Source organism: Vicia villosa, linkage group LG2, assembly GCF_029867415.1.
Source record: "Vicia villosa cultivar HV-30 ecotype Madison, WI linkage group LG2, Vvil1.0, whole genome shotgun sequence".
Taxonomy (NCBI): domain Eukaryota; kingdom Viridiplantae; phylum Streptophyta; class Magnoliopsida; order Fabales; family Fabaceae; genus Vicia; species Vicia villosa.
This window is the reverse complement of record NC_081181.1, coordinates 124,863,751-124,935,839: the sequence shown is the minus strand read 5'-3', so window position 1 is coordinate 124,935,839 and position 72,089 is coordinate 124,863,751.

Sequence of the window (72,089 nt, the reverse complement as noted above, 5' to 3'; positions counted from 1 at the left end):
TTTGAGTTTGCCATGAATCAAAAACATCTTTGAGTGTAATCTTGTATTCACATACTCCCCCTTTTTGATGATGGCAAACCATTCGTCGAAGCTTTGGTAGTAAGTGATAAAGACTCAACAAAGCTCCCCCGTACATCCAGCATCTATCTCTCAACAAGGCAATCTCTCAACAAAGCTCCCCCGCACACTCAGCACTCAGCATCTATCTCCCCCTTTGTCAACATCAAAAAGAGAAAACAAGAGAGTAGGAGAGTAACGAGAGAACCATAGATAAAATGCTAGCATTCATAGTATAGTAGATAAAAGGTAAAAGTGTATTAAAGATGAGACACATATATGAGCAAGAGCAATTTTATGCATGAAGTCACTATAAGCATGTTAATTGATAGCATATTATAGTATCAATAATATTTTTGGAAGTGAACAACAAACACGTTACCGCTTTTTCAATATGACGCCTGGCTTGATGATGAACTACCTATACGCTAAGAGAAATGTTAGCAAAAAATAGATATATAAAGTAAAGAAATAATATTAAGAGAGAACAAACGTAATTAGCCCAAATTAGAGATATCGAGTATCCCTAATTCCCTACGAATGTTGAAGTATTGCTCCGTTGCTAGAGGTTTGGTGAAGATGTCAGCTAGTTGCTTCTTGCTTTCTACATGTTCAAAAGTAACGTCTCCTTTCTCTACATGATCTCGTAGAAAGTGATGTCTTATTTCAATATGCTTGGTACGTGAGTGTAAGACAGGATTTTTACTCAAGTTTATGGCGCTTGTGTTGTCGCACATGATAGGTATGCGATCAAGCTTAATACCAAAGTCAAGAAGTTGTTGCTTGAGCCATAATATTTGTGCACAGCAGCTTCCAGCAGCTACATATTCTGCCTCAGCAGTAGATAATGCAACCGATACTTGTTTCTTGCTATTCCAACTTATCAATGAATTTGAGAATAGATGACACGTTCCACTGGTGCTTTTTCTATCGGATTTGCAGCCAGCAAAATCTGAATCGGAGAATCCTACCAAATGACACTCATTTCCTTTTGGATACCATAGGCCATATGTAGTAGTTCCACGTAAGTATCGCAGAATTCTTTTGACAGCTTTCAAGTGAGATTCTTTTGGACAAGATTGATATCTTGCACACATACACACACTAAACATAATGTCTGGTCTTGAGGCAGTAAGATACAATAGTGAACCTATCATACCTCGGTATATTTTCACGTCAACCTCTTTACCTTTCTCATCTTTGTCTAGATTAGCATTTGTTGCCATAGGTGTGTCAATTTCTTTTGCTTCACTCATCCCAAATCTTTTGAGCAGCTCCGTACAGTATTTAGTTTGATTCACAAACGTTCCATGACTGAGTTGCTTGATTTGCAGGCCAAGGAAGAAATTTAGCTCACCCATGAGACTCATCTCAAATTCACTCTGCATAAGCTTAGAAAAATCTTTGAGAATATAATATCATCTACATAAATTTGGACTAAGAGAATATCTTTATCTTTTCTTTTAATAAAGAGAGTAGTGTCAACTTTACCCCTAGAGTACCCTTGACTAAGGAGAAATTTGCTCAAACGTTCGTACCAAGCCCGAGGGGCTTGTTTAAGACCGTATAGAGCACGTTTCAGCTGATAGACATGAGTTGGATACATGTAATTCTCAAAGCCGGGTGGCTGAGCAACATAGACTTCTTCATTTATATAGCCATTTAGAAAGGCACTTTTAACATCCATTTGGAATAGTTTGAAGTCTTTAGAACAAGCATAAGCAAGTAGGAGACGAATAGCTTCGAGACGTGCTACAGGAGCGTATGTCTCTTCATAATCAATACCTTCCTCTTGATTATAACCTTGGGCAACTAATCTAGCTTTGTTTCTAGTAATAACACCGTTTTCATCAAGTTTGTTACGAAAAACCCATCTAGTGCCTATTACTTGATGATCTCCCGGATGAGGGACTAAGTCCCAAACATCATTCCGTTTAAATTGGTTTAATTCTTCTTGCATGGCCATTAGCCAATGCTCATCAAGTAATGCATCCTTAGCGTTTTTCGGCTCAACTTGTGAAACAAAAGCAAAATGATGACAGAAGTTACTTATCTTTTAGCGTGTTGTAACGCCCCTTGAGATGTCTCCTATTATATTGTCAATTGGATGGTCTTTCACATTTGTCCAGGCCTTGGGAAGTTCTTCATTGTTTGAGATGCTTTCTTTTTCATTTTCATTGTGAGACTCATCTTTCTCTCTCTCAGCATCTTTCTTTACAATACTTTCATTCTCATCTTCCTTATCCTTGACAATGTCTTCAGTGGATGGACCTGTACCATTAAATGAAAGACCTTTCTCGACATATTTTGCATAAGATTCATCAAAAGACACGTGTACTGACTCTTCTACTATAAGTAATCTCTTATTATATATCCGATATGCTTTGCTAGATTGTGAGTAACCAAGGAATATGCCCTCATCAGCTTTAGCATCGAATTTGCCAAGATTATCCTTACCATCGTTCAAAACAAAACACTTGCAACCGAATACATGGAGATGAGATACATTTGGTTTTCTACCTTTTAGTAATTCATAGGGAGTTTTGTTCAGTATAGGACGTATTATTATCCTATTCAAAACATAACATGCTGTACTAATAGCGTCAGCCCAGAAATACTTTGGTAGATTACCCTCATTCAGCATTGTTCTTGCCAGCTCCTCTAGAACCCGATTTTTACGTTCAACTACTCCGTTTTGTTGAGGTGTTCTAGGAGCTGAAAAGTTATGCTCAATTCCATGTTTATCACAGTATTTTTCAAAAAGAATGTTTTCAAACTCTCCACCGTGATCACTTCGAATTGCAACTATTTTGTTGTTCATTTTGTTTTGACATAATCTTGCAAATTGTGTGAAAGCTGGAAAAGTTTGATCCTTACTAGGTAAAAAGATTGTCCAACAAAATCTCGAGTAATCATCGACAATGACAAAACCATAGGTGTTTCCACCTATGCTTTTAGTCCTTGAAGGGCCAAAGAGATCCATGTGAAGTAGTTCAAGAGGGCGTGATGTTGAAACCACGTTCTTTGATTTAAAAGAGATTTTTGTTTGCTTTCCCTTTTGACAAGCATCACATAGATGATCTTTTGAAAACTTCATTTTAGGTAAGCCGATTACTAAATCTTTTGAGACAACTTTATTAAGTAAGTCAAAATTTATGTGGGCGAGACGTCTATGCCAAAGCCATGAGTCATCGCCCAGAGCAACTAGACACTTGGTACTAGACTTAGATACCTCATCCAAGTTTAGCATGTAGATGTTGTTTACTCTTAAGCCCTTAAACATAATGTCTCTTTTCTTAGTATGTTCTATTGTGCAGCCAGAATTTGTAAACATTACTTTAAAATCTTTGTCGCACAATTGACTTATACTTAAAAGATTATGTTTAAGACCTTCTACTAGCAGCACATCAGTTATAGTAGTGGTAGAAGGGTTACCTACACTTCCTTTACCAAGTATGGCTCCCCGATTGTTATCTCCATAGGTGACATACCCCTTTTTCTTTGCTTGAAACTCAACAAAAAGAGATAGGTCTCCAGTCATGTGTCTTGAACATCCGCTATCAAGGAACCACAACCTTTAGGCAATGTCAAGACACTTTTCCTGCAAGATTAATTTAAAGTGGAAGGTCCCCAATCTTCATTGGGTCCTGGATGGTGAGTACACAATTTGTTGCACTTAGGCAACCATTGAAATACTCCTTTAGGAACTAAAATTCTCCTAAATTTGCATTTTTCAATGGTATGTCCCTTTTTGCAACAATAATGACAGGTAATATGATGAGAATATGGAGTTTTGCTAGTTGATACTTTTGGTACAAAAGTGTATTTACTATATAAAGGAGTATACGATCTTTTGAACTTGTTTGGATCAACCGCAAAAGTCACTTTTGGTTGTAGAGCCTTGTCTAACTTGGCTTTTAGATCTCTCACTTCTTTTTGCCAAATGTGACATGTCTCACAACCAAACCATGATGTAGGATATATTTCAACTTTATCCTTTTGAATGTCTAGCATAGATTGTTTTAAAGCTTCCATATCCTTTTCGGTTTTCTCAACTTTTGATTCAAGATATGAAAATATTTTCTTGTTTGAGGCCAAAAGTTTGAAAGCTTTAATTGCATCTCTATGTAGTTCTTCAAAAGCAAGTTTTAGTTGAGAATGAGATACCTTATCTACGAGTTCAGGTTTAAGATGACTTACATCTTTCTTTTTCTTGTGTTGATGAGCCATGAAACATAGGTTTGCTGATTTTTCTTCATCGCTTGATGAGCTTTCACTAGATGAATCACTTTCCCATGCTATGTAGGCTCTTTTAGATTTGTTATGACCTTTGCTTTGGTTCTTCACCTTTTCTTTCTTAAGGTATGGACAATCCGGTTTGTAGTGACCAGCTTTCCCACAATTGAAGCAAAGACCTTTGATTTTTCCCTTGTTGTCGTCATCTTGTTTGAACATGTTTGATTGCTTTCTATAGTTGATCAAGCCTTTGTCAGAATGTTTTGCTCCATTTTTCTTTAGATATTTGTTGTATCTTCGCACAAACAGTCCCATTTCCTCATCATCGGAGTCTTCGTCATCACTTGTGTCACTATCCTTTGGCTCTCATTTTGAGGTCTTGGAGCTCGAAGCTTTTAGAGCTATTGACTTCTTCTCTACCTCTTTCTCCATGTTCTTTTCTTTCTTTGTCCTTTTCTCATGCATGTCAAGGCATTTAAGGTGTTGTTCATGTTCCTCTAGTTTACCAAATAGAGTTGTGATGTCTAAAGTGTTTAGATCATTTGCTTCCTTTATTGCTGTAACTTTGGGTTGCCATTCCCTGTTCAAACATCTTAAGATTTTGTTAGTAGCAACTGCATTGGAAACAGGTCTATCAAGAGAATTTAACCGATTTTTCAGATGAACGAATCTCTTCTGCATGTTTTCGATGGATTCACCATCTTCCATGTGGAAGAGTTCGAACTCTTGAGTTAACGTATTGATCCTAGCTAGTTTGACATCATCCGTTCCCTCGTGGGCAACTTGCAATGTGTCCCACATAGCTTTAGCTGATCTACAATGGGAAACGCGATAGTATTCATCAACTCCTAGAGCTGAGATTAGAATGTTTCTCGCTTTCCAATCGTATGCATATCTCTTTTCATCTTCAGCATCCCAAGTATTTTCTGGTTTTGGAACAACTGCACCAGCTGCATTGGTCATGGTGATCTGAAAGGGACCATTGACAATAGCTGTCCAGATGTTCCTATCAATTGCATTGATGTGGACACACATACAATCCTTCCAATAGCCATAGTTTTCACCGTTGAAAACTGGAGCTCTATTGTGAGCCCCTTTAGGTCCGGAAGCCATCTTTCCAATAAGTGTTTCACGTAGCACGGAATAAACCAGAGCTCTTGATGCCACTTGTTAGACGCTGGCCTTAGGATCTAGAGGGGGGGTGAATAGATCGTTCACAGTTTTACGGAGTTAAACGACTTTTCAGCGGAAGTGATTCTGAATCGACTCGCGTCTATTCCGAACCACTATCGAAACGATTATATATGTGTTTAAAAAACCAGTCAAAGACTTGAGATAAGTAATAAGAGTATACGTTGCAGAATCAAATCGTTGCTCTAATTGAAAATCAGATTAACTTCTTGTATGATGGACAATGTTTGCAATGCAGTAAGATTGATAGAAACAAATATACAAACACTTGGTGATAATGATCAAATTGAAGGTGATTCAATGTGTGGTGGATTGTGATGTTTATGTAAGTTCTTAGTTCACAATCTTAACACTCGAATCGTTGATCAATTTGCTATTATAACCAAATATGAACAGAATGTAAATGAAAAAGTAAAAGCGACAAGAACACGATATTTGTTTAGGCAGTTCGTCGATCGTCCTCGCTACGACTACGTCTGCCCCCAATTCCAAATTGAAATTGGGTAATCTTTCATTAATGTTGAAAGTAGTATATACAAAGAAGATAACAAAGCGATAAACGATAAACCAATTATGTCGATCCTTTGAATCTTCTTCCCCCTTAATCTTGAGCAAGATCAAGGTTATCCAAGAGCTTCACTTTGATTCCCTTCTGCAGTGTCTTGATTCCTTGAACTCCCCGTTCCTCAATCGTTACACTCAGCCGAATCCTCAATGAACGCCTCTTGATAAAAACCCCCAAGAACCACCCGTCGTGGAGGACAAAACCCGCAGATTTTATTCACCAACAAACCCCACAAACCTTCACCCACTAGGAATCTTCAATTTCGTTCCATGGACGTTATCGAACTCATCACTAACCCGCAACGCAAGAATGATTATGTGTAATTGTGTTGGAGATGATGAAGAACGAAGATGAGAAGCGTTTGTGTATCTTTCAGTCGTTGGTGTTTCCTTGAATAATTAACCTTGGACAATATATATGATAGCTTATCAGTTGGAGATGAGAGAAACAGAATTTTTGGCATTCTTGATCAGTTAGGTCGACCTCTTGTAGTGCTTAGGTCGACCTAGCAGAGCTTGCAGAATTTTGCTCCTAGTTAGGTCGACCTGTTTAAGGAGTAGGTCGACCAGAATCTTCTTCAAATGCATTCTGGGGACATTTTCTCAGATTAGGTCGACCTAGTCGTTGTGTAGGTCGACCTAGCAGACTGGTATGTAAATTTCATCAATTTAGGTCGACCTAGATGATGTGTGAGTCGACCTAGCAGAAGTATATGGATTTTTCTCCATTTTAGGTCGACCTGGGTTGACAGTAGGTCGACCTAACTGCTGGTTTTCTGCATTCTTCTTGATCTGCTTGTGTTGAGTCGACCTATAAGTATAATGGATCAACCTGCACTATCATGAGTGATCAATGCTTGCTTTTCTTTGAGTTTTCTGCTTCCGCCTTGTTGTTTGAATGCTTATTTGAGTTTGCCATGAATCAAAAACATCTTTGAGTGTAATCTTGTATTCACAACTTATACATGAATTTCTAAAAAATCCAGAAAATAAGATCTTAGTCTAATTAGTTGAGAAAATAATTTCACAAACTTCTGGTTGTGAGTAGAGACATATGCATGATCTTTTAGTCGATGCAACAATTAATATTATGAAAAACTTAATTTTTCTGATTTTTTAATTTCCTTTAGAAACAGACAAAAAATTACTGGATTGAAGAAACTTCAGGTTCTTCAATATTAATTATTTGCATCATATTATATTCAAGACGGCCCAACCGATTTTACCAACGATACATTTAAATGAAATTTGTAAACTTCTGGTTTACAATGACATGTGCTTCAATTGTACTAATATAAGTGTAGTACAAACTCGAGGAAAAAAACGGTAGCTTTTCTACTATACATTTCAATCCAAATTATATTGTGTAATATAAAGATATTTGATACCTCCAATATAAAGATATTTGTTTCACAAAACACATTAATAAGTGAAAACTATATGGGTAAAGACATGTACAATGACAAAGTTTGTCCACAGTTAATTAATCTAGAAGTAGTTTCAACATCATGTACATGGCAATGAGACATAAAGAGAACACATAAAAAGAAAATATAAAAGATTAAAGTTCATCGAATCTTGGCTTTATTAAAGTATGAGCTTACTTTCGTGTGCCATTAAGATGAACTAATAAATGTCATCCATACACTATACTTGTAAAAAAAAATATTTATATGAGAAATCTAAGCACTATTAGAACAAATTTAAAATATGTAGCAACTTTGGACTATTGATATTTTCTTTAATAGGATGCAATATTTTTTTACTATAAAAAAAATTGTAGTGCAAAACAATAGTCTATACAATAATAAAAATGATACATGTTGATTATATAAACCAAGTCACTAACTATTGACATAAAAGACTAATTCTATTGTTTTACTAGTATCAAGGGATGTGGAGAGTAAGGTTACTCTATTAGTAGAAATAAAATTCTGGCTCCCTCTTTATGTCTGACTCTTACGGTCCCGAAAAAGACCTTTTATTTTCTCCTTTAGTAATAAATGTCTCAATTCTCTTGTTAAAATATCAAAATTTACAAATAATATGATATAAAAAAATTGTATCAACAAGACTTTATTTAATAAGAGATATTACAATTGAGGACATAAATTAAACATTGATCATCCTAATTTTGGAGCATCAAGAACTATATCTAATTTGTGTAATGATTGACAATATATTCAAAATCAATATGATAGTATCTCATGATTAATAACTTTAACCATACACACACATATGAACATATTATCGTATAATTATCAGAATTATACAAAATCATATCATCGTATAATTATTTTGTCGTACTATCCTTCAGGGTTGTTTGATAAGCTTTCTAGGAACTATATATATATATATATATATATATATATATATATATATATATATATATATATATATATATATATAAAATTTGTTATAAATAATGATCTAAAACATATAATCATTCTGCTGGGATGCATAAAAATTATTTGTGTTATTCTTCTGGAATGACAATCCTTTTATGGGCATATTACAAATTATAAATTTTTAGATCGATACAACAAAAAAACTTTATAAAATCCTTTAGAGATATTTTAATATTACTCTTGCAATATTTTTTGGATTCATGAAGATCACAATTGATATTATCCTAAGAGTTGCGTTTTACTAAAAAAATTACAATATTTGCAATCCTTCATAGATGCATACCATTAAATTATGAAAGAAAATAGGATCATTTTTATGCAATTTTATTTCTCAAAAATGTATGTTACGAATCTTTACATCAATAAAGGGAAAATCAAATTTATTTGTGAAATCTTTCTGGGATACTTCACCATTATTGATTCAATCATTCTAGAACTCGATAATATTATTGAAGCAATCATTTTGTTTTTTTAACATAATGGATACAATCCTTCTAGGATTCAATAATATTATAGATTTGACCATTTAAAGATGATTGAATGTTGAATTTTTCTGGAATTCATCAATTATTGATATACACAATAATCGATTAAACTCAATCATTGAACAATAATTTGGAGATAGTTTAATATTAATCTTTAGTTATACAAATATCACATCACAAACTATTTTCATAAACAACGATCAAGAAAAATTATTCTTTGTGCAATCCTTCGAGATGCTTGAATATTAAATTAACACTTTTATGTGTTAAAATTCAATTTCGGGCAAACATATAGAAATGCTTTAATGTTAAATTCTTCTAGAATTTAACAAAAATGGTCAAAGAAATCTAATATGATTGTACAAGCTAAATAAATTTCTCTATAAAATATATAAAAAATAAACATAATTAATTATATGAAGGAAAAAAATAGTAACAAAATCATGAATTATATTATATTGGTTCAAATATATTAAGATTATAAAAATAACGTAGAACCTGGCTATATTATCACTCGCGTTGTAGAGTCTCGTGCTGATAACGTGTTATAAAACCAAATAAAACTATAAAAATAAAAGAGAGATAGAGAAAAGAGAAAACAATATTATATTATCTTCTTTCGAGTGTTCTTTACATTGCAATGTGGGTCTTCTATTTATAGGACCAAAAGGAGATGGAAAATCACATATATTAAGTATGGAATAGGAAGATAAAAAACTAGGAGAAGAATGGAGATCCACTAATATAAATATTCATAGCAATATCTTATTTATTGATTTTTTTAACTGTTACTTTTTATCTGAGAAATAAGACATTAATCATATATGGTAATTAAGTTTTTTTAATCTTATCTCAGTCTAAATTTATTATTATTTTTTGTCAAGTAGTATAGTGATTGAAAATTCACCATTTTAAAAGTGAATAAATGGAATGTCGTGGGTCTGTAAAAAATGTGGGATGTCATGAGTTCGAAGCTAACTTATAGAACAAATTTATTTTATTTTTGGATGCATTGCACATACAGACTGATGATTTAATAGCGCACTTGGGCTCTGCTAGGGTTTCGTCTGGAAAATGTCCATCATTGAGCCGGTGAATCCACCGGCACCACCACTGGCAACAACGAGAGAACTCAATATTTCTTATAGGAATATTGTGACGGGGGAGGATAACCATTCCATGCCGGAGAAGGAAGATGATAGCGTTACCATGAAGGAGAAGGAAGATGAGGTGAATGAAGGGATGTGGGATGATGAAATTGATAGCATGATTAATGGGATCAAGGTCAAAGAGTGTCAGATTGGAGGGTATGACTGTCCACAAATTGTATTGTCGAGCCATGAGAAGAAACGAATCCAACGCCCTTGGAGACGTGGAGTGATTGTCAAGCTTCTTGGGAGGAGAATTGGATACAAAGCCCTGGAGAACAGATTAAAACAAATGTGGGTAAGGAAAGGGGTTATCAACATAATAGATTTAAGCCATGACTATTATTTGGTAGCCTTTACTAATGAAGAAGATAGAAATGCAGCGTTGGCGGATGGGCCATGGTTTATCTATGATCATTACCTTACTGTCAAGGAATGAACGCCTGATTTTCACCCAGAAAATGAAAACATTGTGAATGTTGCTGCTTGGGTAAGAATCTCAGGCCTGCCTATAGAGTATTACGATCCAAAAGTACTCCATGTGATTGGTGACTTGGCTGGAAGGACGATAAAGGTGGACAAAAACACACTTCAAAGAGAAAGAGGAAAATATGCGAGAATCTGCGTCGAAGTTAATATCTCAAAACCTATGCTTGCTATGTTTTCCATTAATGAAAGTAACTACAAGATCGAGTATGAAGGACTGCACATGCTATGTTTAAGTTGTGGGAAATTTGGACATTATCAAGATGGTTGTAAAGAGCGAGGAAAAGATTTGGAGGCAATGGGAACCGGTGATAGAGGGAAAGAAGTGGCGGGTGCAACACCAGCTGATCAACAAAAACAAATGAAAACTCTGAAGGAACATGATAATAGTAAAACTGCTGAAGGTCCTTGGCAAGTAGTGCAGAAATCTTGGCGTGGGAAGAAGCTACCGGAGGGGAAGACGAGGAAGGCGGCGACAAATAATTGTGGCGGGAAATCGGGATCTCGACTTGCTTCTGTGATGGGTGACGTGGCAGAAACCAGTGGGACAAAAAAGGAAGGCATTAAGGCGCATGTTGTGGATGTGGAAACAAATGATGGAGTAATGATTATGCAGGATATGGTGGCAGACAAGAGGAATGATGAGGTTTTAATGAATGATAAAAATATGTCGGTGGAAGGTAGTGAGGCAATATTGCAAATGATTGATGGAGGATTAAATGCTAAAGATGATGAAATTTCTATTATTAATGATATTAATGTTGGTAAAAGTAATGGTAGTAACTGCTAGGTGGAGGAAATATCAATTGTTGCGAATACTAAAAAGAAAAATAAAGGGCGACAGCTGGATAAAAATGGAAGAAGTAGGAAAGAGAACCAGTTAACTACACGTGGAAGGATAGGACTGACGGGAAAACAAATAGAGATAATGAAACGAACTATTGAATACATATACGAGAAAAATAAAAATGTGGACTTCTTGAACACCAATCATGTTACCATGCAGAGTGCTCTTCATACCTCAATAACAGACTTAGCTCATCAGGTTTGTTCAAATGATAACAATAATCTTGAGAAGGACATTCTGGATGAAGGAAGAGGAGAGATGAACAAAGGAGGTTATTTTGTTAATTGCAAGGATGGCAATGGAGTTACTGTGCATCATGCCACAAGACCTCCAGAAAGAAAGGATGACACCATTATAGAGGACTCTCTCTCAAAGCAGTTTGAAGAATCTACAATTGGGGACAGTCACGAAGAAGGTGACGATATGGATAATGAGTTTGTTGAGGAGACTCCTGAAGGAGAAATAAGAAACATGTAGAGAACTCAGCGAGTTTCTTGTCCTTTTCATAAAATTGTTTTTTAATGATAGGAAGACATAATTTGATAGTTTGGAATTGTAGAGGAGCATCGGGAAAAGAGTTTTTTAGGTTTAGTAAATATTACATTGATATGTATAAGCCTGAAATCTTTGCTATTATGGAGACAAGGTGTGATCCTGCCAAGTTACAAGTCCCTTTAAAAAAGCTGGAATTTTGTAAATTCTGTTGGGTGGAGAATACAGGTTTTGCTGGAGGAATTATTGTGGCAAGCAAAGAAGACAGCTTGAAAATTAACGTAATCAATAGTATGGAACAAGCTATTCACATGCAGGTTAATAATGATAGAGGGCAAAGGTGATGTCTCACAGTGGTGTATGCAAGCCCTAATGACATGAATAGGAAGCATCTGTGGGAAAATATGAGAATGGTTGCTGGAAATATGGTGACGCCGTGGCTCACTGTAGGTGATTTTAATGATATCGCTTATGCCAATGAAAAGAAAGGTGGTGGTAATGTCTCAGCTCGTAAATGCAATATTTTTAGAAGCAATATGGAAGCGTGCAACTTATCTGACCTTGGAGCTAAAGGTTCGCCTTACACTTGGAGAGGCCCAATCTTCCATGGTGGACAACGTATTTATGAAAGATTAGATAGGGCTATAAGCAATGAGGAGTGGAGATTAATGTTCACTGAGGCTCAGGTTAAAGTTCTAACTAGAGTTGATTATTCTGATCATCATCCAATCATGATCTCCCTCCACAATGATTCTGCTGAGAAGTTCATTAAACCCTTTCGTTTTGAAAGTGCTTGGATGCTAGAGAATAATTATATGGACAGGTTGCGTGGTTTTTGGAGGAGTAACGTGGATCTGGTGCAAAATCTACAGCGTATTCAAAGTGATGCTAAAGACTGGAAAGATTGTTGTATTCAGCATGTTCAGAGGGTCAAGAGAGGATTAATGGCAAGGCTGGATGGCATTCAGCGTGTCATTCAAAAAAGACATTACAATAGAGGGTTGATAAGACTGGAGAAGAAACTTCAGGAAGAGTTGAAGACTACTCTGAGACAAGAGGAGCTCATGTGGTTCCAGAGGTCGAGAACTACGTGGCTGGTGGATGGTGATCGAAACACAAAGTATTATCACTTAAAAACTGTCAATAGAAGGAGGAAGAATAAAATTACCATGATTAAGGATGAAAATGGAGACTGGATTGATGATTGTCAGACAATTAAAAAGCACATGAATGATAACTTTAAGAAGCTATTTACTATTGGGGATAAATGGAATTGCTGGAGCCAAACTATGATCACTTTTAAACAGATTCCGGAGGAAGAACTATTGAAAATGGGGGCTAGTATCAGTAAAGAGGAAGTCAAAAAAGCTATGTTTGATATGAAACCGTGGAAAGCTCCTGGCCCTGATCGTTTCCCAGCGGGTTTTTATCAAAAAGCTTGGGGAGTTGTTGGGGATACGGTTGGCGATTTTGTGCGTAAAATGTGGAAGAATCCTAGGGAAATAGAACACGTAAATAAAACTGACATTTGTTTAACTCCCAAGGTTGATAATCCCACCATGGTTCATCAGTTTAGACCTATATCTCTTTGTAACACCACTTATAAGATCTTGAGTAAAATTGTTGTAGCAAGATTCAAAAATCACATGAATAGTTTGGTCTCCCCATATCAAACTGGGTTTGTTCCAGGCAGGCTTATTCATGAAAACATAATCGTTGCTAGAGAAGCCATGCACACCATGGAAAGAATGAAAGGAAGGAAAGGGGCCTTTGCTATAAAAGTGGATTTAGCAAAAGCTTATGACAAATTGAGCTAGGAATTTATATGGAGGACATTACAAGAAATCCACATTCCAGAGAATTTGATGAAGGTGATTATGCATTCGGTGACAAGTGAAGAAACCAACGTGAATTGGAATGGAGCAAGGACTGATTACTTCAGACCTCAAAGAGGTATTCGACAAGGTGATCCAATCTCACCCTATCTTTTTGTGCTATGCATGGAAAAATTATCCCATCTTATTGAAGAAGCAGTTGAGAAGAAAAGATGGAAAGGAATAAGATTAGGAAAACAAGGCATAATGATATCTTATCTAATGTTCGTTGATGATCTATTGATTTTTGGCGAGGCCTCAGAAGATCAGTTGAAGTGTGTTTTTGATATCTTGGATACATTTTGCAACATGTCTGGCCAGGAAATTAGCCAGGAAAAAACAAGCATTCTCTTCTCTCATAATGTTAATAGAATCATGCAAAGTAAGTTGTAGATGATGTGTAATTATAGGCATACCAGGAAGTTTGGTAGATATCTTGGTGCGCCTCTAAGTGGAAAGAGGTTGAAGAAAGAGGACTTTCAATACATTGTTGATCAGGTTGCCTCAAAATTGAACTGCTGGAAGAGAAATAGTCTGGCCCTTGCTGGGAGAATCACTCTTGCTAAAAGTGTGATTGAAGCAATTCCTTTGTACCCCATGATGACAAATAAAATTCCAGAATCGTATCTTGATGCTATTCATAGGCTTCAGAGAAGCTTTGTTTGGGGTGATACTAATGACAAACAAAAACTGCACGCCGTGGCATGGGAGACAGTTACGAAGCCTAAACATATGGGAGGAGTTGGTCTTCGAGATCTTAATTTACTAAACCATGTTTGCCTCGTGAAACTTGGGTGGGATGTTTATAACCAGTCTGATGCGCTTTGGTGTAATGTGTTAAAACATAAGTATAAAATTATGAATCAAGAAGACTGTATGAAGGTGAAAAGCCTTGATTCTAGTCTCTGGAAGGACGTTGCCAGAACTATTCCTAGTATGTTGGAGACTGGTAGGTGGATTGTTGGAGATGGAAAAAATATCAAGGCTTGGAATGATAATTGGTTAGGGCTTGAGTGTTGTGTGGCTGACCTTGATGTGACGATTCCAGATAACCTTAAAGGAGCCTTTGTGTGTGACTTGACTACTGATACTAGAGATTGGAACTTAAGTATGCTGCAAAATTGGCTGCCAGCAGTTTGGATTGAGAATATCATGGCGTGTGTTCCACCACGCGTGGATAATGGAACTAATGTTTTTTGTTTTGCAGGTACGTGCAAGGATAAATTCTCCATCAAAGTAATGTTTAATGAGTTGGAAGGCTTTAACAACAATGCCAGTGACACAGACTGGATCAAAATCTGGAAGGCCTCAGTTCCGGAGAGGTGCAAAAGCTTCATGCAGCTTTTCAAACATGATAGATTGCTCACGAATCATAGCAAAAGTCAAAAGGGTCTTGGAAGTGCTTGTTGTAATAGATGTGGTTTTACTTGTGAAACATGCATACATGCTCTTCGTGATTGTCCGTTTAGCAAGCAAATCTGGCAAAAGTTGATCCCTAACGAGATCAGGAGGGAGTTTTTCATTTCTAATGGTGCCGATTGGATTTGCTTGAATTTAAATTGCAAGAGTGATGGTTGGTGCAGTACTTGGATCATCGCGTGTCATGCCCTTTGGTCATGGCGAAATGAGGAGGAACATAATGACAATGACTTGCGGCTATCTGACCCGATTATGCAGATCTCTAAAAGATATCGAGATTATAAACAAGCTGTTATTCTTCACAAAGCTGTTGGAAGTGAGACAATTGGGTCTAACTCTATAGGGTGGATTCCTCCAATTAGAGGAATGATTAAGCTCAATACTGACGGAGCTAGCAAGTCAGATAACTCATCGGGATGTGGCGGGATCTTGCGGGATTATAAAGGTGCTTGGAAGGGTGGCTTCTCCAAGTTTGTTGGAAGAAGTAGTGCTTTTCTTGCTAAACTGTGGGGAGTGTATAAGGGGTTGAAGTTAGCTCCGAGTTTAAATTACTTTAACGTGGAAATTAACGTAGATTCGGCTCAAGTGGTCAAGGCTTTAGAAGAAGGCAGAGTGGAAGCCATAGATTGTGGTGTCATCCTTACCCGGATTTTGCAGCAATTGGCTAGGATAGAGTCTGCACTTATCACCCATGTTGCTAGAAGCTCTAATTCGTGCGCAGATAGCTTGGCAAACAAAGGTTGCTTGGAGAAGGCTTTCGTTTTCTATGAGATTGCGCCTAGGTTCTTAGAGTCATTGTTGCATAATGATAGCTTAGGGATTTGTAATCCTAGTGTTGCTTGCTTGTAGTTCTTTTTGTTTTTTGGGCTTTTGCCCTCACTATTAGCAAAAAAAAAAATTCAGATAGGAACAGAAAACAAATAGGCATTGAACTTGCGTTGGATGTTAATATTTTTTTTTGAAATTACATATATTAATTTAAGAGATAAAACATTGTTGAGCATATATGACATATTGTGATGTAATCCAGTGTTACATCTGAATAAAATTTAGATAGAATAGAAAACAAATAGGCAATAGATTTGCGCTGTTATTTTTTTAGATGTTAAAATTTTCTTAAAAATTACATATATTCTTTTCAGAGACAAAACATTATTGTGTATACATTTTTGGACTCTATAATATATCAATTATTTTTGGTGTTAGGAAATCAAAAGTGTAATATTCAAATGGTATGAAAATATGTTGATTGTCAGAACACGATTTCGTATGTTTAACCACTTTACTTAAAGTAGTTTTGAGAGTTGTCTTATGTCATAACACAATTTCCTATCGTCTCCAGTCTTTCTAGTGGAGAAATCCCAATCAAACTAACACATGCATGTTTCCCTCCGATACACCCGTACACCAGAACATTTGTTGGTCGGAGTGTCGATCTCCCCTCATGTAGGGCAATCAAGAAATTTACATGCGTCTCTTTCTTCACATATACTTCGACATGCCAAAATATATCAAATAGGACATTCCTAAAAAGGTCTTAACTCCATGAAGGTACCATAAATGAAGAGAATTTGATAATAATAACTTTGGACGATGGCTTCGATCTCCTTTACAGCAGCGCATGGTGAACCTGCATGGTTAGCACTCCAACGCCCAAATAAGTTCGATATTCAAGAAGTGTAAAGTGAAATTGGATATTAGAGATTGTGTTCCTTTCTTATCGCATGTGGAATTGTTTTTATATTAGGGCCGAGTATAATGGGCCTTTGATGGATTGGGCCTTTGGCTGGTGCAAAACAATTGCTCTTAAGACTTGACTGGGCACTGAAGGAGTCGGGATAAGCCTTAAGTATCATTGACCGACCTTTATATTGTAGTCCGAGGGAAGTAGAACTGGATCGCTTGGGATCAGTTTTGAAAAGTAATGGGAAACAAGCGCATTTAATGTGACTTCGTCATTGAGATGCTTCATCACCCATTCCTGACACATGTGATAATGTGACCACTTAGGATGTGGTTCGGTTTATAGAGTGCTTCAATGCACTTGAGTATGGGTGTTCATGGGTATGGGCCAACCCGCGAAACCACTCACCCAACCCTTATTTTACCCAAACCAATCATGTACGTGTCTAATCCGAACTAACCAATTCAAACTCATTAGTATTTGGTTCGTGTAACAGGTTTGAAGTTTTAAACCCGCGAACCTAACCCATTGACATGTCACTCTATTTTTATTCTATTTATAAATTATCTAGCATAAATCTTACAATGCATATATGTTTTTAAATATAATTATAGTTTTTATTAATTGTAAAAGTCTAAGTCTAAATCAATTTGGGAGATCAAATTTATTAATTCAACAAGAGATATATCTTACCTTTTAAATTATACTTTACACCATTTGAATTTTTTTTAATTTGATTTGAATCGTAAAAGAAATTTTAAGTATTAAATGATAAATTTTATGATTTTTAAAAAAATATATGATAAATAATAACTACAAAATATTTTAATTTAAAAAAAGATATTAATTATTATTATTATATCTTAATGATAATGATATATTTTTTAATAATATCTTTTAATTAATACAATTAATTATACTATTAATTGTATTGATTCTCCTTTATTTTAATTTTTTTTAATAATTATTGAATTTTTTAGGAAAAGCATATCCGAAACATTTCAAGACCAAAAATTGGAATATTTCGGATATGCATCTCCGAAGACACCCCTCTCCAAAAAAAAAGGTAATTTCGGAAATGCATCTTCGAAAACACATTTTTTTGTGTTTTCGGAAGTGCACTTCCGAAATCAACTTTTTTTCAAAAAAAAAGTGATTTCGGAGATGCATTTCCGAAATATAGGGGCATTCTGGGAATTACGTCGCGGGTGACCAAGAAGGTTAGGGGGTCAATAAAGAAATTTTCTAAATGATTAGGTAAGCACTTTTTATGATCTTAACTTAAGGGCTGATTTAGGGCCCGTTTGTTTTGGCTTTTTTTAAAAATGATTTTTATAGTGTTACCAAATTTTGCGAAAATTTTTTTTTCAAAGAAATTTTTTATAAAAGCTTCAAATGAAAAATCTGTTTGAATAGTTATTCTTAAAATGTGATTTTAGGTATTTCATCTATTTATGGGGAAAAATTTGGATATCAAAATTTCAAAAAATCACTTAATTTTGAAGCTATTTCAAATAGATTTTCATAAAAATCATTTTTGAAATACAACTTTTTGAAAAAATTATGATTTTGAGTAAGTTTTGGTCTTCAATTATGTATGTTTATATTATAGGATGTCAAATTAAGTGTTTCATTTTAGAAAAAACAAATATAAAAAAATTTGTAATATTTTGAAAAATGATTTTAGAAAATCTATTTTCAAAAATACAAAGAAAAAATCCATTTTTTTAAAGCTGAAACAAACTGGCCCTTAATGAGGTTGTGAGTTTTTTATTTTGAAGATTAAACTTATAATAAACTAGTGTCTTACTCGTGTGTTCGCACAGGTACCCGTCGTTTTCGCGCATTGTGATTGAGGGAAATTGAGGGAAATAAAAGATGATAGGGAAAGTGTTATTTTGTTCAATATAGATATTATTGTAGAAGTAAATATCCTAAAAACAAATATGTAAAATATATAAATTTCTTTTCAATAGGTTGGGCCAAAGTTTGGGATATATTGATTAATAAACATTATTTTCCCCTTAATATTCAATATTACGATCAGTAACTTCACGTTTCCGTTAATATTTAATATTTTGATTAGTAAGTCACGTTCTCGTTAATATTGAATATTTTATTCAGTAACTTAATGTTCCCGTTAATAGTCAATATTTTGATCAGTAACTTCATGTTCCCGCTAATATTCATTATTTTGATCAGTAACTCCGTATTCCCATTAATATTCCAAATTTGTTCCCGTTAATATTTAATATTTTGATCAGTAACTTCATGTTTCCGTTAATATTCATTATTTTAATCAGTAAGTCAGTGTTCCTGTTAATATTAATTATTTTGATCAATAACTTCGTGTTCCCGTTAATATTTCAAATTTATTCCCGTTAATATTCAAAAAATTTATCAGTAAAAGGTATTAGTAAAAGATTAAATTTGGGTTAAAATTGAAAAAGTTATAAAAAATACTATTATTAAAAAATTGAATATTGAAAATAAAAAGTAATTAAGAAAATAAAATTTATATGTTGTTTTATTAGTATGCAATAAAAACTGGAAAGATCAATTATTTGACTTAAATTATTAATGTTTTACTAATAGTAAAACAAAATGTGACCTGCATAAAGAACAGACAACACAATGTCGATTGTCCAATGCAATAAACGTATTCAGATTTACTTTTAACTTACTAACATTGGTTCTCGTTAATATTGAATCTTTTAATTAATAACTCCATGTTCCCGTTAATATTCAATAGTTTGATCAATATCTTCATGTTCTGGTTAATATACAATATTTTGATCAGTAACTTCATGTTCCCGTTAATGTTGAATATTTTGATCAATAAACATCATTTTCCCGTTAATAATCAATATTTCGATAAGAAATTTCAAGTTCCCGTTAATATTCAATATTTTGATCACTAATTCATATTATCGTTAATATTCAATATTTTATTCAGTAACTCCATGTTCCCGTTAATATTCAATATTTTGATTAGTAAGTTCATGTTCCCGCTAATATTCATTATTTTGATCAGTAACTTTGTATTCCCGTTAATATTCCAAATTTGTTCTTGTTAATATTCAATATTTTGATCGGTAACTTCATGTTCCCGTTAATATTTATTATTTTGATCAGTAACTCCGTGTTCCCGTTAATATTCATTCCTACTAATTCTCCCTTAACAACTCTTAATATGTCCATATACTTAATGACATCTTGCCACTTAGTAGCCGTTAGATCTTATTACTTATTCTCATGCTTAGAGAAATATGGATGTTACATGAATCAACAGTATAATTATTCCTATATATAAATATTTTTGTTTTGGAATTATTTATAATTTTTTTAAATCAATAGTAAACTTATTCGCGTTATTATTCAATATTTAATTAAATGTGTTATTATCATTACCATATGTGCGTACCATATCAGTACTCGTATGTTCGCACAAGTAATGCGTTGCACGGGTTTGATTATAATTTTTAATTAAATAATTTATGTATAAAAATTATAATCATATAATTAAACATGTTTTAATCATATTAAATATAAAAAATATTATTTAATGGTATGAGAATCTTTAATAATTTATGTATAAGAAAATTTCAGTTATGTTTTTAAATTTAAAAGATATATCATATTTACGTGAATAATGCAATATTATAAAAAAAATATTATATTAAATTATTTATTTAGATTATTTATGATTAATCATTAAATTAAATTCATAATATAAGAGTATATCAATCTAAATTTTAATTATAATAAATTTTTTATTCAATGTCAAATCTAAAAAAAAAAAATCATACATTTTCTAGATATTTTATTTTAAAATCATATTATATCTTACCATATTAATTTAAGTGTTTCTTAAACATTTAAATCTTTTAACTTCTTAAATAATTTTTTATTTTTTACATTAAAATTATCCTCTTTTGTGTAAAATTTTAGAATTTAGTATTTTTAAAACTAAGTTTTTTTAATTACTGAAAAACTACCATACCCTAAATAAATCAAGAAAAAAGAAAAATAAAATAAGATAAATATATACAATAAACATATTTTAAAACATTAATCAATAATTTCTTTACCTCTAACATATTTTTTAAAGAATATTGTATGTATCTTTAATATATTTGCACATAAAAATATCCACTTTTTACACCATGGCATTGATCCCTTAAAATCCTTCCATTAAAATAAACTAAATAAAATAAAAATATTCTATCTTATTTCTCAATTTAAAAATTGTAATATACATATTAATATCATTAAAAAAATAGAGGTTAAATATTTGATTGATCGATGTAATAGTGACTTGAGCTTCCTATATCGACATAGATAATAAATTAATAGTCTTTTACGTCGCTAAAAAAAAAGACATGTGTATAAAGTAAGAAATAGAAGAAAAACTATTCTACAATCTCGAAGAGTACTAAAAAAGTGAAAATATAAAACTAAAGTCACATATTTAAAACTCACAATGAGCATAAACATGTAGAACATTAAAAATAAATAAAATTATAATAGAAATTTCTTTATTCAAGGTCATCTCAAGCTCCTTTAACCATGTTTTGGTCTCCAATATAACTTTGTTGGATGAAGAGTGTTATCTGGAAAAAAAATAGACTAATGATGATCTTTAATATTCATCTTTCGTTCCTTAAACGAAACATCATATCAATATTTACATACCTGATTGTAAACTTCTCAATTAGATTCACTTCAACTATGAACTCAATCATATCTGATCAACAAAAAATATACAATATATTATACATGAAAATCGAATAATTGAATATGAGATTTAATAATAAAATAAACTTATCTAAAAAACCATAGAAAGAAAAAGAAACTAAAAACATATTGAAGTTATCATGGTGAAAATCATAGAAAATTATGAATTTGTGAAATGTATATCAAAGATATTGAGTAAATAATAATGTGAGTTTATGTAGAATTTTATAGGTGTGGGAGAATGCAAAGGAACATAAAATTTATTGGTATTTTAGGTGTAACGTTATTATAGTTATGACCTATCATTTTCTATATAAAATATGATATGATAAATTAAATTGAGTATTATTATGTATTATAAAATTTTAATTCAATTGAAAAATAGATTATTTAAAAAAAGTATATAAAATTGGAGAGAAATTTAAAAAGTTGTTTATATAAATAAAATATATATTAAATAAATGTTATTTTTTATTTAAAATTAATTGTAATGTAATGCTATATAATCTAACATTTTCCATTTATAAAATAATATTAAAAAAAATCATTTTTTAATGAAAATTTAAAAAATTGAACAATTTATAATTATAAAAAATATGAATAAATAAAATTGAGTATTATATATTCTCAAAATAAAACTCTACTAAAAATATATTTTATTAATTAAGAAATTCTACAAAATAGAAAATCATTTCACTTTTACTTCATTCTATTTGTTTTTAATTTTTTTATATAATAATTATTAACATATTTAATACTAATTTTTTAATTTCTGTCCATTATTACTATATATTAATTACAATTTCAATAACCATTAAAATTAGAATTATAGACAGTAAAATAAAAAATGGTGAGAATTACTGAAAATAGAATAAAAAATGTTGGGAATTAAAGTTATAAATGAGTGGTTATCTAATAAATCGGACCATTTAATAGATTGTTAAGAAAAAACTTTTAAAAAGAGTAACGTTTAAAAAATAATAATTTTATAATAATGATAAATGAATTATGTAACTATAGAATAAAAAACGGTAAAAATTAAAAAAAGGAGAATAAAAACGGTGGGGATTAAAGTTATATAATGATTGATTTTATAAAACGGACCATTTAATAGATAATTAAGAAAAAATATTTTAAAAAAGTAACGTTTAAAGAATAATAATTTATTAATGTTGATAAATGAATTATGTAACTATATAATGTAATTTAAAAGTTCATTAATTTTATTGTGAAAATCTTAAAATTAGTCTACTATAAATTTATAAATAAGAAATAAATATATCCCAAACTTATATATTAAATTTAAATTTTATGATTTTTATTTCTATTTTATTAGATACCGTTAAAATTGGAATAGGAATGCAAATATTTTTATAAGTTATATTTTTCTAAATTAAAGTTAGAATTGGAATAGAAATATGATTATTATTATTATGATTATTGTTTTAATTAATATTATAATTATTATTCATAGTTTTATGATTATTATTATTAGTCATAATTCATTACTTAGTTATGATACATAAAATTAATAATACTAAATATATTTATTACTATTTTTTATTATTATTTATATTTTATTCTTTTTTATTTTTTATTATTATTTGTGGTTTATATAAATATATATAAAATATATATTAAATTAATGTTATTTTTTATTTAAAATTAATCGTAATGTAATGCTATATAATTAGAATTATAGAAAAAAATAAAAAAATGGTATATTACAAATAAAGGTTAAAAATATATAAATATAAAAGTTTTTTTATCTAGTATTTTTATACTTTATAATTAGAATATACTTGAGATTTACAAATTATTAAATAATAAAATAATATTAAAAATATAAATTTAAAAATACATACATATAAAAAAATTATCTAATATTTGTATACTTTATAACTGGAATATATTTGAGAGTTACAAAATATTAAATAATAAAATATTATTTAAAAGTTCATTAATTTTATTGTGAAAAACTTAAAATTAGTCTACTATGAATTTATAAATAAGAAATAAATATATCCCAAACTTATATATTAAATTTAGATTTTATAATTTTTATTTCTATTTTATTAGATACCATTAAAATTGGTATAGGAATGCAAATTTTTATAAGTTATATTTTTCTAAATTATAGTTAGAATTGGAATAGAAATATGATTATTATTATTATTATCATTATTATTATAATTATATTATTATTATTATTATTCATAGTTTTATGATTATTATTATTATTAGTCACAATTCATTACTTAGTTATGATACATAAAATTAATAATAATAAATATAATTATCTAATATTTTTATACTTTATAATTGAAATATATTTGAGAGTTACAAAATATTAAATAATAAAATATTGTTATTATCATTACATGAGTAATTTGGAAGAATTTGAGTTAATGTAAAAATTAAATATAATTCTTATTATTATTATTATTATATTTAATTGATATATTTTTTATGGTAGAATTTTGTGATGATGACACATAAGCACGAGGCTATGATAACACGACACATAAGCAAATATTAGGGTTTTTGTCAAAAGTTGTCATCATGACAACTTTACATTTATATTAAGTAGATATTTAAACCAATAGCTTAATATCAGTATTATATGCGCGTACTATATCAATACCCGTGTGTTCGCATGGGTACTGGTATGTTAAGTTCTCGTGAATTATTTACAAATTTGAAAAATAAGGCATTGTGATGAAATAAAGAAAAATTAAATAATATATTAATTATTCATAATCAAAATAGTTTATTATTTTTAAAAGAGATAATATTTGAATCAATAAAAAATTTGTTCCCATTTACAAAAAGAAAGAAAGTAAGATTCTCTTATTTTGATCACTCTTATTTTTTCACACAAATATTTATTCAATTATTATTATAGTTGTTTACATAAAATTCAATGATTGGCCTATATTTTTTTGTATTTAGCTTAAATTTTAATATTTCAATTATTTTATATTATATATAGATAAAGAGGTAAATATGTATTAATCATTGATGAGGTTGTTCCCGTTAAAATTTTAAATTTTATAAATGACAAAAATATTGTATGATTATTAAAAAATATCATACAATTTTGATACTATTTATTCATACATTACTTATGTTTCATTCAATTAGTATTTATATTGAAGTTCATTTCATTCATTTAGATTATATGCTTATTTTGTACCCAAAAAATATGCGATCTTACTATCAACTTATAGATTGAAAACTCTATTACACTATTTTATGTATAGTAATAAACTACCTTATTCCTGTTCATAAATATATAATTATTTGTTATGCAATTCTCATATTTAATATTTCATTGTCCTTTCATTGTGAAAATATATTTCTTCTTAATTTAAACCAAGTCATAATCTCATATAAAATTAAAATAAAATTATAGGCTATATTAAAACTGGAAATTAATATATTTTATTAAGATTTATTGAATTATTTAAAGTTATTTAAAAAAAATTAATTCTATATTTATATTTTTTAATAAAAGGATATATTGTTGGAGTAATTGATTCAACTAATGACATGGATATTTTTCTATTTTTGTTTTTTCACAGTATCAGTAAAATATTTTCACCCATAATATCGTAATTATTTTTTATTAATTTATAAGTCACATAAAATATTATCGTATTTAAATTTATGACTGACACACACACACACACACACACACACACACACACACACACACATATATATATATATATATATATATATATATATATATATATATATATATATATATATAATTTTTAATTAATATACATTATGACAGTATATTTTAATTTATTTGCATTAGTTATACAAAATATAGAGTTATTGCAATTAATGGTGTAATATTCGAATATTTTATTTCAAGAGATTATTATTAAAGAAATTCTATAGTTGGATTGTAACTAAGTGGCATCATGGGAAATAAAGTCTAGTTAGGGGGTATTGTGGTCATTTCACCTAACACTAAGACTTAAGGAGTTGTTTGGTTGAGTTCATTTTCTTGTCCTTGGAACAAAAACAGAATTTGTAGAGAGGAAGGGAGAAAGAAACGTGAAAGGAGAGGGAGGAAGAAGAAGACCATTCAACATACAGCTTGCATGCACCTTGATCCAACCATTCTCATCACTCTTGCTTCTGATTTTCGCAGTCCTCTTCTTCAATTTCAGGTGAGTCTCATAGATAGAGACCTTGGGGTATTCTATGGGGTTTATGCCATGTTTGGGGAAAAAGGGGTTTTTTGTGAGTGAATGATCAATGATCTTACAAATTGCATGTTTAACCCTCCTTTCTGGTAATAATGAGTATATACATGTTTACTATAGCTTATTACTTGATTAACAATGGCTGCATGTGAAATTTTGGGGTTTGGGGACCCCAAATGCGTTCTGCATTTTTGCTGATTTTGCAGAGTTCGCTGCAGCGAACTTTCATTCGCTGTAGCGAATGGTTCGCTGTAGCGAACTGTGTAGCGAATAAACCTGGGAGTTAAAATGATTTATTCGCTGTAGCGAACTTTCCTTCGCTGTAGCGAATCGGGGCTTCGCTGGGAGTTCGCTGTAGCGAACTAACCTGGAATTGAATAAGTTTGCTTCTGTTTGAGTTTGCTGTAGCGAACTAGTCTGATGCAGAATTGATATTTCCCCTATTCGAGTGCAGTTTCGTTTCGTATCGGAATCGAGAGCCTCTTATGACTTATATGGCATACTAATATATGTTTTAATTGTATAAGACCATGATATGACTGAAATCCATTGGATATGCTTGTATGTTTCGAAATACAAATTGTGTGGATTATATTATGACATTATTATTTTGATTTCGTCTGTTCCGGTTGAACATTCGAATGTGATTGCCTGTGTGATGGCTTATACCGTGCTATGTGATCTCGGTGATGTGTGATTATGCTTGAATCGGAGTAGGCCTATACTATTAGGGGGTAAATCGCATAGAACATTTGCTACCGTTGCGATGTGCTTGTGAGGGCCGAAGGGGAGCACTTCCACACTTGCGTTACACATCAGCGTTCTCGGTATGTTCTACACACCTGAGCTACCATTGCGATGTGCTTGTGAGGGCCGTAGGGGGCACTTCCACACTTGCGTTACACATCAGCGTGCTTGGTATGGTGGAGAAGTAATGCCAAGTAGGCGACATTACTTCCGATTCACCTCTAGTGATGCCACGTAGGCAAGATCACTAGGCTTTCGCCCGGTGGGCTTGTACTGTCAAGAAGGCGTGATTGCACTCGGCGTAACTCATCTGCGTGTGGACAATGATGGGGCCGGACGCCATTTAGGCAATGTCACGGTGACAACTCATCTCGGATGAATTCCATTTAGGAAGAGTATCCGATTGGTCTTGCGATGTGCTTGTGCAAGTCTCTTGGTGCTATGTACTTGGTTACTCACCGAGGGTGTGGATGGCGTGGCCTAATGAGTGGGACGTAAACTTACTCCTTGATTCCTCGTACATGGGTACGGGTCTGCATACTTGTTTGTGCTGGCGTTGAGCCGTTTGTTGTTCTAACCTCATTGGATAGTTATGGGACTTCCAATGATGGTGCACCTTGTTTGTACTTGTACCTAGCCGTGAGGTAACCCGGATTCTCGGTGAATCCGTTGATTGCATGTTTCCTGTAGAACTGAGCGAACCCGTAAGATAGGGAGGCTCACTGAGATTTAGTAATCTCACCCCATTCCAATTATTATTTTTACAGGTGGTTCGAGGCAGGATCGAGGCAAGGGTAAGATGGCTTAGCTTCGAGTCGATGTTTCTTGGCGATGTGTTCTGTCGTAGTTTATGATCTTTTGTATCTCCATCTTTTGTACTATGGATATGTATTTGTACCGGTTGGAACTTATGTATTTTGGCCATGACAGTTTGGGCTTTTGTACTTGTACTTATACATCATCTATTCCGCTGCTTATGTTTATGATTTTCGAGTACCATTTTAATGCCATATACGTATATCCTAGGCAATGTATGTATGGGGTGTTACAGTTGGTATCAGAGCAAGTTGAACCTCGGCTTTGCCACGAAACATCATAAGTCAGTATAATTATGCCTCATATGTGTAGAGTCGGCATGATTCCTTATGTCTTACTTATGGCATTGAGCCTGATCAACTTGATTCCGTGTGTAGGACAAACAGGAAGATGGCTGATCGACGCAGAGGTCCCGGAAGGCCCAGGACGAGGAATGTGGAGCCCGAGACTGAACCAGAGAATGCAGGCGTGCCTTGGGTGCAAATAATGCAACAGATGCAGCAGCAGAATCAAATGATGATGCAAATGATGCAAGGCATGCAAGGGCAACAACCAACCGCTCCTACTCCTACTCCTCAGGCTGCAGCAGGGCCTGACTTTCGTGCCTTCTTTCGGATGGATCCGCCCGAGTTCTTGGGTGGTTTGGATCCCGTAGTTGCTCATGATTGGTTGTACGGCATGGAGATGATATTTCAGGCCATTCAGTGCACAGAAGAAGAGAAGGTGATCTTTGCTGCTCAGAAAATGAACGGGTCAGCAGGTAGATGGTGGAATACGGAATCTACGTATTTCACTAACCGAGGGATTCCAAAGGATTGGCAACATTTCAAGACAGCTTTCTTGGAGAAGTACTATCCCAACAGTGTGCGTGCTTTGAAGGAGCGTGAGTTTCAGTCCTTCAAACAAGGCAACATGTCGGTGTCTGAATATGCTGAGAAATTCGAAGACATGGCTGCCTATTCTAGACAAGCGGCTTATGCACCAGATGAGCTGTGGAAGATTGATCAGTTCCTTATGGGGCTGAATGCTGATATTGTACACAATGTGTCTCAGAGGGAGTTTACCACTGTCATACCCCAAAATTTGCCCGCATATATTTGCAAATGTCGTATTATTTCGAATAAGTGGCATAACACAGTTGGTAAGGAATTGGGGTTAAATGGTACAAGAGTGAGAGGTCCCGGGCTCGATCCCCATTTCTAACTTTTCTCCGTTTTATTCGTTTTTTATTTTAGTTCTAATTTCATTTTTATTTATTTAAAAATCACAAAAATTGCATTTTTATTATTTTAATATTCAATTTTCGTTTTTACTATTTAAGCATTAATTTTTTAAGTTTTTCATTTTTATTCATAAAAATACACAAAAAAAAAATTAAAATATAAAAAGATTGAAAAATATTTTACACTTTTTTTTTAATTGATTAAATATAGTCATAAGTCTCTAATCAGATAATTTTGGGCCTTTGAATTATTTCAATTAGTTTTGGTTCATGCATTTTTAACCTAATTTTTTTTTTTTTGTATATATAACAACAACGAAGACCTTATTTGGGGGAGATTTTTTGTCTCAACCCTTATGCCAGCCCCTCACACGTATAGCACACGACGATTAATTTGTTCTTCGCACAGTAAATCTCATTGTTAACAATAACAACCTGTACAAAATCATCATCCAATAACCTCCATGTCAATACCATGACATCACAAAACTCATAAACTTACAATAACCTGTAACAAAATAATATAGTATGTCGTCTTTGTTTTTTCTTTACTTTTATCAGTACAACCATCTTGTTGAGGAATCCGAAAACAAACATTTACGATACCGATACCGACACCAGCAGCTACACGCAGCTACAACAACATCTGCAGTGTCGACATCTTATCGCTAATCCGCAGCTTCGATAAACAATTGATCCATAACTTTTTTTTTGTTTTTCATTGATACTATCTAATCATGCTATTGTTGTTGTTCCCATGTGATTTCAGCATTAATAAAACACAGGTTGGAGAAAGAAGACTCAAAACAAATCCCACCCGATCCAGATTTGAACCGCCATAGTCATGCCGTTATACTACAAACGAGCGCACAACACAAAATCGGAAACGCCTCCGACTGCTAGATCCGGTCACATCCACCGCCGTTGATTCATCGCTGGGTCTGCAGTCCCAGATCAATCAAACGCCAGATCCTGCGTTCAGGAAAGGAAGCTCCATCCTGTGCGCCCTCAGCCAGCAACACGTGATCGCAGCTAAGTTTTTCAGCTTTTTTATTTTATTTTTTTATCACATAACTTCCTTTTAATTAAGTTAATTTTTCTTTAATTACTAAATACTTTTCAATTCTTTTTTATGTATTTACTAAAGTCAATATTTTTATGAGGATATTTATTTTATTTATTTACCGAAAACTCGATTTTTTCATGATTTTATCAATAATTATTTTTTTTTAAACATTAACAAATTATTATTTGGTACATACTTTTAATTAATTAGTTAATAAAAAATTAATAATTAGTTTTTAGTTTGTTAACCTCGAGTCATTTATAAACCTTAGAATCTTGGTAGGTGTTGTCTACTAACGCATTTTATGCCTTACAAACCTCTTTTTAGGCCACAATAAGTTTTCTTGGGTTTGAAAACCTTTCAGGGTTCATAAACCTTTTTAGGATTTGTAGATCATTCATACACTAACCTTTTTCTGTTGTTGTTCAAATTTTCAGGGTTAATCAAGATTCTTCCGACTACGCGCCATGCCAATCAAGAAGCTAAGTTTCTAAACCTTTGTTATTTATTTATTTCGTTTTAATATTATTTTAATTTTTATTTTGCCAGTTAGGATCTATTTTCAAATGCCCATGAATCTCTCCTACACTCACTGCTTTCTTTTCCTTTGTCAATTCTCCAATGGTCAGGGTCAATGCTTCTCATGCTCAAGGCAAAACTCTGCCCATCAACCTTCATTAATCGAAGCTAAAGGTTCGTCGAGTTGCCAAAGCTACGGATATTGGTAACCCTAAACCTTAACCTTGATATTTTTCTTCGTTTATTATTACTTATGTCAAACCCTTTTAAGGGATCCGCTGGTTTCTTATTCCCTTCCCCCACTATTATGTAACTGTTTACTGGTTGTATTGTTTGGCCTTGAAGGCACTTAAATTATATTATTATATTATTATTGTGTGGTTAGTAATGTAGGGAGTGACAAGATTAATTAATCAAACGTTAGATCACTAACAAGATAAAATATTCGAATACAACCACGTGATTGTTGCACCCACACACCTTTAGGGTAATCCCTCTGGTTGCCTTTGTTGCCTGTTGCCTTGTTGCCTTTAAGTGTACTAAATAGTCAAAGTCCATCGATTCCGAGGATACCTAAAGCAAAACAAAATGTTGCCCTAAGTTCATTATCATCAATTCTGCCCCTCGAAGCTGCCTCGGTAAAAACATGATGATTGTCCCAATTGCTAAGGTATCCTCGCATGATGCCTAAAAAGATTAATGACTATTATATCCTTCCCTTAGACTACCTGCCCTCTTTATGGCATGGGACAGTCTTATGGCGAACGATTACTCGATGACCCTTAAACATCCAATTGAAAGACTTCCTGCCCTTTATGGCATGGATAGATCCTTTCGCCTCGAAAAGCTAAAAGAACGAATTTTCAAACTTAGGGTAGTTGCTACTAATTGCTCGCTCTTTTCAAATTCAAATTAAAAATACTTTTCCAACTCAATTTCAAATACTTTCAAAACAAGGCTACGCTTATTTACAAGCTAAAGTCCTTGGACAAAGTTTTTACTTTTTACACACTGCTCTTTTCAAACAAATCAAACAAACAAAGTGAGCTAAGCAATTAAGAGCCCATGGATAACCATGGATGCAAAGGGTGCCTTACACCTTCCCTTTGTATAACTTACCCCCCGAACTCAAAATCTTTTTAAAAGGTCTTTTCCTGTTCTTTTAGCCTTTCCTAAAATTGGATAAAATAAAAGTCGGTGGCGACTCTTGCTTACCGCAACATTTTCATTATTAAAAAGTCAGTTCACCGTATTACAACCACTTATGCTGAGTGTCTGAGGCAATGCTATGTTGCCGAAAACACATTGAAGAGGGTTCAGGAAGAGAAAGAGCAGAACAAGCCGGTTCGTAGGGATCAAGGGAGGTCGGGACAGCATTTGAAACCTCACAATTCTCCATCTATGAAGAAGCCAGTCTACGGAGATCGCTCTAACCCACCTCCACAATGTGGGAAGTGCAACAGGAAACATTTTGGGCATTGTAGACCGGATGCTGGGGTTTGTTTCAGGTGTCATCAGCCAGGACATATCGCGAGGGATTGTACTGCCCCAAATGTTCCAGAGAAGACTAAGGGCCGTGTTTTTACCTTGGATGCTAGGAAGGCTCAAGGAAACACCAATCTGGTTGCTGGTACGTGTTATGTCAATAATCAACCCTTGTTTGTGTTAGTAGATTGTGGAGCAACACATTCTTTTGTTTCCTATCATTGTGTGCGGAGGCTTGGTTTTGAAGCAAGTCCTCTCCCGAATCCTATGATTATCTCGTCAGCTACTGATGACATGGTAGAAGCTCGAGAAATTTGCAAGGAGTGTTCTATTACTTTTAATGGTCGTAGATTCTTGATTGACCTCATTTGTCTACCGCTTAAGAAGATTGATGTAGTACTGGGTATGGACTGGTTGTCAGCTAACTCGGTGTACATTGGTTGTAAGGAGAAGGCTATCTTCATTCCTGCTGAGGAGACTACACCAACCAATGCCATTGAACATCTTCTTGAAGGTACGGTTAACATGATCAATTACCTTTTTGCTCAAGAGAAGTCTTTCCTTATGGTTCTTACGTCGGACTCTAAAGACAAGAAGAGTGTATTGGAGATTCCGGTTGTGTGTGAATTTTCCGATGTATTTCCTGAGGATGTTACTTCTCTTCCGCCGGAAAGGGAAGTTGAATTCTCCATTGATCTTGTTCCGGGTACCGCTCCAGTTTCGATTGCCCCTTATCGAATGTCTCCTGCAGAGCTAAGAGAGTTGAAGAGTCAGTTAGAGGAGTTGTTGGCGAAACACTTCATTCGTCCTAGTGTTTCACCATGGGGAGCCCCAGTCTTATTAGTAAAGAAGAAGGACGGTAGTATGCGTTTGTGCATCGATTATCGTCAGCTGAACAAGGTAACCATAAAGAACAAGTACCCTCTACCGCGGATTGATGACCTTCTGGATCAATTGAAAGGAGCCTGTGTGTTCTCGAAGATTGACCTAAGGTCAGGATATCATCAAATTCGGGTTAAGAGTTCGGATGTATCTAAGACTGCTTTTAGGACGAGATACGGTCATTATGAGTTCTTGGTTATGCCATTCGGGGTAACCAATGCTCCTGCTGTCTTTATGGATTACATGAACCGAGTGTTCCAACCGTATTTGGACCAGTTCGTGGTAATCTTCATAGATGACATCTTGATCTACTCTCGGACTATTGAAGAGCACATGGAGCATTTGAGGATTGTGTTGTCGGTTCTTAGAGAAAAACAATTGTTTGCGAAGTTTAGCAAGTGTGAGTTCTGGATGTCTGAAGTCAAGTTTCTTGGACATGTCATATCTAGCGGCGGCGTAGCTGTAGACCCTTCAAAGGTAGAAGCAGTGATAAATTGGGAACGACCCAAAAATGCAACTGAGGTCCGTAGTTTCCTAGGCTTGGCAGGTTACTATCGGAGGTTCATTATGGGCTTTTCCAAATTGGCATTACCTTTGACCAAACTTACAAGGAAGGAAGTTTCATTCGAATGGAATTCAGAATGTGAGAAGAGTTTTCAGAAACTCAAGGAGAAATTAACTACAGCTCCAGTGTTGGTGATCCCAGATCCAAACCGATCTTATGAAGTGTTCTGTGATGCATCTAAGAAAGGTTTAGGTGGAGTGTTGATGCAAGATGGACAGGTTGTAGCTTATGCATCTAGACAGTTGAGATCTCATGAAGAGAATTATCCTACTCATAACCTTGAACTCGCTGCAATTGTATTCGCGCTTAAGGTGTGGCGACATTATTTGTATGGAGTTCACTTTGAGATGTTTAGTGATCACAAGAGTTTGAAATATCTCTTTGATCAGAAGGAACTCAACATGCGTCAGAGGAGATGGATGGAGTACTTGAAGGACTTTGATTTTGATTTGAAGTACCATCCCGGTAAAGCTAATAAGGTGGCGGATGCCTTGAGTAGGAAAGAGATAAAAGTTGCAGAGCTGATGATGTTGGAGTTTGGCCTTATGGAGAAGTTCAGAAATTTGGATTTGCAATTTGAGTGGGCACCGACGGGTGTGTTGATAAGTAACTTGTGTATTGAGAACGAGTTGCGGGAAAGGATCCGTCAAGCACAGTGGAGTGATGTAGAATTGCAGGCTAAAGCAAACCTTCCAGATTTCGTTCGTACATCGGATGGACTCATCCTTTTTAGACGAAGGATGTGTGTGCCAAATGACGCGGAGTTGAGGAGGTTAATTCTGGATGAGGCTCACAAGAGCAAATTCACCATCCATCCCGGATCGACCAAGATGTATCAAGACTTGAAAGGGAATTTTTGGTGGCCTGGTATGAAGAGAGATGTGGCTGATTATGTAGAACAGTGCTTGATTTGCCAACAAGTGAAGATAGAGCACCAAAGGCCCGGAGGTATGTTGCAACCATTGGATATTCCTGTTTGGAAATGGGACAGTATATCCATGGACTTCATTGTGGGACTACCACGGGTATTAGGTGGGCATGACTCGATATGGGTGATAGTGGACCGTTTGACTAAGTCCGCGCATTTCCTACCGGTTAAGACAACTCACAAGGTTTCTCACCTTGCGAGACTTTTTGTAATGGAAATTGTAAGATTGCACGGTGTACCTTCTAGCATTGTGTCAGATAGAGATCCGAAGTTCACTTCTCGATTTTGGAAAGCTTTTCATCAAGAGATGGGTACAGATCTGAATTTGAGCACCTCTAACCACCCTCAGACAGATGGACAAACCGAAAGGACTATTCAGACCATTGAGGATATGCTGAGGGCATGTATCTTGGAAATTGGTGGAAGCTGGAAAGATAACTTACCTTTGATAGAATTCGCGTATAACAACAGTTATCATGCGAGTATCGGTATGGCTCCATACGAAGCCTTGTATGGGAGGAAATGTCGATCACCTTTGTGTTGGTCTGAAGTTGGTGAGAAGGGAATTCTTGGACCGGAGATAATTCAAGAAACCACAGAGAAGGTTAAGATGATCCGAGATAAGATGAAACAAGCTCAGGATCGACAGAAGAGTTATGCGGATAAGCGGAGAAGACCCTTGGAATTTGACGTAGGAGATCATGTGTTCCTAAAGGTGACTCCGAGGTTGAGGTTGAAAGGACTGTTCAAGACGCGCAAGCTTAGCCCGAGATACGTAGGACCTTATCAGATCATGAGACGGAAAGGTGAAGTCGCATACCAGTTAGCGTTGCCTCCTTCACTATCCGAGCTGCATGACGTATTCCATGTGTCTCAGTTGCGGAAGTTTGTACCGGATTCGTTTCATCCTATCCTACCAGATGCGATTGAAGTAGAACCAGATCTCTCATTCCAACCGAATCCGTGTCGTATTCTGGAGTATGCTAGTAAGTCTTTGAGAAGCAAGGAGATACCTCTTGTCAAGGTGTTGTGGGAAGAGTCGCATCCTGACGAAGCTACTTGGGAGCTCGAGTCAGAGATGCGGGAGTTTTATCCTCACTTATTCTGGTAAGTTTTCGAATTCGAGGACGAATTCTATTTAAGGGGGGGAGAATGTAATATTCGAATATTTTATTTCAAGAGATTATTATTAAAGAAATTCTATAGTTGGATTGTAACTAAGTGGCATCATGGGAAATAAAGTCTAGTTAGGGGGTATTGTGGTCATTTCACCTAACACTAAGACTTAAGGAGTTGTTTGGTTGAGTTCATTTTCTTGTCCTTGGAACAAAAACAGAATTTGTAGAGAGGAAGGGAGAAAGAAACGTGAAAGGAGAGGGAGGAAGAAGAAGACCATTCAACATACAGCTTGCATGCACCTTGATCCAACCATTCTCATCACTCTTGCTTCTGATTTTCGCAGTCCTCTTCTTCAATTTCAGGTGAGTCTCATAGATAGAGACCTTGGGGTATTCTATGGGGTTTATGCCATGTTTGGGGAAAAAGGGGTTTTTTGTGAGTGAATGATCAATGATCTTACAAATTGCATGTTTAACCCTCCTTTCTGGTAATAATGAGTATATACATGTTTACTATAGCTTATTACTTGATTAACAATGGCTGCATGTGAAATTTTGGGGTTTGGGGACCCCAAATGCGTTCTGCATTTTTGCTGATTTTGCAGAGTTCGCTGCAGCGAACTTTCATTCGCTGTAGCGAATGGTTCGCTGTAGCGAACTGTGTAGCGAATAAACCTGGGAGTTAAAATGATTTATTCGCTGTAGCGAACTTTCCTTCGCTGTAGCGAATCGGGGCTTCGCTGGGAGTTCGCTGTAGCGAACTAACCTGGAATTGAATAAGTTTGCTTCTGCTTGAGTTCGCTGTAGCGAACAGAAGTTCGCTGTAGCGAACTAGTCTGATGCAGAATTGATATTTCCCCTATTCGAGTGCAGTTTCGTTTCGTATCGGAATCGAGAGCCTCTTATGACTTATATGGCATACTAATATATGTTTTAATTGTATAAGACCATGATATGACTGAAATCCATTGGATATGCTTGTATGTTTCGAAATACAAATTGTGTGGATTATATTATGACATTATTATTTTGATTTCGTCTGTTCCGGTTGAACATTCGAATGTGATTGCCTGTGTGATGGCTTATACCGTGCTATGTGATCTCGGTGATGTGTGATTATGCTTGAATCGGAGTAGGCCTATACTATTAGGGGGTAAATCGCATAGAACATTTGCTACCGTTGCGATGTGCTTGTGAGGGCCGAAGGGGGGCACTTCCACACTTGCGTTACACATCAGCGTTCTCGGTATGTTCTACACACCTGAGCTACCATTGCGATGTGCTTGTGAGGGCCGTAGGGGGCACTTCCACACTTGCGTTACACATCAGCGTGCTTGGTATGGTGGAGAAGTAATGCCAAGTAGGCGACATTACTTCCGATTCACCTCTAGTGATGCCACGTAGGCAAGATCACTAGGCTTTCGCCCGGTGGGCTTGTACTGTCAAGAAGGCGTGATTGCACTCGGCGTAACTCATCTGCGTGTGGACAATGATGGGGCCGGACGCCATTTAGGCAATGTCACGGTGACAACTCATCTCGGATGAATTCCATTTAGGAAGAGTATCTGATTGGTCTTGCGATGTGCTTGTGCAAGTCTCTTGATGCTATGTACTTGGTTACTCACCGAGGGTGTGGATGGCGTGGCCTAATGAGTGGGACGTAAACTTACTCCTTGATTCCTCGTACATGGGTACGGGTCTGCATACTTGTTTGTGCTGGCGTTGAGCCGTTTGTTGTTCTAACCTCATTGGATAGTTATGGGACTTCCAATGATGGTGCACCTTGTTTGTACTTGTACCTAGCCGTGAGGTAACCCGGATTCTCGGTGAATCCGTTGATTGCATGTTCCCTGTAGAACTGAGCGAACCCGTAAGATAGGGAGGCTCACTGAGATTTAGTAATCTCACCCCATTCCAATTATTATTTTTACAGGTGGTTCGAGGCAGGATCGAGGCAAGGGTAAGATGGCTTAGCTTCGAGTCGATGTTTCTTGGCGATGTGTTCTGTCGTAGTTTATGATCTTTTGTATCTCCATCTTTTGTACTATGGATATGTATTTGTACCGGTTGGAACTTATGTATTTTGGCCATGACAGTTTGGGCTTTTGTACTTGTACTTATACATCATCTATTCCGCTGCTTATGTTTATGATTTTCGAGTACCATTTTAATGCCATATACGTATATCCTAGGCAATGTATGTATGGGGTGTTACAAATGGTATATTTTTACAATCATTGATTTAGTTATTTGTACGACTAATAGTGTAGAAACTAACCTAAAGAGCATTATTTGTTAACATAATTGTAACGTAACACTAATTTTTGAAATTTAATTAAAAACTTCAAATAGGAAAATTTGAATTGTTTTTATCTATTTGGCTTATTCTATTTAATACTTAATAACATATAGACAATAAGAGTTATGTGATGCATGTTAAAAATAAAAAGTTACTTAACTTTATAATAAATAAATTATTACTTTTAGCATTTTTTATAAATAAAACTATTATTTTAAAATAAATATTATTTTAAATGCATCACTTAATTTTTTTTACATAATTTAAAAAAGTAAGTATCAATAAATTTATTATATTTATGTTATTTATTGATATTTTAAAATATAATTAGTTTATTAAAAATTTTATATCTTAAAAATAAATTAATAGTATTAAAAATCTAAAGTTGAGGATTTATTTATACTATTATGTCATTAAATAACATAAATTATATTTAAATTAATTTTTTAATAAATATTCATACAGTATAGGATTTGAGTGTACTCTTCAGTCATAAAATAGCATAAATTATATTAAAAACTCTAAATAATATTAAATTTACCAAACAATATATGTACTTCTAAAGATAAAAGAGCCAAAAGGCCACAAAAAGGAAAACGTTTTCTGAGCTTTTACTTGAGTTACAGTTATAAAAACTCTAATTAATATTAATAAATCATTTATTTAATTTTTGAAATTTAATTAAAAACTTCAAATAGGAAAATTTGAATCGTTTATATCTATTTGACTTATTCTATTTAATATTTAATAACATATAGACAATAAGAGTCGTGATGCATGTTAAAAATAAAAAAGTTACTTAACTTTATAATAAATGAATTATTACTTTTAGTATTTTTTACTAATAAAACTATTATATTAAAATAAAGATTATTTTAAATACATCACTTAATTTTTTTTATATAATTTAAAAAAAGTAAGTATCAATAAATTTATTATATTTATATTATATATCGATATTTTAAAATATAATTAGTGTATTAAAAATTTTATATTTTAAGAATAAATTAATAATATTAAAAATATAAAGTTGAGGATTTATTTATACTATTTTATCATTAAATAACATAAATTACATTTAAATTAATTTTTTAATCAATATTCATAAAGTATAGAATTTGAGTGTACTCTTCTGTCATAAAGTAGCATAAATTATATTAAAAACTCTAATTAATATTAAATTTACCAAACAATATATGTACTTCTAAAGATAAAAGAGCCAAAAGGCCACAAAAACAAAACGTTTTCTGTGCTTTTACTTGAGTTACAGTTATAAAAAATCTAATTAATATTAAATTTAGAGTGAAGACCCATTTTGGTCCCTCACAAATATTACACGAGTCAAATTAGTCCCTCACAAAAAAATTGACCCAACTTAATCCCTTACAAAATTTAACCGGATCATATTAGTCCTTCTGCTAATATTTTTCTCAAATCGGCTTTTTTTTCTAGTTTTAAACCGTGACTGGACTGCCACGTTGGATTTTATTTATTTTTCATTTTGTAAATACTAAATTGATTTTTATTTTTAATTTCATTTTTAAACAATTATAAATTAATAATATAAAAAAGCCAAAATTGTTTCTTATAAGGAGTTGAACTTAGGCCCACGTAGTTGTAAACAATTCTAAATTTAAAATATAAAATATAAAATTTGTATCAATATGGTCTTGAAACTAAGTCTCTTCAGATTAAATGACAGTCAATTGTACAATAGAAATTGATTTGTCTATTTGTAAATAATAGTCACTTTACTAACAATAGAAATTGATTTGTCTAGTTGTTATTGATAGTCACTTTACTAACCGTAGAAATAGATTTGTCTAGTTGTAAATGATAATCACTTTATTAAGAATAGAAATTGATTTATATAATTGTAAATGATAATCACTTTACTAACAATAGAAATTGATTTGTCTTGTTGTAAATAATAGTTGCTTTACTAACAATAAAAACTGATTTTTCTAGTTGTAAATGATAGTCACTTTATTAACGATAGAAATTGATTTGTCTAGTTGTAAAGTGAAAATTATTTAACTTGAATGGGACTTGGATTTGAGACCTCATAGGTAAAAATTTATGTATAGAATTTGTTAATATTAGTAGAAATCATGGAAATTATTTGCTTAAAAATTACTTTATAAGAAATAATTTTGACTTTTTTGATATTATTCATTGATAACTGTTTAAAAATAAAATTAAAAATAAAAATTAATTTAGTATTTAAAAAAATCTAACGTGTCAGTCCAGTCACGGTTTAGAAGTATGAAAAGAACCGGTTTAGAAGTAGAAAAAACCGATTTGAGAAAAATATTAGCAGAAGGACTAATATGACCCGGTTAAATTTTGTAAGGGATTAAGTTGGGTCAATTTTTTTGTGAGGGACTAATTTGAGTCGTGTAATATTTGTGAGGGACCAAAATGGGTCTTCACTCTTAAATTTAACAAACAATATATGCACTTCTGAAGATAAAAGAGCCAAAAGGCCACAAAAAGGAAAATGATTTCTGTTTCTTCCACTGCTTCTACTTGAGTTACAATTACCATAAAGAAGAGTTACTCCTCAAACATACACTAAGAAAATTTTAGTAAAAATTTATCTAGTTGTTCTGCGATCAATGTATGAAACTTTAACTAATATACTAATAAGCCAAAACATCAACACTGATAAAGCTATACTCATAAAAATAATTCAATTTCATTCAAATCATTCCATTCAACACAAAAAAATAATAAAATTCAATCCAAACCATTTAATTCACAACAATAGAAACTCTTCAACCTTGTACCATGGTGCATAAGAGTTTGTTCACAGTTGGATGCGAGGATTATCAAACAAAATCGCGGCCCCATTATTGATAGAAAACAAACCCTAAAATAAATATTTTATATCTGAGAAGGTTTCATAATATTAAGAAATCAATAATACACAACGCAACATTGTAAAAGAAAAAAAAACAATAACATTAAAAAAAAGAAATAAATCGAATGTATCTAAGGAACAAACTTTCTACATTTTCGGGAAACATGATGTGTCGGTGTCGTGTTTTTGGTGTCCTTAGTATGTAATTTTAAATTTGAAAATGCTCCTAACCTGAAATAGCTCTGAAGCAACATTAACATTCCCTTCTTTAAGCTTAGCCATTGCCAAATCATGACTGTAGCGCTAAAAAATATTCAAGGTGTCCACACACTCGAAAAAGAACAGAGTCGCCACCGATCTTTATTTATTCCAAAAATGGAAAGGGAAAATGTCGAATAAAACCCATGAATAAAACAAATGGATAAGATGGTCATCGCAACCAAATTAGGGTTCGGGAGTCGGTTAAGCAAGGGGAAGGTATTAGCACCCCCACCTCCATCGTACTCGATGGGACCCATTTAGCTAGTTTTATGAATGAGTGTTTGCGTAATGTTTGTGTTCTTTAGTTTATTAATTAAGAAAAGAAAAGGGGTTTTTATTTTTTATTATTGTGAAAGGGAAAGGAAAGATTTTTTATTATTATGCTCGCCAAGACATTTGTATCTTGTGCCTACGTATTCCCTCGTGCAATGGGAAAGTCAGAGCGACCGTAGTTCGGGCAAAAAACTACGAGTTTGTTGGTTAATTTTATGAAGGATGTTTAGTGTTTGGTTCAAAGGATCAAAGGTATTCAAGAGGTGTGCACCCCTTGTCACTTAATCACTTTGATTTAATTAAGAAATATTTTTATTCAAAGGATCAAAGGTATTCAAGAGGTGTGCACCCCTTGTCACTTAATCACTTTGATTTAATTAAGAAGGATTTTTAATATTTGATTCAAAGGATCAAAGGTATTCAAGAGGTGTGCACCCCTTGTCACTTAATCACTTTGATTTAATTAAGAAATAACCTTTAAGGTTTGATTCAAAGGATCGAAGGTATTCAAGAGGTGTGCACCCCTTGTCACTCAATCACTTTGATTTAATTAAGAAAGAACTTTTAAAGTTTGATTCAAAGGATCAAAGGTATTCAAGAGGTGTGCACCCCTTGTCACTTAATCACTTTGATTTAATTAAGAAAGATTTTTAATATTGATTCAAAGGATCAAAGGTATTCAAGAGGTGTACACCCCTTGTCACTTAATCACTTTGATTTAAGAAAGGTTTTTTTTAATGTTTGATTCAAAGGATCAAAGATATTCAAGAGGTGTGCACCCCTTGTCACTTAATCACTTTGATTTAATTAAGAAAGATTTTTTAATTGTTTGATTCAAAGGATCAAAGGTATTCAAGAAGTGTGCACCCCTTGTCACTTAACCTCTTAGTTTGATTAAAGTGTTTTGATTCAAAAGATCAAGGTATTCAAGAGGTGTTCACCCCTTGTCACTTGATCGTTTTGATTTGATTAAGAAAGGTTTTCAAAAAAAAGTGTTAATCCAAAAGAATCGAGGTATTCAAGAGGTGTTCACCCCTTGTCACACGATCTTTCGGTGTGGATTAAAGAAAATTTTAAAAGAAGAAACTCGATGTTGCATCGAGAATTATTTGTAACGACTTGGCGTTGGACCAAGGTTTATTGATTTTTGGATTAAGATCAATCTAAAATTTTTGGTATTTTAATATAAGAGGTAAAATCTAACAAACCTATATAATAAAAACATTTTTTTGTGTTTTGTTATACCATAAAATTAAACTATACAATATTAATATATATATATATATATATATATATATATATATATATATTTGTGATATTATAAAATCTAAATCAAACAACTACTAAAAAGGGTTTAAAATAAACAAAGGAAATAGTAAAGTAAATAATAAAATGGGCTTTGAAAACATGGCAATGTGGAGGGTGTATAGTAAGAAAAACGCTGGGCTCAAATGCATAAAGGCCCAAGATAGTTGAGAAGAAAAAAACAAAACGATGGACCTGGGCCGGGTCAGGTTGACCCAGAATCCACCCTCGTTCTAACAATCAGCGGGTTAAAAAAAAAACCTAAAGAGCCAAAACGGCTCTCCCCATCGTGTGAACTTTGAACGCATTCTCTCACTCTGCATCTCACTTTTTTTCAGAAAATCGAACCTCCACAAACCTCTCCTCTTTCTCGGCCATCACTTCTCTTTGTTTGTTTCACCCTCTAACAATTTCTCATCTATACTAAACATACGACAAAACCTCACAAACATTCATCACTCTCATGACTTCTCTACTCTGTTCTTATCTCAACTTAGCAAATCAAATGTTTCATGGTATAAAGTCATACACAAACAAAATTTACAACAAATTCAAATATGATTCATCAAAAGCAATGCAAAGTTACCACTGACAGCGTGAATTCCTCTCTGATGTAAGCCGTTGTGCAAATTGAAGCGATTGAAGCGTTGCTGAAGCGATGAACTCGTAGATGTTGATGCACTTCTTTGCGATTTTTGAGGTTTCTGGAAGGGAAGATGTGTTAGATATGTTGGGCGATTTCTGCAAATGTGTGTGAAAGGCTCGGTTGAGTATTTTAGATGGTGGTTTCGGTTGCGAGATATTTGTGGGTGGTTAGGTTTTTGCATTGAGAGTGAGGTGAGTTGAATCGGAGCTGCTCTGTAGATGTGTTATTGTTGTTGCTTGGCTGAGTCCGTGTGAGGTTTGGATTCGGGTGGTTGTGAAGGATGGTTTGGTTTTGAGTGTTCTCTCTTTTTGCAGAAAGTTTGAAGGTGAACGAGAGTGTGAAGGAAGATTGAGTGTTGGAGGTTTGTTCAGTTGAAGGGTTGTTTATGCATCGATATTTAGCTCAAACTCTTGCAGAATTTTAGTGTGAAATTCTGAGAATTTTAGGGTGTTCTCTTGAGCATTGATAAAAGGTGAGTGAGGATTAGATTGAGAGTTTTCTGTGTTAGGTTTTGGTGGCTGCCGATCCTTAATAGGTTTTTTTTTTTGTGTGGCTGCCGATCCCCCCCTTTTGCTCTGTTTCTATGGCTTGTTTATATAGAAGGATAAAGAGCTGTTGATGAATTTGAATGGAGGGCTGAGATTGATTCTTGTTCCCTAAGTTTCCTTCTTGCCTTTTTCTGATGTACTGATTTCTTCCTTTCTTTGCGCAGGTTTTTGTATGGACAAATTAGTGCAAGGTTTGGACATATGTGCTGCATAGTGGAGCAGCAACTTTGGACTGGTGTGGGTGGTGCGCTGCTGAAGAAAGAACAAATGCCTCTTTTTTTCATTTGTTTGTTGTTTTCTTTTTTGTGAAAATGGGCCATGTGGTATTATTTTTAATGAATGGGCCACACAAAAGAAAGTTATATATATAAAGAAAAATAGGACCTTTCAAAAACATCTATTGATTTTATTTCATTAAATTTTAAATTTAAATTGAAAATAACAATTAAATGTTCATTTATTCATTAAGTCAATTTAAGCAAAAATTTAAAGAAAGCAATTTAATATATTAATGGGTGCAAAAATGATAAAGATTGAATTCAAGATGAAAAATATGCAAAAATATGATAAAATTGATTATTAGTTGAAATGGTGAGGAATTAATTGCGAATTTCATACCAACTTGAAGTGTGGTATGTGAAGTCGAAATTTATTCTGGATGCAAATAAATTGATCGATGCTAAACGCAAAGAATCAGATAAAAACATAGGTCAAAATTTAGGGTGCGACAATGACAACCATTCCTTTTCCTAAAACAACCAAATTCACACAAACATCAAAAAATTTAAAAAACAGAAATAAAACAAATAATTGTTCCTCTCTTTCTCAGTTGCTGATTTGCAAGGAACATTACCACCATCAAAAACAACATTCGATGTTACTTTATAGTACCGAAGCAGATTCACTCTATGCATAAAGTATTCAATGTAACGCAATTCTTTTCACTATCAGAATAAAAAAAAAAGTTCCATACGGCATAAATAAGCTAAAACCAAAACAAAAACAAATCAAAAAAATCAATACAATGAATGAGTGAATTTCAAAACTGGAAGAAAAACAGATTTTTACTCACCTCCTTTATGAAGCCATGAATATGCATCAATACCCACATGCAGATTTCGCAATGTGAATGAGAATAAGCTATGAGAATGAAAAATTGAACACAGCCCAGATAAAATTTTGAGGAAAAATCAAAACTTTGTCAAAAAAAATATTAAATCTAACAAACCATTAACCATGAAGCAGTAAAACATTTCATTCAGAGCACGGTCATCGTCGGATCGCCGGTAAAACACAACAACCATTTCGAATTCGATGTCCACCACACTCACCGCTAGAAATCCGTTGTCGTTGCCACAGATCTACCACCTCAATAAAAACAATCCAATAAAAAACAAACATCAGAGCACCAAATCAATTAAAAGAGCAAACTTTCAAATTTCATAGTATCAGTTATACCATTCAACAACTATATAACATCAAATACTTTCAGTAGTTTAGCAAATTTAAAAAATCAATTCAAATTAAAAGAAAATTTAAAACAAAACAGTAAATCTCCTGCGGAATTATATGAATGGTTGTTACCTTTGTTTCTAGATTTCACTGGTGAAACAGCGACGGAGCATCATCATCAAACACAACAAAAAAATAATAAGCGATTAGACACTACGCCAAAAATGATTTTTAAAAGCGCCCTTACGAAAGCGCTTTATAGTGAAAGCGCTCTCATAGCCTTTCAAAAAAAAATTCGCTAAAAAAAGTGCATACCCTACGAAAGCGCTTTTGAAAAGCGCTCTGATAGGGTGGAAACATAAAAGCGCTTTTTAGTGAAAGCGCTCTCATAGCCTTTTAAAAAAATTTCGCTAAAAAATGTGCATGCCCTACGAAAGCGCTTTTGAAAAGCGCTCTTATAGACTGACATGTGAAAGCGCTTTTGAAAGCGCTCTTATAGCCCATGTTACGACAACGCTTTGGTAGTTAAAAAACGCTCTGGTACCCTATGCTTAGAGAGCGCTTTTTAAAAGCGCTCTGGTACCCCATGTTATAATTAAAATTAATAAAATTGAGGGCTTATTCTTTCAGATACGCTTCTGTTCATTATCTTCTTCTCCAGCAATTCATCTCTTCACCAACTCCGTCCGTCTACTCGCTCCGTCTCGTCGCCGCCGTCCGTCTCTTCGCCGCCGTCCGTCTCGTCTCCGTCCGTCTCTCCTCCATCCGTCTCCAGCCGTCATGGCCGTTACCTCTCTTCTCCGGCATCACTGTTTTCAGGTAAAATCTTCTTCTCCATATTTAGGGTTTTGTTCAAGCTTCTTCAACCTTCAGAACATGAACTGCAAGCTTCTTCAACCTTCCACTCTATTGATGTTATATGCATTTTATTGACAAGTACCCAAATTCTATTGTGATGAAAAAACAGAATAAAACTCACGTTCATAATCTATTGACATGTTTTGATTTTGTTTGTTTACTGATTCATAGTAAGGATTTTGTTGGAAATGGTCAATCCTGAAAAATTTAGTTTGTTGTTTTTTCTATTGTGCCTTCCATAACTAGAAACTTACTGTCAGTGTCAAAATTATCAAGAGATAATCATGTTATGTTGAGTTATTTTTTCTGATAAGTGTTATGTGAAATCTGAGGTTTAATGCAAGTGGTTTATACTACTTTCCAAAGTTTCTAATGGAGTCTTCAAGATCCTTTTCAAATTATGCTAGTTATACAATACGCTCCCTGCAACTATTCTTGTGGTAACTCATTTTGTGGCACAAGGTGTGCATGATAACCACTCCCCTGCCGAGTCTTAAACAAATCGGTTCAATATCAATCGAATTCATAGACATAACTTTAGTAACAATATGAAACATTCATTGTCTTTGAAAAGGTAGCGTAAAAGCTTAGGTAAAATATGAAAGGTAGCGTAATAGCTTAGGTAAAATATTCAATAGTATATGAGACATTTGTTTGTTTGATTTGAGCAAGCAATTAGGAGGTCTTACCTAAGTTATAAGGTCTTTTCCTATTTCCTTTAGAAAATTCTCCTTTCACCAGATGTAAACGAAAGTTCGATTTTGCATTTGAAACAGTAGAATTTGATTTTTGATTTTGAAAAGAGTAAAAGAGGGGTTACCCTAAGAGGTGCAAGTGTGATTGTGTTTTGATTCAAATATTTTTGTCTTTGAAGTTAGTGACCTAACGTTTCAGTTATTATCTTTGACATACACGCAATTTTATATGTACAGAATTTAAAGTGCGGGAATGTAAAATGCGGAAAGTAAATCTACGCTATTACATCGATTGTGCGGGAAATGTAAACTACGCTATTTACATGATTTTGACAACCTATACACTTGATCTAGGAATTTAAATTGCAACAATATAAAAGAAATATTTTTGGATTTTTTTGATGATTGATTTTAATTAGAATTAATGCATGATTAATTTAATTAGAATGAGGAAAAAGGTAGAAATAAAATTTAAACCTAAAAATTAAGTTTAAAATATTTTCAAAATACTTGTCAATTAATTTTAAAATAAAACTATTTTTTTTGGAATTTTTGAAATTGATTTGAAAACTATTAAGTTAAATAATATATAATTATACAAATAATTATACAAATAATTAAAACTTAAAGAGAAAATTATACTAAATATGTGCAAAATTAGTCTATAATATATAAACTAAATTTAATATAAAGAACAATTTTTTTCTGATTTTTTGATTGGTTGAAATAATTAAAAAGCAAATATATAAATATATACTAATTAATTAAGCAAAATATTTTAATTATTAAGAAAAATAAAATATTTTTTATGTCAAAAATTAATAGATTATTTTAGAAACTTAAAAATATTTTTATTATATTTTTTTGATTTTTTAAACTATTTTAAATTAATTTTGTAAAGAAAATAAAATAAAATAGAAAATATATAAAACAATGATCATGTGTGGCAAACCCCTAGGGTCTGCGGTGAACCTACAAGACAAGGAGCGTTAGATTAGAGGATTAAAATGATCTGATGGACATGGATACGTGGCGCATGGTAACAGTCTAGTCAGCGAAGCATCAGATCCAAGAATAAGACAAAACGCGCGTTTTTTCAAACTGGCCAATCGATGGTACCACGCCTTCGTCTTCAACCTCCAGCCAATACTTTTAATAGCGTTTTTTGCCTAGAAGCGTTGTAATAGATGAAACTCATCCCTGCAAAATAGCGAATAGGTGTAAACATGCATAGAAATTTTTCGCGACATGTCCATTTGATTCGTCATGATCTACTGAGTTCAACCATGCCTTTAATTTGGTCTAATTTTGCCTCTAACGAAAAAACCCTAAAATAGAGTTCAAGAACCCTAAAATGGTATCTTCGTGGATACGTGTTCAAACTTCAATTAACCATCCAGAAACGATCAGAACAATGAACTAAATTCAAATATATGATTACATCTTGTTAAAAATGCATGAATGATCAGGTATGAAGTGATTTAGGTTTGAACAAACCGTGAGCTATAGTGCTCGATTCTTTGAGTTTCAAAGCTTGAAACTTATAGGAATAGATTCAGTGATGCTTAAGGATGATGTTTAAGTGTTTAGTTTGGATTAAAAATGGCTTAAACTGAAAATTCGAATTTCAAGTTTCTTTGAAAATTTTGAATGTGTTACAAGTGTATTACAAGCATAGGTTTTGCTCTGATTTCGTGTCTTTTTCTTTGATGAAGTGTTATACTTCATTTATAGGCAAAGAAGCACTTAAAAACTAAGCTAAGAAGCAATAAGTGCTTTGTTGAATTTTTGACTTTTTTAATAATATGTAGCTTTGAATTCAAGCAACCATGGCTCCAATTTTCTTCAATCTTCTGCTGTACCAGCTTCTTGGGGCAGAACTTTGAATGTTTCTTGATGACTCATGCTTAAGATCCAAGCTACATATTATCCTTCCATTTCTTTTTTTCAATTTAATCTTAAATGTAATAAAATTAAACCAAAAAAAAGAAATAAAATGTTATGGGCCTTTGGTTGATCATGGGAGGCTCTTAGCATTGTTGGAAGCATGTTTGAATCATGGAAACTTGGTCTCTTTTGGAAAAGAAACATTTTTTATCAATGGTGATTTCATGCATTTTCCCAAAAAATGGCAAACTTTAACAAGGCATAAATCCCTCAATTTTTACCATATGAAGGAGTTCTTGTACTTTTTGGAAACCTCAAGATGTCCTATACAAGCCACTTTGGAAACATTTTTTCATTTGGAGAAGTTATCTTGATGTTATGGCCTTTGACAAAAAACCACTTTTTGTTGACTTTGAAAATGACCTGTAATGTCTTGGTTCATATTTTTCAAATGGTGAATCTAATGACCATGGGACCAATTGCATTTGAAAGATAATTGAATTTCCTTCAAAATGAGCTTTGGTTGGAATTTTTTGGATGAAGGATGAGAGAGTTATGACCAGTCAAAGTTCAGTTGACTTTTTAGGAGAAAACCCTAATTTTGAAACTTAGGGTTTTGTTGATTTTTGATCTTTCCTTGATGAATTATGATCAACCAATGATCAAATGATGAATCTTTTGACAAAACATGGATGTTGACAAAAAATTTTATTTTTGACTGTCTGTTGACTTTTTTGGTCAAACGGGTCGTCTGTTGACTGTTTGAGCTGCTGACTGTGTGTCTGAGCGAATTTGAAGTTTGAAAATTTGTATGGTGGTACTTTGAGATATATGGAGGTCCATGAAATCCATTTGAGGTCTCAAAAACTTGTTCTCCTGAAAAAACAAGAAACCCTAGTTAGGGACTGTTCGTGTAGGAGACAGTTAAGCGTACCTGATTTTTGTGCAGTGCTGAGCCTCTGCTAATCATGTGATATTCAGAAGACTTCTAGAACAAAAATCTTGGAATTTTGAAATGCAAAAGATTGATTTGATTGATGGTACAAAACACGGAGAATTGCACTGTCAGCGGGTCTGACTGTCAACTGACTGTTCAGGTATTAATGTAGCAGTTAAAGTGAAAATTCAACAGTTAAAGTTAATTTTTCTTTTTGTCTTTTTTTTTTGATTGTGTTAATGGTGGAAATTTATTTACATGAGTTGTTAGAAAAATTAGTGGGAAACAAAAAACTAATAATAATTTACTTGTTACCAATACAGTCTGAATCCCCGGACTCTGCGCCTGCAAAATTTAATTCTGTACCAATTGCATCAGTACTATTTATCTGTAAATAAATCTCAAATAAACAGCGTGTGTGAAATGATAAACAGTAATTGGCGTTTGCGTAAGAATAAATTCAACAGTGAACCAAAATACCGTATAAGAAAAATTCTAAAAATCGAGTATTCATAAAATCAGGATATTTATGAAATAAAATCCAAGATTATATGAAACTCTCAATTTTTAGACAGAAGTCTGTTGAAAAAAGATGCGGGCAAATTTTGGGGTATAACAGTTGCCCCTATTCAATCTTCTTAAACCTGAAGAGACTGTTTGGAATCTGAAGGTAGAAGATGATTGAATATTTTAGATGCCCTGAAAATTTGCACTTACCTCCATCGGACGTGATGTTGGAAATTGTATTTGAATGTTGTCTGAGAAATGTTGTTGGCAGATCGAAACATCACTTGAGATGGGCTTTCAGATGCCACCTGGCAAATGTGTGGATGGTTTGTTCATCATAATGAATCCATTGATTATATCTTGATGAAGGATTTGAAAACCTCTGCATTGACTGTTTCAGAACCGTCCGAGGTTACCACTTTAAGTCTTGGAGGCTGATCGTTACGGAACTGTCCAAAGTTTTTCCGCTTTAGATTTCGAAAGTTTATCTATGAGGAACCATCTGAGGTATCAGCTTTAGATCTTTGATGGTAGATCGTTCTGGAACCGTCTGAGGTATCAGCTTTAGATCTTTGATGGTAGATCGTTCTGGAACCGTCTGAGGTATCAGCTTTAGATATTTGATGGTAGATCGTTCTGGAACCGTCTGAGGTATCAGCTTTAGATCTTTGATGGTAGATCATTCTGGAACCGTCTGAGGTATCAGCTTTAGATCTTTGATGGTAGATCATTAAGGAACCGTCCAAGGTATCGACTTAGATCTGTGTTGGTATGTTTTTGAGTTGATAGGTGATTTAGAAAGAGAGATCTCTTCAGAATGAATCTTCGGCTTGATTATATTTGAGAGGACCGCTTGTCTGAATAGAGTTCAGGGGAACACTGCATGTGATTGAGAATATCTTTGCTGAAGCTATCCGTCCGCCTGAAAAAATCAAGTTAGTGATATGCAGTGTTATGATGTATGTAATGTATGATATTTTTGAACTAAAGGAGAAATATGCATGTTATGTATGCGTTTGTCATGAAACATTATATGCTATGTATGAATATGCGTATGATGTATGATGTATGATGTATGACTTATGCAGTCTTGAGCGTATCAAGCTTCTGGTTGGGAAAATAAATCCCTGCTAGCCATTTGGAAATGAAGGCATTGTGATCGTTGATGATTTTTTGTCGTCTTGTTTGAGTATACTCGGCTGGGGGCCTTCTTTGAGAACCAGGGTGCTCTGTTGAAGGATCTTTGACTACCGCTCGGGGATGGAAGGTAATTTGAAAGTTCTGACTTTGATGCCCTTTAAAGTGGGAATGAGGAAGATGCATAATCCTCCGATGCACTATTTGACCAAGTCCTGGTGTGGAGACCACACTTTCTGGGGACAACATTCTTGAACAGCCCTGCTGGGGAGTAAGATTTCTCGAATCATTTTGTTTGAGGAATTTGCTGAGAAATGCATCTCTGTTGGGGATTTTTCTTCTGATGCTGGTTTCGGGATGATGTCCGAATGATTGGGACATTACTTGAATGCTATTCCTGTTTTTTTTCTGGTAAACATCAATCATATTCAAATGCACATGTTCATTCAAAATTATCATTTGGGACGTTTACGTATTCAAAACAAAAAAAGTGAAAATGTTGATTTTTTAGCCTGAGCTGCATTGATTTTTTTTGAAAAAGAGCCATAATAGGCTGATTAGTACAAGGAGACAAAAATCCTAGTAGTAGGAAATTGTCATAAAGCTTTGAAAAATATATAAAGAGAAATAGCTATGTGAAAACAATCCAGTCAAGTTTCAATTCTGCTATTGCCAATCTGTCTTCGAGCATCTCATCCTTCACTTGTTGGAAGAAAGTAATTGGACTGATCGGTGTCTTTGATGTGTTGAACCTTGAAGGTGAGTAGGTAGCTAAATGGAACATAGTTATACGCTTTATTCCCTAACTTTTGCCTAGGCCGCCTTTTCAGGTTTTCAGCCTACCGGGATAGTATTTATTTAGTCTCTAATTTTTGCCTGGATCGCCCTTTCAGGTTTTCAATCCACCGAGACGCTTATTTTTGGCTAGGTTGCCCTTTCAGGTTTTCAACTTAGCGAGCTTTTCTTTAAGCGAAGTACTTTTTGACTATGTCCGCATTTACAGGGTGAGGGACATCCTCGCCATCCATAGTGGTAAGCAACATGGCACCGCCGGAGAATATTTTCTTGATTACAAATGGTCCCTCATAAGTGGGAGTCCACTTGCCCCTGGGGTCACCTTGTGGTAAGATGATGCGTTTGACAACCAGATCACCGGTTTGATATGCCCGACTTTTGACTTTCTTGTTGAAGGCTTTAATCATGCGCTTTTGGTACACCTGACCATGACAAATAGCTGCGAGCCTCTTCTCATCAACCAAGTTTATCTGGTCCAATCGAGTCTGAATCCAATCGTCTTCGCATAGATCGGCTTCTTTCATAATCCTTAGGGAAGGAATCTGAATTTCAATTAGAAGAACTGCCTCCATACCATAGACTAAGGAGAATGGAGTTGCCCCTGTTGAAGTACGCGCAGATGTGCGATAACCATGAAGAGCAAAAGGTAACATCTCATGCTAGTCTTTGTAGGTTACTGTCATCTTTTGTATGATTTTCTTGATGTTCTTGTTGGCAGCTTCCACCGCGCCATTCATCTTTGGTCGATATGGAGAGGAATTATGATGTTTGATCTGGAATTGTGTGCAGAGTTCAGTAATCATTCTGTTGTTTAAATTTGTGCCATTGTCTGTGATGACCCTTTCAGGGATGTCGTACCGACAAATGAGATTGTGCTTGATAAATCTGGCCACAACATTCTTGGTGACAGAAGCAAATGACGCTGCTTCTACCCATTTTGTGAAGTAATCAATAGCGACTAGGATAAAACGATGTCCGTTGGAGGCAGTAGGCTTGATTTCTCCAATCATATCAATACCCCACATCGCAAAAGGCCAAGGAGCCGTCAGGACGTTTAACGGGACCGGAGGTACATGCACTTTGTTGGCATATATCTGGCATTTGTGACAGGTTCTGGAATGATGATGGCAGTCTGTCTCCATGGTATACCAGTAATAACCTGCTCTTAAGATCTTTTTAGTCATTGTATGTCCACTTGAATGAGTACCAAAAGCACCATCGTGTATGTCTTCCATAATCTGTTCTGCTTCCTTCTTGTTTACACAATGAAGTAAAGTCGAGTCATGGTTGCGTTTGTATAGGGTTCCATTACTTAGAAAGAATTTGGCAGCAAATCTTCTTAGAAACTTTCTATCGTTAATGGATGCCCCTTCAGGGTACTCCTAAACTTCGAGAGATCTTTTTACTTCATGGAACCATGGTTTTTCTTCCGTTCCTTCGGCATCAATCTCATTGCAATAGGCTGGTTCATCCTGTCTATAAATGGTGATCATTGGCGCCTCGTTGTCCCACCTGACTTTGAACATGGATGACATGGTAGCTAAGGCATCAGCTAGTTGATTTTCTTCTCGCGGGATGTGTTCAAAAGTGATCTCTTCAAAGTAAGGAATCAAACTTAGCACATATTCTTTGTATGGAATTAGATTCGAGTGCTTCGTGTCCCACTCCTCTTTGACTTGATAAATTACAAGCGCCGAGTCTCCGTAGACCTCCAGGAACTTGATTCTTAGATCGATTGCAGCTTTGAGACCTAGAATACATGCTTCGTACTCGGCTATATTGTTAGTGCAATTGAAGCATAATCTGGCAGTGAAAGGTGTATAACCTCCTGCAGGAGAAATGATCACAGCTCCGATGCCATTGCCAAGTGCATTAGAAGCTCCATCAAAAACCATAGTCCATCGGGATCCTGGCTCGGGTCCTTCTTCCGGTCCTGGTTGTTCGCAGTCAGTGACTAGCATAATATCTTCATCTGGGAAGTCAAAGTTCAATGCTTGATAATCATCCACTGCTTGATGATCCAGATGATCAGCTACCACACTTCCTTTGATCGCTTTTTGTGAAGTGTACTGGATGTCATACTCTGTTAAGATCATTTGCCATCTTGCTATTCTTCCAGAGAGAGCAGGTTTTTCGAACACATACTTGATGGGATCCATTTTGGAAATCAAGAAAGTGGTATGGTTTAGCATATACTGTCTTAGTCGGCGAGCCGCCCATGCTAAGGCACGACAAGTTTTCTCGAGCAGTGAGTATCTTGTTTCACAATCAATAAAATTTTTGCTAAGATAGTAGATTGCATGCTCTTTTCGGCCAGACTCGTCATGTTGCCCAATACGCACCCCATTGAATCTTCTAACACTGTTAGGTACATTATCAGAGGTCTCCCTTCCACTGGTGGTAACAAGATTGGCGGTTTTTGGAGATATTCTTTGATTTTATCAAAGGCTAACTGGCATTTGTCGTTCCATCTTTCCACTTGATCTTTCTTCAACAATTTGAAGATTGGCACACAAGTAGTAGTCATATGGGCAATAAATCTGGCTATGTAATTCAGACGTCCCAAGAATCCCCTGACTTGCTTCTCGGTACGGGGTATGGGCATTTCTTGAATAGCTTTGACCTTGGCAGGATCAACTTCGATACCTTTGCCGCTGACGATGAAACCTAAGAGTTTACCGGATCTTACTCCATAGGTACATTTGTTCGGATTCAGTCGCAATCTATACTTCTTGAGTCTGTCAAACAGCTTGTGCAGATGACTCAGATTGTGCGGTATTGTCAACCAGTACATCGATGTGAGGTAAAGGGAAATCGTCTTTGGGGCTTGCCCGATTCAGATCTCTGTAGTCTACACACATTCTGACTTTCCCGTCTTTTTTAGATACAGGCACTATGTTAGCTATCCAAGGAGGATAACTCACAACTTTCAGAAAGCCAACATTGAATTGTTTCTCAACCTCGTCTTTGATCTTCTTTGACATATCGGGCCTACTCCTCCACAGTTTCTGCTTGACTGGAGTGCTACCTTCTCTGATTGGCAGGCGATGAACCACAATGTCCGTGTCAAGGCCAGGCATATCTTCATAGGACCAGGCGAATATCTCAACGTAGTCTTGCAACATTTGAATCAGTCTTTGCTTGACACTTTTATCTAGATCAGCCCCTATCTTGACTTCTTTCTTTTCTTCGTCACTGCCCAAGTTGATAACCTCAATTGGTTCTTCATGAGGGTGTATAGTCTTTTCCTCTTGTTCTAACAGCCTTGCAAGTTCTCTTGGTACTTCACAATCTTCCTCACTTTCGTCCTTAGTTTGGTAGATCGGATTTTCAAAGTCATGACTGGCAATAGCAGAATCGTTATCAACAGGATCCAGGGTGAATGTGAATCTGCATTTATTTATGTGGGTGTGTGTAAGAACACATAGCTATTTGAAAAATGAATAAAGCAAAGAAAGAAAAAGGATCACAAAATTTGAATATGCAAACGTCCCATGATTTTATTGAATGAACATGATCATGGTATGACAAACCCTTATAAAAAGGACCAGTGTGCTTTGGGCAAGGCACACGGCTTTCAAGTTCATGGTTCGATAGTACAGGGACCATTTTTATCTTTGAACATATAAACAACAAAAACAGGAAATTGCATTTACTCCTGATCAAAGGAGATCACATCCTCAGCTTCCCAGTTGTTCAATCCATTGTTGTGAGCAGGGAGTATCCAGCTGCTCCAGTTGCAGTTGTCTTCTTCGTCTTCCACGGCATTGATTTCTTTGGTAGGGAAATGAGTTGTCGATCCTTCGGGATAAGTAAGATACTCTGCTGGATACGAGAGCCCAGGCTGAGATACCTCTGTTGGCTGAGCGAGATACCCGATAAGATTGTCCCATCCAGTTGGAATAATGTCCTCAAGGGAGACTTGTGCATTCTGGGGAGCAGTGTATTGTGTTAGGAAATCATTCTCATTATTTGGTGTTTCCCATGTTTCTTCAGGAGCGTCAGGGCTTGTGAATGTCATATTGTCTTCGAAATGGTTGTCCCATCCAGTTGGGGTGATGTCTTCAATGGCAATCTGCGAGCCCAGGGGAGCAGAATACTTCACCATAAAGTCATACTTGCCACTTGGTTCTCCTAGTGTATCCCAAACTTCTTTTGGACTAGGTGGACCTTGGTATTGCTCAGTGATGGAACTTGTGAAACTTTTGCTATCTTCAAATTGATCACCCCATCAAGTTGGGGTAATGTCTTCCATAGCAATAAAAGAACTCTGAGGTGCAGTATACTTTACTAGAAAATCATACCCGCCGCTTGGTTCTCCCAAAGTATCCCAAACTTCCATGGAAATGGGTGGAGCTTCATTTGGATATGGCTGAATGATATGGTTCAAGAACACTCCATCGTCTTCAATGGCATTTACTCCTTGGCTGATGAAATGTGACATTAATCCTCCAGAATGAGGACTTTGATCGTTCTTCTGATTTCCATTAGCATAGCCCAGGCCTAGCTTATCGGATTTGTAAGGTACATCGAGGAGTTGTCCCCATACTGTGCAACGACCTTCTTCGATCACAACTTTGGCATCTTTGAGAGAAGCCATAGTTGGATTTATTTTTGTAGCAGGAGTAGCAGAAATATGTTTGGTAGTAGAGACATCTGGAGAGACCACCTCAAAAGATTGGCAGGGAGTTTCGATGAATTCGTCATCCAACTCAACATACTTGGAGTTGCTCAGGTGGCTAACCACATATTCTTCTTCGCCATAAACTGTGACAATCTTTCCTTTCACAGGATACTTCAACTTCTGATGTAGGGTAGAAGTTACAGCATTTGCCCCATGTATCCAAGGGCGTCCTAGTAAACAGGAATATGCTGGGTGAATTTCCATTACGTAAAAGGTAGAATCAAAGATCTGAGAGCCCACTCGGATTGGGAGCTTCACCTTTCCGTATACTGTTCTTGTTGACCCGCCGAAGGCTCTTACCACAACATCGCTTGGTTGTAACACAATTCCTTCGAAGTCAAGTTTTTCCAGTACTGTTTTTGGTAACACGTTCAAAGAGGAACCGTTATCTACCAGCACATGAGATAGAGTGGTGCCATTACATTCAATAGAGATGTGCAGGGCTTTATTGTGATTTTTTCCAGCAGGGGTTAGATCAACATCAGAGAAACCGAGACCATTATTCACTGTTAGATTGGCAACACAATTTTCAAATAGATCGACTGAAATCTCTTGTGGTACATGTGCAGCTTTCAGGAACTTCATCAGGGCTTTGGCATGAGCTTCAGAATATTTTAGCACAGACAGCATTGAGATTTTTGAAGCAGTGTGCCCCAGCTGTTCGACAATATTGTAATCACTCTTGCAGATTGTAATACGGTGAACTGACTTTATTGAAATGTGCGGATAGCATGAGTCGCCACCAACTTTTATTTTATCCAAACAAGTTAGAAAGGCTAAAAGAAACAGAAAAAAACCTTTTTAAAGAAAACTGAGTTCGGGGGTAATTTATGCAAAGGGAAGGTTTAAGGCACCCTTTGCATCCATGGTTTTCCATGGGCTCTTAATTGCTTTGCTCTTTTGTTTTCAGAAATGTAGAAGAAGAAGAAAAGTGGAATTTAGCTCGTAAATGAGCGTAGCCATTTTTGAAAAATTATGAGAAAGAATATAGAAAAGCTTAGAGCAAGGCAAAGCAATTAGAGGCAATTACCTTAAACTTAGATGATAGGTTTCTTTTAGCCTTTCAGGATGAAAGGGTCTATCCATGCCATGAGAGGGCAGGAAGCCTTTCGTTTGGATGTAGACGGGTCATCGAGTTATCACTCGCCTAAAGACTGACCCATGCCACAGAGAAGGCAGGTAGTCTAAAGGGAAGGATCAGAACAGCCTTTTTCGTAGGCAACCAGAGGATACCTCAGCCTTTTCCGTAGGCAACTTCCGAGGGTCGAAGTCATACTAGCATATCGAAGGAAGCATCATTAGGGACTTATGACTTTTATTTGTATCGAGGCAACATGGCTGAGGTATCCTCGTATTCGAGGGACATGGCTATTCTGCAAAAAATACACAAGGCAACAAGGCAACAGGCAACAAGGCAACAGGCAACAAGGCAACGGGCAACAGAGAGGTTACCCCAAAAGCGTGCGTGGGTGCAACAATCATGTGATTATATTTAGAAAATTATCTTGTAATTAGGTGATTCTAATCGATTACAGACTTGCACTCTCTAGAATTACTGACCATAACAATTAATATTAACAGTAATGGGGAAGGGGGAAATGAAACCAGCGGAGGAGAGGGGAATTGAAACCAGCGGGATATAATTAAAAATTAAAACAGAAAATATTAGAGTTAGGGTTTAGGGTTACCGATACTCGTAGCTTTGGCAATTGACAAACCCTGAAGATTTGGAAAAGGAAGAATAAACAGAAAAATGGGTGAGTGCATTATCGATTCGGAGGCAAACGAAATTAACCCTAAAAAATACAAATATAATAAACACTTAGCTTCGAATTTGATCTGACATGGTTGGCAGTCGGAGGAAGCCTCGGAGTAACCTTGAAAAATGGCAAAGGCAAAGGCAGAAAATAAATGTAGGCAAGACAAACCCTGATTTTAAAAGGAAATAAAATAGACTTTAAAATAATAGAATCGAGTACTTAGCTTCGGATTTTGATCAGGCGCGTGGTCGGAGCGTATTTGAAGAGTCAACCCTGAAAAAGGCACAGAAACAGAAAATTCTTCAGTGTACGCACGATCTTCACAAACCCTGACTAGGGCACAAGTTAACCGTAATTAATAGAATAAAAATAAATTAATTGTTGGTTTTCAACCCAATTAATTAAATCGGTGAAAATCGAGTTTCGATTAAATATGCGACCTCAATATATTTTAATAAAAAAAATTTACAATTAAAATCAATTTAAAATAATTAAAACTATTTAATGATAACAAAATAAAATAAATAGATATTTATTTATTATATATTAAATAAGAATTTAAAAAAACAAGATTTATGTATATATATATATATATATATATATATATATATAACAAGGGAAATATTAAAACAAAATATATATATATATATATTAAATAAAAGAAAAAAAAAAGGATTGTGTAATAAATAAATAAATAAAAACTTAGAAACTTAGCTATGATCTCGTGCTGCGCGTCCATGAAGGTTCATGGTGTTCCAGCGCTTCTTGGACGTTAGATCTGGAGATAGAAGGATCTGATGGCTGAGATCTAAGGATGTATCATAGTCACATATGGGACCACTGCATGGGATCTGCAAACAACTATGAACATACGAATAAATAAAATATAATGCGTGGAGGGTAGGGTTCGAACCCAGGCCCTCACGCATATCACTGGAGCGCCTCAACCAACTGAGCCAGATACACTTGCCGATGTTGGAACGGGACGTAGCCTAGATAACCATTGCAACGACGTGAAGCAGATTTAAAAAACAAACAAACGCGCCATTACTGTTCCTCCTTCTTCTTCGTGAAAACTATGTTCTTCTTCATCCTTGCACAAATGAAACTCATGGAATACGATGAATAAATAACATATAATGATATGAATCGACTCAAAATCGCGTCCCGAATATGATTATGTACTTATTATGGTCCAATTTCACTTATGTTAGAAAATCCCAATTCAAAGCTTGGAACCCTAACAATGGTGGATTCTATGTGCAAGTAAATAAACGCAATTAAATTTCCAGAATCACTCATAACATCATTGTAAACACAAATGTGCAATCAAAATTTATTTATAATGCACACAAAATTGAAATCGGAATTGGAAAAAGTTTGTCAAACCGTGAGGTATTGGCGATTGTTCTTGGTGCTTCAAAGCTCGAGGATGATTGCAAAACGTTCAGTGATGCTTCAGGAGTATTCTTAAATCTTCAAAACTCTTTGAATCGGGCTGCAACCACAAAAACAATTTTGCAACTTTCTTGAACTTTTGAGAGCTTGAAGGTAGTTCTTGGAGGCCAAAATTTCGTCCCCTAGGACTTGCCCTTGGTTATGTTTATATAGGAGAAGAGTTTAGGTCAACAATTGTAGAAGGAATCTTGCCATATCTTTGATTGAGTTTTTTTTGAAAATATGATTGAAATTTGGTTCATGAAAGCTTCCAATTATGGCCAAATTGCTCCAATCTCCTTTAATTAGTCCTTGCACGAACTTTGATTGGATATTGGGACATTATTGATGATTGAAATTGAATCAAAACATATCTTTGATATTTACTTGAATTATTTTGAATTATATTAATTTTAAATGAATAAAAAATCCATATAAAATCAAATAAATCATGAAAATTCGTGGTAACTAATTTTAGGGTCTTGGATGACTTATGGATCAAGATTGACTCAAAATAGATTGGGCCCATTTGCAAGAAAAATCATTTTGAGGCCTTTTATTTCACATTTTTTTCCTTAAAATCGATCAACTTTGACAAGGCATATCTCCCTCAATTTTTGAGGTATGGAAGTGTTCTAGGACTTTTTAAAAACCTTAGAGAGTCCTCTAACCAGTGTCTTTGGTCTCATATCAAAATTATTTCCCATGCTCATTTTATGTCCTTTTGAAAAAAGTGTCTTTTTGTTGACTTTTGAAAAGGACCTATAATGTTTTGGTCCATATCTCCCAAATGAAGCATTTTTGGACTTGGCATGTGAGAGACAAGATTGTAGAGAATCAAATTTACTTCAAAATGAGCTTTGGATGGAAAATTTCTGATGTCCCATGTAGGAGTTATGGCTGGTCAAAGTTCAGTTGACTTTCTCCTATACAAACCCTAATTTAGAAATTTTTTGATTTGTTGATTTTTGATTTTTCCTTGATGAACCATGATCAATTCTTGATCAAATGGTGAATTATACTTCACTATGAGGATCTTGCCAAAAAATCAAGAGTTTTGACTTTACTTTGACCACAGTTGACTTTTAGGTTAACCTAGTCGACTGATGACTTTCTGAACAATTGAGTGACCAATTCTTTGAGATGAGACTTGATACTTGTCATGGAGATGATGTGAGGTATATTGAGCCATATGAGATGCCTGGGAGCCATTGATTCACTGATTTTTCTTTGAATAAGCCAAACCCCAGTTTTAGAGCCTTGCTTAGGAGAGTGTGTCTTGAAGCTTTGTGTTTTGATTTGAATTTGAATAGGAAAAATAGTATGGGAAAATTTTGGGGTATGACAGCTGCCCCTGTTCAATTTTCTTAAACCTGAAGATGTAGAGTGGTTTGTATGCCAGTCGGAATCTGAGGGTAGAAGAGAATTGAACACTAGAATGCCCAGAAATTTGCCCTCGCTGAAGTAGGGACTTTTGTCGGAGATGGGCTTAAAGATGCCATCCAGGCCTCGAGAAAAAATTTTATTGGAGATGGGCTTAAAGATGCCATCCAGGTAGATAGACTTGAGAGTCAGGATACGTCGTACGTTTAGACGGAATCCACTGTATTGAGAAGTATTTGTTGGGGATTGGTCGTGTTAGCACCGTTCATGATGATAGAATTAGATCTTCGAATGTCGATCGTGTCAGCACTGTTCCTAGTAACTGAATTAGATCTTGGATTGTTTCTGAATTGTGTCTTGAATGAGTGTCAAAAGATGAGAGTTGTAAGAATGTTTCAAAAGTCTGGGGGTCAAGCTTCCAGAATGTGCATCTGGTTGGAATTTTTAGAATGTCCGGGGTTCGAGCTTCCGGAATGTATATCTGATAAGAATGTTTCAGAAGTCTGGGGGTCATGCTTCCAGAATGTGCATCTATTTGGAATTTTCAGAATGTCCGGGGTTCGAGCTTCCGGAATGTATATCTGATAGGACTTTTCAGAAGTCTGGGGGTCATGCTTCCAGAATGTGCATCTGTTTGGAATTTTCAGAATGTCCGGGCTTCGAGCTTCCGGAATGTATATCTGATAGGAATGTTTCAGAAGTCTGGGGGTCAAGCTTCCGAAATGTATATCTGATAGGAATGTTTCAGAAGTCTGGGGGTCATGCTTCCAGAATGTGCATCTGTTTGGAATTTTCAGAATGTCCGGGGTTCGAGCTTCCGGAATGTATATCTGATAAGAAAGATTTGTTGATGATATTCGTCTGCTTGAAACTTACCTGAAAGACAAAGTTAGCAGCATGCAATGCCATGATGCATGTATTTATATGACGAGTCTCTCAAAATAAATGAGAAACTTGTATGTTATGTATGAATTTATTATGAGGTAATGTATGCGATGTATGAATATATGATGTATGACTTATGCTATTTAGAGTTTTTTGAGAAAATAAATCTCTGTATCATAGTGATTTTGATGTTTGATCTTGTCTTGGAGATGCCCAACTGGAGATTTATGATCTTTGCTTGATGCACCCTGATTGGGAATAAAGGATATTAGTGAACCATGTTTGGAGAAGAGCGAAGTGTTGGAGAAACTGGTAGTGTTGAAGATGTAAACTCTGTTGGGTAGTCATGTCTTTGTCGGGACGAGTATGTTTGAAGATATCTTCTTGAGAATTGCTCTTGTAGGGATATGATCTTGTGAAACCGGAGCTGTGGGAAGGCATGGATGCCTTGAACATTGCCCCCAGTATTATAGTGACTACCATTCCTGGATTTTATTAGGACACACCGCTGAGTATTGGTCAAGATGTCAAACTTGGACTTGCATAGACTTGCCCCCGCTAGTAGAGACTTTGACAAGATTCGCCTCGCGAGGAGTTTATGAGACGTGCACTATGGGCATCATGCCCCTCGTAATCATAGGCCCAGGACAATGCCCCATGTTGATTGATAGATTCAGATTTACTTGGATGCATGCCCCTGATTGTTTTTGGCATCTTTGAGAGATTCTTCGAATCTTGACTTGATTGCCCCAGATTGATTTGGGCCAAACGTGCCATGCCCCTTGTATACGTAGGAGACATTGCTTCTCGGAGTAATCTGTGTTGGTCGGGATAACTTTGAGTCATTAGCCATACCCTGTGCAAATTCATTCTGATGCTAACATTTGAAATTATGTAGCAGAATATGTTTAATAATGAATTCATGAGATGCAATGCATACGTTTGTCTTGAGTTTTTGAAAAACATTAAAACAAGATATGTAAAAGCGCGATATTTGTAAAAACATGATAATTGTAACAGCGTGATGTTTGTAAAAAAGAAATGTCAACTCAGCATTTTTGGTAAACCTTAAGGAGTCAGGATACCTTTTTAGTGACAGTATACTTTCGAACTAACCATGCTTCAATTAGGACTTTCGAGGGTTGTAACGTGGCTTGGTTCACGGTTTAAGAAACAAAGGATAAAAGCTCAAAATTTGATTGTACCCACCCCTCTTCGTGATGATCTTCGGTCCTAAGCTCAGTTAATTCCACTTATGTATTCCGGTTCCAAGAGACTTTTGGATTTACACCTTTGATAATGATGATGGTTCACAAGCAAAGAGAACTTTTTGAGATGGCAGTCACTTCTTCCTTTTGGTAGTCAGAACATTGTGTTGTTCGGGAATTTATCGACTTCTCTTCTTTTTGATATCCCTAACTTTTACCTGAACTGTCTATTTTGAGCCTACAGTCAGCGGGTTGCCTTGTTTTTTGCCTAAGTCATCTTTTTGATTTTAGACTTAGCAGGCTTTTCTTTGTATATTTGTTCTTCATCATTTTTTTTTAAAGATATTGACTGCCTTGCTTAATGATTGATGAACCATCATTGGCTTTTGATTGACATCTCCAACACTTCTTTGATGTGTGCGGATGAACGCTTGTGATTGAAACCTTTGTTGAAAGGTGTACTGAATGATTCTCTTAAAATAGAATGCACAGCCAAATTGACTGAGAACTACCCTTCCCCAGGTTATGATCGAGGGTTCTAATTAGTACAAGAAAGAAACTTCTACTTCCTAGGCTCAAAGGGGTTGACGAGGGATTAACATCCTTATATCTCCACTGTTTAGGAATTGAAACAATGCATGTACATCGTCAGCATAGTCTGTTCAAAAGCATACTGTATGGGGTTGCAGTACCATTTTCGTCATCCTCCCTTAAAAGGCCTACAACTTAGCAGGAATTGAATATCACAAAACATATGCAAAGTGAGAACATTATTTAAACTGAGTGATAGCGAAATAATTTATTCAAGACAAACATATGCAATGTACTGATGATGATTATTAAAACAGATAATGTCTATCATAAGTCAAATGTTTAAACAAACAGAAAAAGGAATTACAACTGAGAGTAAAACTAATGATCTTAAAGTCCATCCTTCTAGCCATCCACAGTATTAGCACTCTTGTTGTGATTAGGCATGGGAGCAGTGATCACGTTAGGAGTTGCAGGAGGATCGAACTTGATTTCCCCGACATCGATCATGTCTTGGATCTTATTCTTCAATGTCCAACAGTTGTCAGTGCCATGTCCAGGATTATTGGAATGATATGCACACCTCGCGTTGGGATTATAGCGAGGGGAGGAAGTGTTGGGATTTGGATGAGGAGCTATCTATATAAGTAGCTCTGCTTTCAACAAGTGTTGCAGCGCTTGAGTCAAAGACATGTTGATCTTTGTGAATTGTCTTTTGGATGCGCTTTGTTTACGTTGGTTGTTTTGTTGTTGTATCGATGCTTGATTAGAGACCAAAATTGCCCCAACAACGTCGGATTCATTCATCCCATTGTATGACTTTTTTACAGTACCGGAAGAAGTAGCCACCTGAATTTTTCCGCTTCGGATACCACTTTCAACACGCTCTCCAGTCAGTATAAGCTCAGTGAATCCAGATGATGAACTTCCCAGCAAATGACTATAGAAAGGGCCAGTCAGTGTATTCATGAACATATCTACCATCTCTCTGTCAGCCAAGGAAGGTTTGACTCTTCCAGCTAGATCTCTCCATTTTTGAGCATATTCCTTGAAATTTTCCTTGGGTCCCATAGACATGCTTTGCAGTTGCATGCGAGTCGGTGCGAGGTCAGAATTATATTGATATTGCTTATAGAAAGCAACAACCAAATCTTCCCAGGTACAGATGTGGGTACTCTCCAGTTGATAGTACCATTCGAGTTGAGTTCCAGATAAGCTCTCTTGGAAAAAGTGGATCCATAGCTTCTTATCGGCAGTATGAGGTTGAATCTTCCTTACATAAGACCTCAAGTGTAGCTTAGGACAGGAGACTCCATCATACTTAGCAAAAGCGGGAGTTTTGAATTTTGAAGGAATAACGACCCCAGGAACGAGTCCAAACTCTTCAAAATCCAACCCAGGTACCTTCTGAATTTCCACGCTTCTCAGACGCTCTTCTAACAGCCTATACTTCTCATCAGAATAATCCTCATCTTGAGGATACTCTTCTTCTTCTTCTTCCTGAGCATCAGAACCTACATGGCTTCCCTGATTGTTCTTGACACTGAGATCATCTCCTTCCTCTTCCTCTTCCTCGTCTTTAGGAATCCCAGCTTCTTCGGCCTTCTTGGGACGACCCTTGAATCTTCTTCCCAGGTTGATCACACCTTTGGGTTTCTTGGTCTTTTTCTCCTTCTTAGTCAGTAGAGCTTTCAGCTCGTCTTGCCCTTTGGACAAGTTCAGGATCAGAGCTTGAAATTCAGCATTTTGAACTTGGAGATTCTTCACAGATTGTTCGAGATCCATGATGCTGAAATAAACAGCGAGGAAGGATGAGAGACCTATTGTAAGAAACCTGTTATGCGGTGTTATGAATGCAAATGCAATGTTTTCAAGGATCTTTAGGAATTAAGTTAGCAACATTTAGAAAATGATTTGGTCATGTCTTTGTCTGAAGAAATCTGAACTTTGTCTTTGAACATCTTTCTTTGAGAATCAAGCTCACCATATCGAGTGGGTCATCGCCTCTAATTCGGGATACTTCTGAATTTGAAAATACATGGCTAGAGGAAAATAAATCCTCTTGCCCCTTGATAGGTGCGATGTCTTTGAATTTGAAGGTACGTGGCCAGAGGAAAATAAATCCTCTTGCCCCTAGATAGGAATTCAGTCCTTGATAAGAGTACCTGAAATTGTGCGTCCTAAATCCCTAAGATCCTTGAAAGGGTTAGTTAATTATGTTATGCTTATGATGCCATGATGTCATGATGTTGTGCGAATGCAGTTTATTAGGCATAACGTGAGATAGTAAGGGCAAACATGTCCTTTTAACAAAACCTGCAAGGAAACGAAGGTTAGTAGTATAAACAAGTCACGCAAGTCACACAATTTTTGGCTTAAGGCTTGCGTGGAGTCTGATCAGGTGTCCTTCCCAAGGGTATTTCTATGGATAAGGAAATTTCAGCAACGGGTTCTACCAAGTGACTCAGAATTGTCAGCCCTCCTAAAGCACCCTCGAACATGATACATACATACCATGCAATGATACTTTGAGAAAGAACCTATCTGAGTTGTAGTATCGGGTAGCGACTATGCTCTCAACATACATCAAGAGTAGTCCCCCCACTACGTTCCTAAAAGTCAGGATGGGTTAAAGGTAACTAAAGGTCCTTAAGCTCCGACTCACCCACGGACATCCGCACGAACCTCCCTCATACAAGAGTGTCATACCCCAAATTTGTCCTACCCCTAATTTATTTTTTAACTGGCTTATAAATTTGCATTTCATCTGTATACCTTCCATTAGGTCATCTAACATAACTTATGCATCATTAATCAATAATTCAGAATTGGAATCAAGGATCTTGAAAAGATAGGGTTCACCTATACTTCGAAACTTGCAACTGGTCCTTATTTCAAGAGCTTGGGTAGAGATGTGGCGAGTTTTCTAAGGTTCATCGTCATTGAGGTTTCTCAGAGTTAACCAAAAGGAACTTGTTTTATCACTTGGGTCACGAGGCATTGGTCAAGAAAGAAGGATGGGAATTCATTTGGTTTCATTCACAGTGTATCGATGATGAAATCCATTCACGGTGTATGGACGAGAATGGTGACTAAAGGTCATTTTTTAGCCTTTTATATTCATATGATTCATTTCAAGATTGGCATTGGCAAGAAGAATAGTTGAGAGAAAATATTTTTAAAGCTTCATATAAAAAGAGAGTTTTCATTGTAACACTAAGGTTCATTTGGTTTATGTCCATCAAACAATATCACCTGTGATACAAGATAACTTTCGGATTTCATTCAAGGATTTGAATTGAAATATTGAGATTATAAGGAAGAAAGGCTAAAAAAGGTTTCAAATGGTACAAAGTGAAGAGAATCCTTGTCAAAATTGTACAAGATCCTGTTACATCTACATTACATTACAAGCTATGGTATATTGCTTTCATCCATCATCTTTTGTCCATGTGAATAAATTCACAACCTGTACATACATACATGCATATACTTTCAATCATGTCCAGAATTCCAAATTCCATTAAGGAACCATTACACTACAAATATTCAAAGGTCTTTACAAATTTACATATCCAAAGTTCATTTCCCTATCCATACTTCCATTCAAATATTCATTACAAATGCATCACAAAAAAACAGAGTCCATTACATCATTTCAACTACATTTCAAATATCCCTACAAAACTACACAAAAAGAAGGTCCTAAAAAGCTCCAGCATGTATCTTCAAAGCTTCTTCAACATTTCTTCATGCCAACTAGCCATATAGCCCTGCATTCAACAAAACCAGTTTCAAATCAATTCCCTGCACACATAAACAATCCAAAATCATAAGCAGTTGCTCCATATCCATACCTGAACATGCCGCAGTGCCGAACGAATTCAAAGCATTTGAATGAGTCAGCCTCATTTGCAGTATTCAGCCTCAACAAATCCTGCATACACATTAAACCAAAAAACATAGTTATACCTAAACTAACTTCACAATCTCTAACCACTTTTAAACTACCAACTAACACTCCTAACAGTTTTAACCAGCCTAACAGAATCATCTAACTCAGTTCTAACTCAGTCTAACTAACTGAGTCAACAGTCATAACTAACTGAGTCAGTCCTAACCAATTACTAACTGTAACAAACTGATTCAGTTTCACATTCTAACCAACATAACTAACTCTCAAATCCTCACCCTTCAATTCATAACAGAATCCTCTCAATCCAAGGGCCCTCAGTCCTCACTCTCTAACTGATTTCACTCTCCCTCAATATCTATATAACCGAACCTCTCTCACTGTTCAAAGGTTCACACGCCATTTTTCACCTCATCTTCTCCATCAACTCTTCACCCTTCTCCATCTCCAATCTCTCCATAATCATCTTCAATCTCCTTCAATCACCACCACTTCTGCAACTTCTCTTCTCTCAATTCCCTCACTCTCTCACTAAAGCTCTCTCACCATTGTTGCACGAGACTTCACCTCGAAATCTCGTTTCAACTGAGATTAGCCTCAATCCGATACACTCTCTCAACATCTCTCAATCTTGCAACACAACACACGCAATCAAGAACAAAAAAAACAAGCAGAAGAAGATAGAAGAAGAAACAGAATCGAGAAGAAGATAAAAGAGGACGCATAATATTATCTCTCACCTCAGGTTTTGATCTTCCATTGCAGGTCTCCAATCAGGTTCTACTTGCACTCGTTCTCATTCAACCATATATGCCATATATCACCTGGTCCTTTCTGAATTACGATTCCTCTGTCATAGCTCGAATTATTGAGATGTTTAGACCTAGGTTTTCGCGGCTCAAAGAACATTTTGTATGCTTCGTAGGTGTTTAGGAGATTTTGAATCGAAATTTTGTTAAGGATAGAAGTGGAGAAGGATTAGACGGTGAGAACGGCGGCGGAGATCGGAAGAAGGGGAGGATCGTGCCGCCGCGAGTCATTGAGGGAGAGAGTGAGATGATATGGTGGTCGGACGGTGCTCACAGTGGCGCTTGACCGGAGAAGTTTCGTCGTCGCCGTTGGAGAGAAACGAGGGTGAGAATCTGAAGGAGAATTGGGAACGTCACTACGTAACCCTACTCTTTCAATTCTTATTTTATTTTCTTAATTAATTATTTGTTAGTTTATTTATTTTGAATAATCACAATAATCTGAACATGGATCAACATAGAAACTACCTTAGGCCGTTTTACTGATCACACCCCTATGTGGCCCACCACACTTTCTTTGTTATGCTGCAATCTGAATAACACTACATTGGGCCATGCACGAAATTACTGGCACGCACCCCTGGCCCATCGTCTTCTTCTTTGGCATAAAGGAAAAAACTGTCACAATAAAACTATTGGGCTGAACTCAGACTGGGCCCTGCGCCCTTGCTACTCACCACCTCCATTTCAGTTCTCACCCCCCTAATTCCATTAAAACATGTAGATTTTAGGTTTACTTGACAATACATTTTTAGATAATAAAAACATAATAAAGTTCATCATTTTCTAATTAGATTTTAGACGTTTTGTTTGGAAATTAATTGTTAGATTTTTAGGATTTGTTAACAATAAAAAATCAATAAAAATAGTAGTATTTTTAATTCATTTTTGCACTATGTTTTTGACTTGCTACTTCATGCTTGTGTATAATTTTGTACCATTGTATCCTTACTCAATTTTGCTCATGATGTGACTTTAATTTCCATGTTCCTTCATTCCTAACCTTTAGGTAGAAACCATGACAATTAGGGTTAGAAATTAGGCTAGTCTCCCACTTTTTCATTCTTTTCTTTTCAACATAAAACATCTAAAAATATTCAAAATAAACTCCCATTAAAAAATACCAAGAAAACACTAAAAAACACTAATAATCAAAGTGAAAATTCTTAAAAAGGGAATGGAAGCTTGAAACATCCCTTGCTTAAGGGAATGTTCGAGTGCTTGGACCTCCCTTGCTTAAGGGTCCCATTCAGGCGTAAGTTCCCAACTTCTAAAAAACACCAACCAAAGAGTAACTCGAGTTTCCCTTGCTTAAGGGATTTCCTCGAAACGCTCAAACTCTCTCTCTCTCTTCTCTCGCTTTCTTAAGGGCACCGTTATTTCCGCTCCATTGCATCCTAGGTCGATCCCTTATGCAAGAGCGCGAACGTTAACGCCGCCCAACTAAAAAACACAAAAACAAACAAAACTATGGAGCCGAACTACGGCGCTCTGATTCCTGAAAAAGGATACGTAGGCATCAAGTCGCGGGGCTTGAACGAGCACAATTGTAAATATTCCTTTTTTCCCCGTATTTCTTTTTGCATTCATTCGCATGTAGACATAGACATAGTACACACCCCTTAGATGGAAACAAACATAGGTGGATACCATCGAGTACGATGGGCGCGAGGGGTGCTAATACCTTCCCCTTGCGTAACCGACTTCCGTACCTTGATTCTCTGGTCGCAAGACCTTGTTCCTTCCTTTGCTAGGTTTTCTGATATTCCTTTCCCTTATGGGGTAAATATATTGGCGGCGACTCTGTTCATTTTTCGCGAGCGTGCGACAAAGAGAAGCATGCAAACACCCATAGAGGCCTAACTTAAGCGTGAACTCTCATATTGACCAATCCTCCACATACATGAAGGAGGTCGCCATGACTATGCCACTTCCTATCTTAGATGTACTTGAATCCGGGTGTAGGATTCGTCCTTCAGTTAATTCCCAAAACAGCCCTGAAAAATAAAGCAAGCAAAGCAAACAATAGAATACAATTAAGTGATCCTACACTTTTAAGGTAACCCCTCTTTTTATCGAAAATCCCCAGCAGAGTCGCCAGTTCTGTAATACGGCGAACTGACTTTATTGAAATGTGCGGATAGCATGAGTCGCCACCGACTTTTATTTTATCCAAACAAGTTAGAAAGGCTAAAAGAAACAGAAAAAAACCTTTTTAAAGAAAACTGAGTTCGGGGGTAATTTATGCAAAGGGAAGGTGTAAGGCACCCTTTGCATCCATGGTTTTCCATGGGCTCTTAATTGCTTTGCTCTTTTGTTTTCAGAAATGTAGAAGAAGAAGAAAAGTGGACTTTAGCTCGTAAATGAGCGTAGCCATTTTTGAAAAATTATGAGAAAGAATATAGAAAAGCTTAGAGCAAGGCAAAGCAATTAGGGGCAATTACCTTAAACTTAGATGATAGGTTTCTTTTAGCCTTTCAGGATGAAAGGGTCTATCCATGCCATGAGAGGGCAGGAAGCCTTTCGTTTGGATGTAGACGGGTCATCGAGTTATCACTCGCCTAAAGACTGACCCATGCCACAGAGAAGGCAGGTAGTCTAAAGGGAAGGATCAGAACAGCCTTTTTCGTAGGCAACCAGAGGATACCTCAGCCTTTTCCGTAGGCAACTTCCGAGGGTCGAAGTTATACTAGCATATCGAAGGAAGCATCATTAGGTACTTATGACTTTTATTTGTATCGAGGCAACATGGCTGAGGTATCCTCGTATTCGAGGGACATGGCTATTCTGCAAAAAATACACAAGGCAACAAGGCAACAGGCAACAAGGCAACAGGCAACAAGGCAACGGGCAACAGAGAGGTTACCCCAAAAGCGTGCGTGGGTGCAACAATCATGTGATTATATTCAGAAAATTATCTTGTAATTAGGTGATTCTAATCGATTACAGACTTGCACTCCCTAGAATTACTGACCATAACAATTAATATTAACAGTAATGGGGAAGGGGAAAATGAAACCAGCGGAGGAGAGGGGAATTGAAACCAGCGGGATATAATTAAAAATTAAAACAGAAAATATTAGAGTTAGGGTTTAGGGTTACCGATACTCGTAGCTTTGGCAATTGACAAACCCTGAAGATTTGGAAAAGGAAGAATAAACAGAAAAATGGGTGAGTGCATTATCGATTCGGAGGCAAACGAAATTAACCCTAAAAAATACAAATATAATAAACACTTGGCTTCGAATTTGATCTGACATGGTTGGCAGTCGGAGGAAGCCTCGGAGTAACCTTGAAAAATGGCAAAGGCAAAGGCAGAAAATAAATGTAGGCAAGACAAACCCTGATTTTAAAAGGAAATAAAATAGACTTTAAAATAATAGAGTCGAGTACTTAGCTTTGGATTTTGATCAGGCGCGTGGTCGGAGCGTATTTGAAGAGTCAACCCTGAAAAAGGCACAGAAACAGAAAATTCTTCAGTGTACGCACGATCTTCACAAACCCTGACTAGGGCACAAGTTAACCGTAATTAATAGAATAAAAATAAATTAATTGTTGGTTTTCAACCCAATTAATTAAATCGGTGAAAATCGAGTTTCGATTAAATATGCGACCTCAATATATTTTAATCAAAAAATTTTACAATTAAAATCAATTTAAAATAATTAAAACTATTTAATGATAACAAAATAAAATAAATAGATATTTATTTATTATATATTAAATAAGAATTAAAAAAAACAAGATTTATGTATATATATAACAAGGGAAATATTAAAACAAAATATATATATATTAAATAAAAGAAAAAAAAAGG